The sequence below is a fragment of the Neoarius graeffei genome, chromosome 23, assembly GCF_027579695.1.
Source record: "Neoarius graeffei isolate fNeoGra1 chromosome 23, fNeoGra1.pri, whole genome shotgun sequence".
Taxonomy (NCBI): domain Eukaryota; kingdom Metazoa; phylum Chordata; class Actinopteri; order Siluriformes; family Ariidae; genus Neoarius; species Neoarius graeffei.
This window is the reverse complement of record NC_083591.1, coordinates 58,743,900-58,815,988: the sequence shown is the minus strand read 5'-3', so window position 1 is coordinate 58,815,988 and position 72,089 is coordinate 58,743,900. Positions and strand designations below refer to the sequence as shown.

Genomic DNA, 72,089 nt, shown 5'->3' with positions numbered 1-72,089 from the left:
TATTAATGAAGCTATGGACTAATTAAGGGGCGGCACGGTGGTGTAGTGGTTAGCGCTGTCGCCTCACAGCAAGAAGGTCGGGGTTCGAGCCCCGTGGCCGGCGAGGGCCTTTCTGTGCGGAGTTTGCATGTTCTCCCCGTGTCCGCGTGGGTTTCCTCCGGGTGCTCCGGTTTCCCCCACAGTCCAAAGACATGCAGGTTAGGTTAACTGGTGACTCTAAATTGAGCGTAGGTGTGAATGTGAGTGTGAATGGTTGTCTGTGTCTATGTGTCAGCCCTGTGATGACACATGTGATGATCGTTCCTTCTGGACTAGACGGGGCCGGAGTGAGCCATGCCCTCATTGACAATCTCATTTTCCTGTAACAGCACGACATGATGGGTTTTATTCAGGATCAGGGGAAATAATTCAAACTGGAACAGAGGAAAATTTCATGACATGACAATACGACTTAAAAGCTATTTATCAGCTCAGTCTGCTTGAAAGATACCTTATAGCCCTTCTGTTCCTGTGCACAAAGTATTGGACCCCTGTACCCTATCCATCAATGGAAAGGGACCATCATAGGACCACTACTGAGCAGGAGGTGAAGCGAGGGCCTGGATATTTTGTAAGGGAAACTACTAGAATATTTTTAATGGTTTAAATGTCAAAATATGATTGTTTTTGGTCCAAATAATAAGATGGATTTGAGTTTTGTGTAAATGCAAAACCCTTCAATCCCTCTTCTTTTATGAGAACATCTCATCTCATCTCATCTCATCTCATCTCATCATCTCTAGCCGCTTTATCCTGTTCTACAGGGTCGCAGGCGAGCTGGAGCCTATCCCAGCTGACTACAGGCGAAAGGCGGGGTTCACCCTGGACAAGTCGCCAGGTCATCACAGGGCCGACACATAGACACAGACAACCATTCACACTCACATTCACACCTACGCTCAATTTAGAGTCACCAGTTAACCTAACCTGCATGTCTTTGGACTGTGGGGGAAACCGGAGCACCCGGAGGAAACCCACGCGGACACGGGGAGAACATGCAAACTCCACACAGAAAGGCCCTCGCCGGCCACGGGGCTCGAACCCGGACCTTCTTGCTGTGAGGTGACAGCGCTAACCACTACACCACCGTGCCGCCCTTCATGAGAACATTTTATATGTATTTATTGTATTTATTTCCCCAGTATTCTGAAGGCCTCTTTGCATTACTGGGCTTTGGACTGATGCTATGTGTTTGTTACAGGGATGTTGATGTCGAAACCTGTTTTTTAATCTACAGTTTTTTCTAGTGTTTGGCCATATTTTAGCCTTTGTTTGGATTAAGTGCGATATGAACATATGTGTTGAATGGTTGAAGTGTCTTATGTGTTTTATTCTGCTTGTACGGTCATGTCGGAAAGCGATATGTTTTACTCACTGAGAAAAAGTTTCCCTCTGAGGACAATAAAGTATCTCACTAACTCACTAAATGTTCCATTCTCGTTCCTCTTTTAGGCTGCTGACCCAGAGTGATTTGTTGCACGCACGCACACACACACACACACACACACACACACACACACACACACACACACACACACACTCTGACTTCAGCATAAACCAAATGTTTGTTTGTTTTTTGCCTCGTACTGAGACCCCGTCCACACGTAGCCGGGTATCTGCTAAATCGAAGATATTTTTCTACGTTTTGGCCTGTTATCCACATGAAAACACATCAAAAACGAATATTTAAAAAAACTCCGGGCAAAGTGAAGATTTTTGAAAACTCCGTGTATGCCTTTTTGTGTAGACAGAGATAACCGGAGTTTTGCGTTTTAGAACGTCACAATCTGCGCCAAAAAAATGACAACAAATCTGCCCTGACGTCAAACGTGCGACCTTTGTTTACTGCAGAAGCCAGATTAAGCATGGACAAAGAGTAATGGATCGGAGTAGTGCCTTGAAAGCGTTAATTATTGTGCAGGTGCTATTTACATGTTTAATTTTAGAAGCCCAACTGACAAGATTCCCAATCAACGTTTTCTTGCGTCTTTTGAAGTTTATACTCCAAAATTGTGTTTAGAAGCAATTCTGTCTCCGAGTCTGTCCAGACGAACGAGCTTGGCGCCATGTTTTATGTTTAGGCGGAAGTGACGCCAACAGAGGGCTATTCTGATGTGATTAGGGGGTAGGATTTGGGGAAATAATGCCATCTACAGGTTTGGAATGCTTATGAATGTGATTGAAAACGCAGATGTTCGGTTATGTGTGGAAGGGATTTTTTTCGAAGACGAGGTGGTGTGGATAAAACATTTTTATAAACGGAGGGGGGGAAAATGTTCGGTTTTAAAAATACCCGGCTACGTGTGTACATGGCCTGAGACAGTGCTGTACAACACGGTAAACTCTGTACATGTCATGTGTCCTCAACACTCATTGTTATGTAACACTTCACACCTCAGGGCGATGGTATAGTCACCCTCCTTCCCATAAACATGTCTCAACATTGTGTGATCTTTTTACATGCTTGAAAATAATCCAGTGTCTGTTTCCACTTAACTTGTTCAGCATGTGTGTGCATTTCAACCTCGATGTGAATATCAACCACAACAACAAGAACACGTGCTCAGAGGAGGACAATCCTTCGAACAAAAGCACTGGGAGAAACAGGAGAAGAGGGATGGGGAGGGGGCGGGAGATTGCTCAGTTGCCATGACAACCACTAGATTGGGCAAGCTGAACCAAGCTGGTTCGAGTACGGGAGGGGGGATGGGGAGCGTTAAGAAAAGCATGGTTATGCAATCGGAGAAGATGGAGAGAATCTCAACAAAGAAATGGAGCGTGGAAAATTCCCTCAGTGCAAAGCTCATGGCTGCGGGAGACATTTCGTTTCGTGCCTTTTTTGTTTCTGTTTTCGACATGAGCGTGTGTCTGGAGTGAGCAAATTGGAGAACATTAACACACTATTCAACTCGATTTGATAAAAAAAACATGGTGACTGAATGGATACAACAATTAGCCACTTACCATATCCTACATGCAATAATACGCCGCTTATTTACGTTAATTCCACACTGTCATCTTTTTCCTCATCTTTTCTTATCTATCAGAGTTTTTTTTGTTTTAATGAGCCAGTCTTGTCTCAATTTGCTGTTTTCATGTTGTGTTTCTTTGCATCGTATCTTTGAAAAGGCAATTTATCATTAGGGGTCCAAGCATGAACTTTTTTTTAATCATTCCGTTACATTTACAGCATTTAGCAGATGCTGTTATCCAGAGCAACGTACAACACATCCAGAGCAGCCTGGAGAGCAGTTGAGGGTTCGGTGCCTTGCTGAAGAGCACTTCAGCCATTCCTAATGGTCCAGGGAATCAAACCAGCAACCTTTTGGTCCCAAAGCTGCTTCTCTAACCCTTAGGCCATGGATGATGATGATTATTATTATTATTATTATTATAGGTGGCACGGTGGTGTAGTGGTTAGTGCTGTCGCCTCACAGCAAGAAGGTCCGGGTTCGAGCCCCGTGGCCGGCGAGGGACTTTCTGTGTGGAGTTTGCATGTTCTCCCCGTGTCCGCGTGGGTTTCCTCCGGGTGCTCCGGTTTCCCCCACAGTCCAAAGACATGCAGGTTAGGTTAACTGGTGACTCTAAATTGAGCGTAGGTGTGAATGTGAGTGTGAATGGTTGTCTGTGTCTATGTGTCAGCCCTGTGATGACCTGGCGACTTGTCCAGGGTGTACCCCGCCTTTCGCCCGTAGTCAGCTGGGATAGGCTCCAGCTCGCCTGCGACCCTGTAAAGCAGCTACAGATGATGAGATTATTATTATTATTATTATTATTATTCCTGCCCCGATTTTCAGCTGAAAGTTTGCTATGTGTAGAAAATGCAAGACTTTAGTGTGATAATCAAATGTTATATAATTAGATAAATGGGAGAACAATGAATTTGCGTAATTCTTTCAAATATTTTTTCCACACACATACACACACACACAAAAAAAAATAGGTATTGAGGTAATTTGGGGAACTGTAAAATTAAATATAACTGTCGAAAAATACTATGATGATTTATTCACGATAACATATAAATTAGTTTCCGGTTTACTACCACTGTGACCAAAGACAGCTGACGACAAAATTCTTTCAATTCGTATTAAAATCTCGGAGTGTGAGCGCTGTCCTGATACTCGTCTAAAAGTCGGAAGGTGGCACAGGATCACACAACACTAACAGGAATGCAACAAATGCAGCAGTGGCTTTGGATTTAAAAAAAAAAACAACATATTGGATTTAAAAGAAAAGAAGAGTGATTTTATTGAACTGGAGCTGCAGAGAGAATGTCTCTATAATGTCTCATCACAGATATATAATGACAGGACAAAAAGTGATGTGAAATACAGGATGAATTTGAGTTTCCAGGTGTGTAGTGAGCTAATCATCCTGTAAACGCTCTGCTAATCAGCTTTATTTACTATTATGACACTGTGAAACTATTTCACGCTTTCCAGTTGAGCTACAAAGCAGCAGAATGTTGGTGTTTTCTTTAACTGTCAGCTTTCATCATATAATCTCACACTCTGAACATGTTACAGTAGAGTCTGTCACAGAATTCTGCCAAGATTTGACTGGGATCGTGTCGTACATCGTGACAAGTAATAATCATCATCACAGGCATCTGGGATCATAACAGGCACAGTGTAAAAGAGTCGATCTTTTAAAGGTTAACTGTAACAGAGTTGGGTTCTTCCACTCAGTGTTGTGGTCGAGTCATTAACCCTCAAGTCCGAGTCTAGTCTCGAATCCTCGGTGTTCAAATCCGAGTCAAGTCCAAGTCATTAAAGACAATTTCGAGTCGAGTCCACTATTGATCCGAGTCAACTTCGAGAACAAGACTCCATCCACACCATGTGACGGTGTCTGTTGCTGCCTTTATGTGAAAGCGTCTCTGCTACTGTGTTGGACTAACGTTCCTGCTCGACTGCCCCAGTTTAGTTAACAGGCTACAGATAAAAAGCTTGTTCATCGCTCAGCAAGCCCCGCCCACTATCAACAGGGCAAATAACATGAGAGAGGGTTAACACTAGCTAGTTCATTACTCAGCAAGCCCCGCCCACTATCAACAGGGCAATGAACATAGCGTGTCACTTCCTTCTCTGGGTGGAATCTTGCTAAATGACAATTGAAGTTCGAGGTCGTCCCCTCGATAGTTCTTCTACATATGGAACACATAACAGTGCCTTTTTTCCCACTGCACGAGAAGTCTGTATAAGCAAAGTAGACAATCCTAGCGGCATCTCTCCAGGTGTTTTAGCGCCATTAACATTAGTTTGTTCCTGAACATGATGCATGAACAGGTGAATGTGCATTCTCATGCACAAAATTACGGTATGTTCCAAGATGGCAGCATGTCTATTGTCCTTGTGTTAGTGTTTGTTTATGTTTTGTTTGTAATTATATATTTATTTGTTTTTAGTACCTTGAGTGATTGAAGTTTTCATTTTATTTTGGTATTATTTTTAAATGCAGGTTTTGTTTGAAGAACAAAACTTTTTGTCTTTGCCTGGAATTGCATTAGCTTAACTATACTACTGTTGTGCTAAATGAGCTAAATTGACCAGGCAAGGCCCAGGATATCCAGGCCCTAGTTAGCTATAACTAGGCCCCAGTAGTCTGCCAGCTATAACTAGGCCCCAGCCAGCTACATCCAGACTCCAGCCTGTAACACCAGGCCCCAACAACCTGCCAGCTACATCCAGGCTCTAGACTGCATCATCAGGCCTCAACAATTTGCCAGCTACTTCCAGGCTTCAGCCTGCAACACCAGGCCCAAACAGCCTGCCAGTTACATCCAGGCTCCAGCCTGTAACACCAGGCCCAAACAGCCTGCCAGCTATATTCAGGCTCCAGCCTATAACATCAGGCTTCAGCAGCCTATTAGCTATATCCAGGCTCTAGCCTGCAACACCAGGCCTCAGCAGCCTGCCAACTACATCCAGGCTCCAGCCTGTAACACCAGGCCCTAGCAGCTTGCCAGCAACATCCAGGCTCTAGTAGCCTGTTAGCTACACCTAGACTACCATCTACCAGGCTTGGTGAAATGGCGCTTCTTGTGATTTTGCTTTGTGCATTCTCTATGTGGAGTCTACAAGTAAACAACCTGGCTTCTGTCGTGAGTACACTAGATAATGTTTGCATCTTACTGGATTTTACTTATGGATCTTGGACTCACTCAATGGAGACTATACAAAATGTGCAAGCTCCAAAGCAGTTGGCATTTGACTTGAATGTGTCTTGGCATGTTTTAGATGCTCTACCTCGCTTTCAGAGCTTGCTGGTTTTGAATAACTGCTTTGTATCCAAACAGATATTTCATTTGGACTCATGTGACTTGCCTAATTACTCTTGTATGGCAAAACAGAAATGGTTGATTCTTTTATTATTTATGTCTGGTAATGTGGAACTTAATCCTGGTCCTGAGCTGCGCTGTATTTCAATGCCAGCTGACTTTAAACATCTGTCTGGCTTAAGTATCCTTCATCTTAATGTGCGCAGCCTGTTATCAAAGATAGATATGGCTCGTATATGGGTTAATTCAACTGATGCTGACATTGTTGTCATTTCTGAAACTTGGCTATCGAAATTAGTCACTGATATTGATATTAACATTGATGGATACAATGTTTATCGTTGTGACAGACCAAAGAAAGGAGGAGGTGTTGCCATTTTTGTCAGATCTAGCTTGCGCACCAAGGTTGTTTTGTCTGAATCAATCTATAAGCACTTAGAATTCATGGCTTTAAATGTGGAAGTTGCCAACAATGTCAACATAACAGTTGTTGGCTGTTATAGGCCACCATCAGCCCCAAAGGAAGCATTGCATACTTTATCATATCTTTTATCCAGACTTAAATATAATGAACTTGTTTTAGCTGGTGATTTGAATTGGGATTGGCTAAAGCCAGTATCTGATGAATTCAAATCCTTTTGTGATTCTGTGAATCTGACCCAGCTGATTAATTCGCCTACTCGTCCAAATCTTAAATGCATGGAAAAGTCCACTTTAATTGATTTAATTCTTACAAATGTTCCTTATAAATTTTCAGCTGTCGGTGTATTTTGTAATGATCCAAGTGATCAATGTGTTGTTGCTGCCTTAAGGAACACTAAGGTTCCTAAACAAAAGTCACGAATCATTTGTAAGAGGAATCTTAAATTTTTTAATGAGCAGGGATTTTATCATGATTTGTATCACTTTGATTGGAGTAGAATTGAGCTGATTCCTGATGTGGAGACAGCCTGGAACTTTTTAAAGACGAGTTCACACATATTATTAACACTCATGCTCCTTATAGGAGATACAGAGTAAAAGGTCGTAATAACCCCTGGTTCTCCTCTGAAGTAGCAGACTCTGTTCATGAGCGTAACTCGGCCTGGGCAAAGGCTAGGGCAACGGGTTGTACCTTAGACTGGCTTGTTTTTAGACAACTAAGAAATAGATGTTCTTCTCTTTATAAAGAAAGCCAAATCAGAATTTTATCTGTCTGTTACCACTGAGAGTTTAAATGACCCAAGGAGGTTTTGGAAAATGATAAAATCACTCTCTGTGGAAAAAACTGCTCATGTTCTACCTACTTGTGTTATGAAAGACGCTATTGCTGTTCATGACAAGATGGAGATTTTGAATTGTTTTAATGAGTATTTTATATCTTCTGGCTCCTTGTTTGATACTGTTCATTCTAAATCTGAGAGTTTCTGTGCTGAAGTTACAGTGAATACTGGGGAAGTGTTCAATTTTGTACCTTTTTCTGTGCAGGAAGTTTGTAAAGCCTTGAAGGGTGTGGATCCTAGAAAAGCACCAGGGCCTGATCTTATTGAGCCATATTTCTTGAGATTGGCATCAGATTTTATTTCGAGGCCTTTAACTTATATTTTTAATCTTTCTATAGAAACCAAGGTTGTTCCTAAATTGTGGAAGTCTGCTTTTGTCCTGCCTTTATGGAAGGGAGGTGATCCAGCCTGTTTGAATAATTATAGGCCAATATCAAATCTTTCAGTTTTGGCCAAGATACTTGAAACTCTGGTTAGTAATCAGCTAAAGGAGTTTCTTTTCAACAATGATGTTCTTTCTACTTATCAGTCAGGTTTTAGGAAGAAGCATAGCACCATCACTGCTGGCTTGAAGGTAGTAAATGACATCTTGATTGCACTTGATAGGAAACAGCACTGTGCGTCACTTTTTGTTGATTTATCTAAAGCTTTCGACACCGTTGACCACAGTGTCTTAAAGATTAGACTTCTTAATTTAGGACTTTCAGAGCAAGCAGTAGCATGGTTCTCAGATTACCTAAATGATAGATCTCAATGTATTAAATATGATGATCTTTGTTCAAAATTTGTATCTATTTATAAAGGTGTTCCACAGGGTTCTGTCTTAGGTCCGCTTTTATTTACTTTATATATAAATGACCTAGGACAAAATGTGCCAAATGCAAATTTTCATTTTTATGCTGACGACACGGTAATTTATTCTTGTGTCTCTACTGTTATTTTGGCCATTGAACACCTGCAAAATGCATTTAATGCTTTTCAGAATACTTTAATCCAGTTGAAGCTTGTTCTTAATGCTGAAAAGACAAAATGTATGATCTTCAGCAATTCAAAGACCAGACCACAAACCTCTGCTGTGGTTACTCTGGACGGAAGATGCATAGAAATAGTCAGCTCTTATAAATATTTGGGGGTTTTAATTGATGAGTCTTTCACTTTTAAGGCACATGTGCTCCAGCTAGTGAAAAAGCTGAAACTTAAACTGGGTTTTTATTTTCGCAATAAGTTATGTTTTTCTTTTGAGGTTAAGAAGAGACTTGTTGCTGCTACTTTTTTATCTGTTTTAGATTATGGAGATCTGTTGTACAGAAATACATCTGCTCAGTATCTCCATAAGATTGATTCAGTGTATCATGCTGCCTTGAGATTTATAACGAATGCAAAAGGCTTGACTCATCATTGTGACCTCTACTCTCGGGTGGGATGGCCTTCTTTGGCCACTCGCAGGCTCCATCATTGGTACGCCTTTATATACAAGGCCATTTTGGGTTTGCTTCCACCTTATTTGTGTGTTTTCATGGTGCCAAAGATTATGGGACAATATTCCTTGCGTTCCCTTGATCATTATCTGCTTTTAGTCCCAAATGTCCGTACTGAGTTTGGGAAAAAGGCCTTTGCTTATTCAGCTCCTATGGCATGGAACAACCTGCAAAATGTGTTTAAATTAGATTGTCTAGTTACTTTAAACGAATTTAAAGCTAAACTGAAGGATCTAGAGATGACTTCTTTAAGATGTCGGTGTTTTTAATGTATAATTTCGATTTTAATGTTGTAATATTGTCTCTATGTATTTATTGATCTTTTATATTGTATGTCTGTAACAGTTTTCAATGTTGCCTATCTTGGCCAGGTCTCCCTTGAAAAAGAGATTTTTAATCTCAATGGGACTTCCTGGTTAAATAAAGGTTTAGAAAATTAGTGTAAAAATTAATGTAGATATAAATATCTTATGCCAAATTATTATGACGTGTTACAAAAAATAAAGAAAAATCAGAGTCTGTGTCTCCGATTTATGAGTCTGAATGCAGTTAATGCAGGGGTCTGAGTCCAAGTCCGAGTCATCAGTGCTCAAGTCGAAGTCGAGTCACAAGTCCTTAAAATTAGGGCATGAGTCGGACTCGAGTACTACAAGCCTGCTTCCACTTATTTGGTTGCTCAGATTCGAAATATTTGAATATATAGAGCCAGATTTATGTTTCTTTTAGTGTAGAAAACAACTGTTGGGATTAACTAAAGATGCACAGTGAAAAGTTAGCGATGGGAAGGCGTGGACATGGATATTTTTGAGTCTGACCTTACTGCATATGAATTTGAAGGAGTTTCCTTTTCAGGTAGCAAAATTAGTGGGAGGAGACTATTTAAATGAATCATGCACCATCATTTACTAAGGTTTATGGAAATCAAATTAATAGCTAATTGTGTTATTTAACACTGAAAAGAGCAGATCTTACCTGACGTTGCACTCGGCTTGGCTGAGACGCCACTGAGAACAAAGATCATGTGGGAGAAGGGAAAGAATTTTCTCCACTCATGCTAATTTATTTGGAACACCAGAGGAAGATGTTATCAGAACATATCGATTTCCAAGGCACGTTATTCTTAATATGCTGGAGGAAATCAAAGACGACCTGGAACCTCCTACTAACTAGAAGTAATCATGCACCTTTTCATGATCCTACACTAATTTGCGCTGCTCTTGGTAGATTGCACTGGCATTGTTAGATCACCTTCAGAACCTGGCCACTCCAATCAGCACTTTCTTCATTGTGGCCTCATGCTGAGCTGACCTGCTCAGTACCGTAAATCTGTTCTATAACCTGATAATGGAAAAATCTACCAAATTTGGTTCACAGACATCTCAGGGTTGGGAGGTGCAGGTGTTTTGGCATGTTGTAATCATCTGTAGAGAGATCAGTGGATAGCTGTGATGGTAAATTGGGAAATTTTCTGATTGGGCTCCAAAAATTACTGCTTGCAACTCAGTAGTAGATCTCTGAGCTGCTGCTTGTTCAATTCTACAGGAAAAATTCCAACAGATATCTGATTAGTAGGAATAGCGAGATTAATTAGTCATTCTCAGGGATTGTTGTTGGAGTTGTAGTAGCATTCATGGTGCTGTTATAAGGTTTAATAGGAGCATAAAATCAGCCCCTTTGTTGGGGCTGATAAAAACATCAGCCCCAACAAAGATGTTTCACTCATTATTCATTTCTGCAGGCCATTTAGCAAAGAACCCACTGTGCAGACAGACACAGCTGGGAGAACACACACACACACACACACACACACACACACATCAGCACAGATGATTGGAGTCAGCAAGGGGGAATGGTAAAGAACGCTAAGCAGAAATTCCTGAGTGGCTGAGAACAGAAGCCCAATGTTGTCTGTGATCCTTTTTAATAGAAATAAAGCAGCGTGAAATTGGTTACAGACGAACACAGAGCTGTGTGTGAAGTGTTCCCAGTCACTGAGCTTCGAAGAGAGCAGGACGTTTTGGTGAATTTAGACTTGATTCCTGAACACGGCTTCTCTTCTAACAATAAAACAAGGACAATATGCTTTAAAAAGCTCTTATTGTGTAACAGGGTGCAGCGTGAGCAGGATTAACACATCACAACTGTTTTGGTTTTCCAGGATTGTTCGGCGCTTTTCCCATTTCCTGAATTACAATCAAGAGAGGAACAAATGAAATCAGGGTTGGTTCTGATTGAGTTTGGATTAATTTCAAGTACAAGTAAAGGATTGTGGGTGAAGTCTAGTCTTCTGGTGACTGAACTGCGAACATTACATTACACTCTCAGAAAATAAAGTACATTACTGTACCTTTAGAGGTACAGTGGCTTGTCACTGGTGCAGTACTCTAAGGTATTTACTTGTACCCTTTTTATACTGCTTAAGAAAATATATGTTCCTTTTTGGACCTAAATAGGTACACATAGCTACCTTGAGGTCCAATAGACCCCTTCGCAGTAAACGTCATTCATACGTAAGAGGAAATTGCACACGTAGCCTGGACTCAAAAAAGACTTGTCGTGCGTCAGAATCGTAGCAGTGATGGGGTTAAAATGTTCAGAATTCCAGCAGGATCTCACCCATTCCAAAAAAAATCGCCGACGTCTATGGCTACAAGCCATCAAACGTGTAGACTGGGATGAAAGCACCATCAAAAATGCGTGGGTTTGCAGCGCCCACTTCATCACAGGTAAGATCAGGCTATTTATTAAATCTTTCTTTTTTATTCTTTCTAATCTTCGTTTATTGATGTAGCAAAATACTTTGGTAACGTTTGTCTGATTAGCTGGGTCATAGTTACACAATGTAATGAATATTGTTAGCATGTTAACTTAGCTTTGCATGCAATTTTGTTTGTAGGAGAGGTCTCGCTTGACTCAAGCAGTCCAGATTTTGTGCCATCATTATTTGTGTCTGCCGAAAATCACAATTTTAAAGCAAGGATGGAAAGGTAAAATTGTGTGCCCTCACTCTAAATGCCAACTTACGTTGACTGCTCTAACCTAGCTCCCGCCCCGTTCAGTTTCATTTCTGCTCTCTGCCTCTCGCTTTTTACGCAGCTCTGATTTAAGCTGCACTCTTTACACTATCATTCCTTTCATGCCATCACCTCCTGCAAATTGCTGTTTAGTGTTGGTATTTGCTGTTGTAGCTAAAGCCACATTGCCATCACATCACTGGCATAATTTGATTAAAACAAAATGAATATGAATGTCCCATTGTTAATCAAGTTGTAGTCTCGCTGTAACCAGAATGTTGATGGCAGGCTACTTTTGTAAATAGTTTTTTTTTTTTTTTTGAGTTTACAAAAAATGTCAAATAGTATGACTGCCTTCAGGTATCAGAGGAAAACTTACTAATATCGTCCGTCCACTCTTTAATTAAATACGGATCCGGTAGGCAGGGGCGCCGCTAGGGGGGAAAGTTAGGATGATTCTAAGGGCCTGGCACTGACAGGGGGGCCCTGTGAGGGATATTAATATTATTTTAATAGTATTGCCTTGTGTAAGTTTTTGAAATAAAATATTTCATTTCATCTGTTAAAATATGCAAATTATACATGGTTATGATTTGCTATCACATTTTCCTTGAATTATTTATGATATTGTCATTTCACCCCCCTCCCTTTTTAGTAATGGTACAGTCTGATTGTGGGCGGGGACAGTGAACTGTGTAGCTCCGTGTGCGCACAGCGCCGCTATTAGCGTAGCTCAGATCAGTTGTCGGTTTCTCTCCGTGCGCAACAGAGGTGAACATTCTAGAAGTTGCTAAGCAGGAGCAGGAGTGCTGGTGGTGAGATAAATTATGAAGTCTGGATATCAAAAACGGAAGGAGAAGCAGCTGAAAGGGAGAAAAAGGGTCGACAATTGGTGACTCAGTTTTTCCCAGAGAAAGCTAGCCTATTATTCACTGACACTCGATGCCATTACAGCATGCTAGCTAAAGATAGACTAGCAGATTTAATTTTAACCGAGTTGGAATATCAAGACAACACTTTTCAATCAGCAGTGCAGTGTCATTTTATTTAAATACTTCACCTTTATTGCCATGGAAGATCAGATGAATGTAATGTAGAAGGTCTGCACAGAACTAGCTAAACTTGTGCAGTAAACTAGCCTACTGGGCTAACACGTGAGGTAAAATATTTGGCTAGCCTACATGATACTGGTGCTAATAACTGGTTTCAAAACTAATGAGGTGCCCTCAACATTCACAGATTCAGCCTCAGGAATAGGACCCCAGCCCTCAACCCAAATCCTAGGAGAAGGAGGTGAGCAATACAATCCATGAATAAAGGATTTAGGGTTAAAAACTATTTTAATTGCTAGGCTACAGTAAGCAGCATTAGGCTATTAACACTTGCAATAAAATGAAAAGACATTTCTTTTTTTTATGAGCAACTATTCTTAGGTAACTTAGTATGGAGTTCATTCAATCAAAATGTTCATGTGTTAAATCTCGCTGGGGTACACGCTGCAGGATCAAGTGAGGAAGTGTCAGCTTTTTTTGGCTTCATCAATTGTCTTTACAAATTTGTAAGTGCCAGTCCAGAACGATGGGCCATATACAAAGAAACTACCGGCTGCTCTCTCCACAGCTTGTCTGACACTCGCTGGAGTGCAAGAATTGATGCTGTTAAACCGGCAACAGTCTATTCAGTCTAATTCTGACAGTTCTGCATTTAAAATGTTCATATACCAAATAATTGTATCACCTAAACTTGCTCGGCAGCTGATCACATGCATAGTAAAGTAGAAGTGCCAGCCAAAAACAGACTTCAAATTCAGTTGCTTGCGCTTGAAAATTTTACCGGGGGGGCCCTAAATTGTAATCTTCCATAGGGCCCAAGATTTCTAGCGGCGCCCCTGCCGGTAGGCGATGTCCACTTGTTAGAGTTAACTTATTTCTATAGCATTCTCGATCTTGTAACGACAATTGTTTTGCGTAATCTGACAGCTCATAATGCCGGTCTATGGGCAGCGCCATTGTTTCTGAGTCCAGGCTGCACACGCATCCTGGCAACGGTCGGTTTGTTTACAAACATGCAAAGGGGTCTATAATGAGCCCTAAGGGGTACATTAGTGTAGATTGGGGCCTACACTACTTGAGGGACAGAAATGGGCTCTGACTGTCCCCCTATTTCTGACAGTGTATATTACAGGCACTTAGCAGACGCTCTTATCCAGAGCAATGTACAACGAGTGCAAAAGTCAGGTCCAAGAAGTGCTGAACTTCTAGACAACACTTGGAAGATGCTCTGGACACTTACAGTAAAGCTTTTATGGCTGAGGTCTCCAGTTGACTTGCTAACTTTAGGACTGCAGTTGTCATGAACAGTTTTGTACTCAAGTTTCCAGCAATGAAGAGTTTATAACATCAACGAAACTGACTTCATGTTAAAACTGTTAAACTGGGATGTATGGATGCTGTCAGTCCCCACTTGCTTGCTCACTCGAGTTTGTTGACGGGGTCGTGGCTGCTGCTGCTTTATGTCCCGGGGCCCCTCATGCCTGTGTTACCTTCTGGCTCTCCCCTTTTAGTTATGCTGTCATAGTTAGTTTTGCCGCAGTCCCTGCTTGCACTCAGTGCAAAATGTATACTGGTCCTATTCAACAGGTGAGATTGGGCATACCTAACCACCTGTGTTTCCTCTCTCTTTCTCTTCCTCCCTCCCCCCCATCTGTCCCTCTGAGTTACATGTCAATCCTGAGATCGAGATGCTGAACCTCTTCTGCTCCTCGGACCTGCCTGATTCATCCTGATGCCCTACATCTGGCTGGAGTCTCATCACATCGCTCCTGTGGAGGATGGCCCCATGTGGACAGTTGAAATTCAAACCTGGAAGACGCTCTGGACTCTTACAGTAATGCTTTTATGGCTGAGGACTACAGTTGACTTGCTGACTTTAGGACTGCAGTTGTCATGAACAGTTTTGCACTCAAGTTTCCATCAATGAAGAGTTTATAACATCAACGAAACTGACTTCATGTTAAAACTGTTAAAAATGTTATAATCATGTTGTCTGTTATCACCCAAATGAGGATGGGTTCCCTTTTGAGTCTGGTTCCTCTCAAGGTTTCTTCCTCATGTCGTCTGAGGGAGTTTTTCCTTGCCACAGTTGCCACAGGCTTCATCATTGGGGCTAGATTAGGGATAAAATTAGCTCATGTTTAAAGTCATTAAAATTCTGTAAAGCTGCTTTATGACAATGTCTATTGTTAAAAGCGCTATAGAAATAAAATTGACTTGACAAGAAAGTTCTAGTGCCAAATATATAAGTGGCAGAATAACACTGAATGTAATATTCTGTTGAAGTATGGTAACAACAATCAACCAAGGAGAACAACCAACCATACACATGAGCTGACAAAGCACAACTAAATGTCGAGAAAAATAAAACCCCAATGACTCACACTGAGTCATCATGACCAGATGACACAACACACAGCCTGGGTTGGTCAAGACCAAGCCGTGATTATACAGTGGGCAGGGAAGCAGGGGAGAGGTGCTGCCTGAAGAGGTGAGTCTTCAGTCTGCACTTGAAGGTGGTCTGGAAGTCAGTAGTTCTGACCTCAATGGGAAGGTCATTCCACCAACGGGGAGCCAGAACAGATGGCAGTCTTGAGTGGGCTGGGCAGAGAGGAGGAAGGGTGGAGCCAGGTGACCAGTAGTAGTGGAGTGTAGGGATCTGGCTGGAGTGTAGTGTTGGATCAGTCTCTGGAGGTATGCTGGACCTGACCCCTTGACTGCCTTGTACCTAGCACCAACATCTTAAATTGGTGGGGGGCAGCCATGGCCTAAAGGTGAGAGAAGTGGCCTTGGGCCCAAAGGGTCACTGGTTTGATTCCCTGGACTGTCAGGGAAATCCATGGCTGAAGTACCCTTGAGCAAAGCATCTAATCCCCAACTGCTCCCCAGGCAATGGGTATGTGTGTGTGCTTGTTGTACATTACTCTGGATAAGAGTGTCTGCTAAATGCCTGTAATATATAAATTTGATGCGAGCTGCAACAGGCAGCCAGTGAAGGGCAGCAAGCAGTGGGGTGATGTGAGAGGAACGAGGGAGGTTGTAGACCAGACGAGCTGCAGCACTCTGAATGAGCTGCAGGGGTCTGATGACAGATTCTGGAAGGCCGGCAAGGAGAAAGTTTCAGTAGTCCAAGCAGGAGAGGATCAGCGTTTGGACCAGGAGCTGAGTAGAGTAGGTGGTGAGGAAGGGGAGGATCCTTCAGATGTTGTAGAGGAGGAATCTACACCGGGCAGGAGGTGGGAGACATCAAGGGGGAGGCAGGGGTGGTGATGGAGTTATGAATGGCTATTACCTTTTCTTCAAAGAAGACTGCAGAGAACAACTGATGAGGGTTAGAGATGGAGTTATGAATTTTAGAATGATAAAATTTAATCTTACCTGATGTAAGTGAAGCTGTGAATTCTCCCTGGAGGGACTGGCAGTGAGACAGGTCAGCTGGGGCCCTGGATGTTCTCTACTTCCTCTCCGCTTGTGAACAGGAGTCATACCTGCACTCATGCCTTGTACTTTACTAATTGGATACAGATGAGAACATGTTGGAAATTTAAAGCTAACATTCTGGGCAAAAATTAGACCTCAAGAATGTTCCCCATTATGTAAATATACTTGATGTTTCGTTATTGGTTCGATACATTAGCGCTGAAATCCAGTGCAGAACGAAAGTTTTTTTTCAGGAACTAAGGGAAAGTTGTGTGCATTTATTTATTTATTTATTTATTTATTTTTGCTTGACTGTTCCCTTGATTCAGACGCAGTACACAAAGATTGAAACATGACACAGAAATCAAAATATTAATATAAATTTTAAGACTTACAGCAGGGGTCATCAAACTACGGCCCGCGGGCCGACTCCGGCCCGCCACCCCCCTTTGACCGGCCCCCCAGCCCATCTGCCCCCCACCACTTGAACCACTGATTGCCTCACCACTATGAGGCAATCCCCAAAAGTGGTCATGGCCTATTTTTTAAAAATGCTTTTTGGCAAATAATAACATGTCTGCATTTTGTATTTTGTTGATTTTATCAATTAAAATGGATATTTAGTTATAAAATGAACTATTCATATTTTCCAAATTTTCGTCATATGCTCGCGATCAAGCAGTGACAGGCAGCACACGCGCAGAGAACTGTCAGTGTTCAGGACAGCAAAATGGCTAGCGGTAAGCGAAAAGCTGACAGAGAGTGCAGAGTTTTTAAAGAACAGTGGACCACCGATTATTTTTTCGCTCAGTGTAAGGACCATGCAGTTTGTCTTGTATGTAAAGAAAGTGTGTCGGTTTTCAAAGAATATAATCTGCGTCGTCACTACGAAACCCGCCACAAAGAGTATGCTAGTTTGCGAGGGCAAACAAGAGAAGACAGGATTCGGAGGATGAAATGCGAACTGGCTGCACAACAGAATGTATTCCTTCACCAAACCCAGATCAACCAGGCTGCTGTCCAAGCTCGCTATAAGGTAGCTCACCTACTAGCTACCCATGGAAAGCCGTTTACTGATAGGGACTTTGTTAAAGTATGCATGCTTGCTGTGGCCGAGGAGGTGTGTCCCGACAAGAAGGATGCGCTCAACGCAGTGAGTGTCTCCGCACCTACTATGACCAGGCGAACCGAAGATTTGGGGGACGACGTGTATGACCAGCTGAATGAGAAAGCGTCAGAATTCGAGTTTTTTGCTTTGGCCATGGATGAGAGCAATGACGTGCAGGACACAGCACAACTGCTGTGATCTATTGATCTATTGCTCATATTATTATAATTTCACTGTTTTTTAAAATATATTTATTTTATAGGTCTATTTATTTGACCATTATTAAGTGCTGCACACAATTATTATTAATATTATTAATGATATCAACAGGCCTACCTACAATTTATAATTTTCCACTCACCTTTGCCAGTGTCAATCACCTCAACTAGGCAGATGTTTCTTACCTTGACAGCTTTGATGTTATTTTTATTAGAAAATAAATAAATGGAATATCTGTGGTATTTCAAATTAAAACAAAGTGTGAAGACTCGATTACTACTTTTGCAAACCACTAGTAAAGATAAACAAATATGTGCCAGGAATCAAGTGTTGATATAGTAGAGTGTATATAGTAGTGTTGATATACAACCCCGATTCCAAAAAAGTTGGGACAAAGTACAAATTGTAAATAAAAACAGAATGCAATGATGTGGAAGTTTCAAAATTCCAGATTTTATTCAGAATAGAACATAGATGACATATCAAATGTTTAAACTGAGAAAATGTATCATTTAAAGAGAAAAATCAGGTGATTTTTAAATTTCATGACAACACATCTCAAAAAAGTTGGGACAAGGCCATGTTTCCCACTGTGAGACATCCCCTTTTCTCTTTACAACAGTCTGTAAACGTCTGGGGACTGAGGAGACAAGTTGCTCAAGTTTAGGGATAGGAATGTTAACCCATTCTTGTCTAATGTAGGATTCTAGTTGCTCAACTGTCTTAGGTCTTTTTTGTCGTATCTTCCGTTTTATGATGCACCAAATGTTTTCTATGGGTGAAAGATCTGGACTGCAGGCTGGCCAGTTCAGTACCCGTACCCTTCTTCTACGCAGCCATGATGCTGTAATTGATGCAGTATGTGGTTTGGCATTGTCATATTGGAAAATGCAAGGTCTTCCCTGAAAGAGACGTCATCTGGATGGGAGCATATGTTGCTCTAGAACCTGGATATACCTTTCAGCATTGATGGTGTCTTTCCAGATGTGTAAGCTGCCCATGCCACACGCACTAATGCAACCCCATACCATCAGAGATGCAGGCTTCTGAACTGAGCGCTGATAACAACTCGGGTCGTCCTTCTCCTCTTTAGTCCAAATGACACAGCGTCCCTGATTTCCATAAAGAACTTCAAATTTTGATTCATCTGACCACAGAACAGTTTTCCACTTTGCCACAGTCCATTTTAAATGAGCCTTGGCCCAGAGAAGACGTCTGCACTTCTGGATCATGTTTAGATACGTTTTCTTCTTTGAACTATAGAGTTTTAGCTGGCAATGGCGGATGGCACGGTGAATTGTGTTCACAGATAATGTTCTCTGGAAATATTCCTGAGCCCATTTTGTGATTTCCAATACAGAAGCATGCCTGTATGTGATGCAGTGCCATCTAAGGGCCCGAAGATCACGGGCACCCAGTATGGTTTTCCGGCCTTGACCCTTATGCACAGAGATTCTTCCAGATTCTCTGAATCTTTTGATGATATTATGCACTGTAGATGATGATATGTTCAAACTCTTTGCAATTTTACACTGTCGAACTCCTTTCTGATATTGCTCCACTATTTGTCGGTGCAGAATTAGGGGGATTGGTGATCCTCTTCCCATCTTTACTTCTGAGAGCCACTGCCACTTCAAGATGCTCTTTTTATACCCAGTCATGTTAATGACCTATTGCCAGTTGACCTAATGAGTTGCAATTTGGTCCTCCAGCTGTTCCTTTTTTGTACCTTTAACTTTTCCAGCCTCTTATTGCCCCTGTCCCAACTTTTTTGAGATGTGTTGCTGTCATGAAATTTCAAATGAGCCAGTATTTGGCATGAAATTTCAAAATGTCTCACTTTCGACATTTGATATGTTGTCTATGTTCTATTGTGAATACAATATCAGTTTTTGAGATTTGTAAATTATTGAATTCCGTTTTTATTTACAATTTGTACTTTGTCCCAACTTTTTTGGAATCGGGGTTGTAGTAGAGTGGATGTAGTAGAGGGGATGTAGTAGTGGGGATATAGTAGTGTGGATGGCTGTGCCAGGCTAGTAATCTCTACTACACAATGAGGCCTGCTGGTGGTCATATTTGTCTGGGTCATACAATTCTGTTATATAGCTGACCCGACCCCGGCCCCCCATCACAGTCAGGAACGACAATGTGGCCCCCAGAGAAAAAAGTTTGGTGAACCCTGACTTACAGGAAAGTGCAAAAGTCAGAGCTCATCCCTATTTGGACGGATTAGATTTACATAGTTCACTGCAGAGGATCGTTTTACATGTTCTTGTAATATTGTCTTGTAATCTTTATTTCTTAAGATAAAGACACATCTTAAGTTACGAACATTAAACAACTAAAACATTAAAATATAGACAACACAAAAAAATACAGAAATGCTAAAAATATTCTGTTTACAGTTTACAAATGAGCTTATTTATGTAAGAATTCTTAAATCTATTGGAGTTTATTTGAGGATGATGGCTACTGCTTTTCCTGAGGTTTTATGAAGTTTCTTTTCTTTTCAGTAAAATAGTGTATCATGGCTGGGACAGATCTAGATCTGCTGTCTTGAAGAGATTATGAATATTTACTTTATTTGAGCTATATTTCCTTTTATAACATCTGTCTAAAAAATTCTGAATTTGTGTCAGATTGTGTTCATCTGTGATTTCATTTCTCTCCAGACCCAGTTATCTACTCGATTCTGAGCAGCTCTCATTGATTTACAGCCGAGATAAAAAGCTGTTTTGACCACTGCGTGCATGACAATCAATACTTTTCAGGAATGTAACTTTTAACTTAAAATATGGAAGCTCTTCAAATGAAAAGGAAAGAAAAATGGGACATCAGTTTTCCTGGAAGCGCCTTTAACAGGAATGTACAAATCAGTGTGAGTTAGCTCACCCACTCAATATTAAATTCTTGTTTTTAGAACTGAAGCAACATCACACTTGAGCTCCTGCTGCTGTATTGAATATCAGCACAGTTGGAATCTGGTCCCCAGCCGAGTGCTGATATTCAGTACAGCAGCAGGAGCTTGAGTGTAACGTTGTTTCATTCGTTACAGCTCACTTTTACACGTGGAAACATTTAACAGCACTATTTTCTCATCTCATCTCATTATCTCTAGCTGCTTTATCCTGTTCTACAGGGTCGCAGGCGAGCTGGAGCCTATCCCAGCTGACTACGGGTGAAAGGCGGGGTACACCCTGGACAAGTCGCGAGGTCATCACAGGGCTGACACATAGACACAGACAACCATTCACACTCACATTCACACCTACGCTCAATTTAGTGTCACCAGTTAACCTAACCTGCATGTCTTTGGACTGTGGGGGAAACCGGAGCACCCGGAGGAAACCCACACGGACACAGGGAGAACATGCAAACTCCGCACAGAAAGGCCCTCGCCGGCCATGGGGCTCGAACCCGGACCTTCTTGCTGTGAGGCAACAGTGATAACCACTACACCACCGTGCCACCCCCAGCACTATTTTTTTTATGAGAATGTTTGTTTTACAGAATTTCCTCACAATTTTTTTGGACAGTACTGTGTCATGGTCCTACCTATGGGCTTCTCTCTTCAGGTAACATCTCCACTCAGCATTACTGGCCACGCCCGCACTCACTTCCTCTTATTAACTTCCAGTGGCTGTCATTGGCTGTTGCCGATCACTTGCTTCCCGCCTGTGTGTATTTAAGCTGCAGTCCTCCCAAGCTTCTGTGTCAGATCGTCTGCAACTTCCAGCGTGATAACCTGCTCTGTGTTCCTACTACTCTGACTCCTGACAATATTCCGTTCCATCTGACTCTGTCTGCTCTCCAGCCCCGGTAACCTGATCTGCCTTCTGTCCTGTCGACTCTGCCTCTTGCCTGCCTCTCCTGTACCTTCGCCTGATCTCCAGCCTGCCCAGCCCTGCTGCTCGCCTGCCTCTCCATCAGCCCGGTGTGAGCAGCCCTGCCTGGAGCCCTACTCTCCAGCCCCGGTAACCTGACCCTGCATTTCTGTCCCCTATCTTGCTATCTGATCTGTGACTCTGTGTTCCAGCCTGCTCCCTAACTCCAGCCTGCTGAGGGACTACTGCTGGGAGACTGTCTGAAACCCAAGTGCTGTCAGCCTACAGCCACACCTCTCTGACAATGCCTGATCCTATCTGATCTCAGAAGCTAAGTAGGGTTGGGTCCAGTCAGTACTTGGATGGGAGACCTCAGATGTCACCACCATGCTCCCACCAGCCATCCCTGCCTCTCAGTCCTCCTACCACTGAACTTCTCACACACACAAGTTTTCCCTTGTTATTAATAAACTGTGGTTTGAGTGCATTTGATCTCCTCTCCTGTCTGGTCCCTGACAGTACTGTATCTTAATTCATTCACAGACATGTTTTTAAAGTATTTCTGTTTCTTGGACAAGTTCCTCCCCAGTTCTTCTCACTTGCTTCTGTTTCTGGAGATAAAACCATAAAGGAGGCTGAAGGGAAAAAAGTAAAAAGTGAGAGCCACAATTCTGCAGGAAAGTCTTTTAAACTCTCTCAGATAAAAGTGATGCAGTTTTAAATATTAGGTCTTGTTGTAGTTTATTACAGTTTAGTGCTCATACTTGTCAGGGTTTTTTTTCCTGCTATATATTATTCATTCGCTGCACAGTGAAACCCAAAGTTACTCCACAGAACTCCACCCACATCATCAGTGTCTCAGGATCATGGACACAATACACTCTGAAGATGAATCCTTGTGTGGGTTTTTTCTTTCCTTTCTCCTTTTTCTGTCATCTGAAAAGAGTTTCCCAACCAGAAAAATCCACCCAGTCTTCAGATAATCACTGTATTCATTTACAGGATTCTGCCAATCCCATCAGCACTAAAGGTCTCTCTTTTCTCTCTGTGTTTATTTGTCTGTCTTGTTCTCTGCTCTCATCTGCTCGTTAGCATTGTATACAACAGGCCGGAATGAACTTGTTCACTTTTTTGAGTTCACAAGGACGTGTTAAACGACACACTCCAGCCTCGTGGGACTGGAATTGATTTGAAGTGTGTGAACAAGCAGAGACGACTCTGTGAGGACTTTTATTTGTTTGTCATCGTGTTTGGTATCCAGCGGTTTACTTTTTTACTTTTGCACTGGCGTTATGAAGCTAATGTAGCTTGTGTCATAAAGTTTTTATGGAGCTGTACTGGGAATGAACATCTACCTGAATAACAGTGATTGAGGAATAAGACTGAGGGGTGCCAATACTTTTTTGGACTGCAACAGATGATCTACAATGAATAAAATACACGTGTAGACACACAGGACATGAACATGGAACAAGGTACATTAAAGTGTGTATATATTGCATCTCTCTGTGAAAAAAAAAGTTCAGTAGAATTGAATTAAATGGAGTTCAGCTGAAACTGAAGTATGTTGTAATGACACAGAGACAATGCTGTTTTTTTTTTTGCATAATGAAATCCATCTGACGAGTCTGATGATTCACCAAACAGCTAAACACGACAAAAAAACCTCTGTTCTCAGCACATTTCCTCCAAGACGAGACGTTTGAGCTGAGAGAAGTGGTGAAAATGTGCTGCCTGTGGCTGATTAGGACACGCTGAGGACACACAACACTGAGACTGAGTCCTCATTCTGAGTGAGGAATAAAACTAGCCTGTGGCCCCGCCTACAATGTGAATATTCAAATGGAGAGGTGTGGTTTGTGGGACAGGAGTATAGAACGTCCTGTTCTGGGTTAATGTCTGAGCTAAATGTCCCAGCTAACCACTACACCACCATGGGTGGCACGGTGGTGTAGTGGTTAGCACTGTTGCCTCACAGCAAGAAGGTCCAGGTTCGAGCCCCGTGGCCGGTGAGGGCCTTTCTGTGTGGAGTTTGCATGTTCTCCCCGTGCCCGCGTGGGTTTCCTCCGGGTGCTCCGGTTTCCCCCACAGTCCAAAGACATGCAGGTTAGGTTAACTGGTGACTCTAAATTGACCGTAGGTGTGAATGGTTGTTTGTCTCTATGTGTTGCCCTGCGATGACCTGGTGACTTGTATAGGGTGTTCCCCACCTCTCACCCATAGTCAGCTGGGATTAAACATTAAAGCACCATTCCAGATTGAACACTGCTTTGTGCAGTGAGAAGGAGCAGAATGTAAACGTTTTCAAAGCTGATTAACGCTATCAGCGCCTTTGTTTAAATACTGACCTCATTAGTGATAAAATGAAACAGGTGAGTTGTGTTTGCGCCCAGAGAAATGCCAGCGCCGCTCTGTGGGAGGTTTGAGGTGGATTATGTACATGCTGAGGTTTTTTTCCACAGAAAAAAAAAACAGAACATGATGTTCTTCTCTTGTTCTCTTGGAAGAAGACATGCCCAGAGGTACAGTTATACTCTAGGAGAAGTTAATCACTATCGTCACTTAGACATGTATATCAAAGTATTTATAAGTAAACAATAAATTATTTTAACATAAAATCAGCATTTGTAAATTTACTGATTCGCAGAACAGAATCTGTGGCAAGGCAAGGCAAGTTTATTTATATAGCACATTTCATACACAATGGCAGTTCAATGTGCTTTACAGAAGTAAAAACAAAAACAGTAAACAATAGAGAAATAAAAATTACATAAAATAATTTTATCTTTATTCTAAAATAATTAATTAAAAGAATTAAAAGAAAATAATAAGAATTAAACAATAGTAGAAATAAAATATTAAAATGCCAAAAAGAAAAAGGAGAAAAAGAAAGAGAAAGGGGAAAAAAAAAACTAGCAGAATAAAATAGAATAAAGTTAAAGTAAATCTAAAACATGCAGAGAAAGTAAAGATTATAAAAAATGTAAAAATATTAATTATTTAACAGAAAGCATCTGAAAACAGCTTGGTCTTTAACCTAGATTTGAAGCTGTGAGCGAAAAACTGACCTTGAGAGGGCGAATGTGGGTTCATGAGGTTCATTTTTCCGCTCGCAGATACTGTACTGTTCCACACACTCATATAAAAGTACATATATTTGCTTTTGAATGACAGTAAACATTAGAGCTGTCTTGTTTTGAATAAATATTTATTTTACATTGAAGGAGCGATGAGGCGGCACGGTGGTGTAGTGGTTAGCGCTGTCGCCTCACAGCAAGAACGTCTGGGTTCGAGCCCCGTGGCTGGCGAGGGGCCTTTCTGTGCGGAGTTTGCATGTTCTCCCCGTGTCCGTGTGGGTTTCCTCCGGGTGCTCCGTTTTCCCCCAAAGACATGCAGGTTAGGTTAACTGGTGACTCTAAATTGAGCGTAGGTGTGAATGTGAGTGTGAATGGTTGTCTGTGTCTATGTGTCAGCCCTGTGATGACCTGGCGACTTGTCCAGGGTGTACCCCGCCTTTCGCCCGTAGTCAGCTGGGATCACGGGCGATTGCTCTAAGACAACAAGGGAGGCTCAGCCTCCTCTAAAAATGACGAACATCGTGTAGGATGAATTGCAAGCTTATGTTATAGCCGACCTTATAACATTGCTATTTCAGATCCAGAATCATAGAAATATATGTGCTCAACCCACTACAGTGCGAAATCATTCCGTTATAACTTTCCCCAGTTCGCCTAATGTGTGCGTGAGTTTTTCCCCCTCGTGACAGCGCGATGCAGCCCAGCCTCAGTGGATTGGGAGCTATGTGCTTGTCAATTTCAAAATGCAAGACGATTATTGGACAAATACTGCGAAAATGCCTGCCCACGGAGTCTCACGGACTCCCAGCCTCAATGGACTTCAACGGCATTTGGGAGCTCTGCGCTTTTCAATCTTAAAATGCAAGACGGTTATTGGACAAATACTGCGAAAATGCTCGCCCATGGACTCCGAGCCTCACATGGGAGGGACATGGCAGTTTCAGCGAGGAGACTGGTGATTGGTGAAAGCGGCCGGATATTTTCTTTGATTGACAGCTCGTTTCAACTATAGACAGGCAGCGGTACAGTGTTGCCAGATTGGGCGGTTTCCCGCCCAATTGGGCGGTTTTAAGTGCATTTTGGCGGGTTTTGAACATATTTTGGGCTGGATAACGTCAGCAGTATCTGGCAACATCAGTTCAGTCCCATGCGGATTCGCAAGTGCTGTGGTGTATTGTAAGAGATCAGCTTACATTTCGATTTCATTCATTACATACGGTTTCTACCAGCTTTTTTAGTTTGTATATATTTTCATTGTAAATAAAGTGTAAATATAGTGTTGTCAAGTTTGCTATCTTAGTTCCAGAAATTTTGTTTATTTGAGTGACTGAACTTGAACTTGAGGGGGCTAGTCAGCTAGCAAGAAAGCTGCGCACGGATGCCAAGCATTGCTGATTTAATTTTGGCGAAGCCATTTGCCAGTCTTCCTTTCGAGGAAAAAATTAAAATTAAAGAGCAGGGTAGAGCAACGCCTCAAATTGACTTGGTGAAAAAGGTAGGGAATAATACTCGTTCCTTTCAGCTCTTCTGGTACGAGAAAGTGAATTGGCTAACAGCAAGTGACCCACATCAACAACAGTAAATAGGCTACTTTAGTAATATGTCATGGATGGACCAAAAATATAGAATCTATTTAAAATGTTTATGCTGAGTATATTATATTGGAATATATATTTCTCTGGATATGAATTAAACACAGCTACAATTTGGAAAACGTTTTTAAACACAGCTGAGAACATTTCACACTACAGACCTGGATTAAAAGTGAAGGGTTATCAAAATTGTCAATAAAACATTTCTCAGTCAAAATAAGTAAAATATAGGGAAAGTGTCATTGAATGAAATGTGTGGCACCCAGCTCTATGTTTGGCTCCCCAAGGTCAGTGCTTGTGCCTATTCCAGAACACTCTGCTGTTACTGCTGAGGTTCCTGACAAAGAGCTGCTTTCAATAATGATCAATTTTTAAACAACATGCCACAATTTTAAAATATAAAATGTTAAAATATACCCCCCAACACCACCATCATGTATATTGGACAGTAGGCTAATGGGCCAAAAGAACCTGTTATTTCACAGTTTGTGACGCTGCCAACAATCAGCCAGATCAGAGGCAAGAGTATGGGCAAAATTGATGTGTTTTTTCTTTTAAAATCTGGAAATATCGTAACCGACCAGCCTCCCCTGTTTGAAAGACTACCAGCCGCCACTGGTGGTGTGTATGTGTGTGTGTGGTGGGCGGTGGTGGTGTGTGTGTGTGTGTGTGGTGGTGGTGTGTGTGTGGTGGTGGTGTGTGTGTGGGTGGTGGTGGTGTGTGTGTGGGTGGTGGTGGTGTGTGTGTGTGTATGTATGTGTGTGGGTGGTGGTGGTGTGTGTGTGTGTGTGTGGGTGGTGGTGGTGGTGTGTGTGGTGGTGTGTGTGTGTGTGTGGGTGGTGGTGGTGTGTGTATGTGTGTGGGTGGTGGTGGTGGTGGTGTGTGTGGTGGTGTGTGTGTGTGGGTGGTGGTGGTGTGTGTGTGTGTGTGTGTGGGTGGTGGTGTGTGTGTGTGTGGTGGTGGTGTGTGTGTGTGTGTGTGGTGGTGGTGTGTGTGTGTGTGTGTGTGGTGGTGGTGTGTGTGTGTGTGTGTGGTGGTGGTGGGGTGGGTGTGTGTGTGTGTGTGGTGGTGGTGGGGTGTGTGGTGGTGGGGTGTGTGTGTGGTGGTGGTGGTGGTGTGTGTGTGTGTGTGTGGTGGTGCGTGTGTGGTGGGGTGTGTGTGTGTGTGTGTGTGGTGGTGGGGTGTGTGTGTGTGTGTGTGTGTGTGTGGTGGTGGGGTGTGTGTGTGTGTGTGTGTGTGTGTGGGGTGGTGGGGTGTGTGTGTGTGTGTGTGTGTGGTGGTGGTGGGGTGTGTGTGTGTGGTGGTGGTGGGGTGTGTGTGTGTGTGTGTGGTGGTGGGGTGTGTGTGTGTGTGTGTGTGTGTGTGGTGGTGGTGTGTGTGTGGTGGTGGTGGTGTGTGTGTGTGTGTGTGGTGGTGTGTGTGTGTGGTGTTGTGTGTGTGGTGGGAGTAGTGTTGCCACCTGTCCCGGTTTTTCCTGATTGTCCCGGATTTTCATGGTCTGTCCCGGAAAAAAAAAACAAAACTCCGGGACACTGAATGTCCCGGTTTTTTGTACATGATGGGCAAAATGTGTATTTCAACTTGCGAGCCAGCTGAGAACCAGTTTGCTTTTCCATAGCTCACCGTGCTAAGCGGAGGCACGTCATTACATCGCTGAATACGTCATTACGTCACTGTATACGTCACTTACGTCGCTGTATACGTCAGTTACAGCGCTACGTTTACATAAACCTTGGCGCGAATATCAAAGCAAAAACAACACGGAAGAAGCAGTAGCAGCAACAACAACAATAATAATCGAGGATGTGATTCTTCCGGATTTTCAGGCATAAAAATGCGACCCTTGTGAATCATGCAAATTCGTTTTTTGTTTTTTTGGGGGGGTAGGACCACATTATCCATAGGCAACTCCAATGAGCCACGCGTGCACATAATAACCTACTGTGGCAGCGGGGGCGTGGTCAAGCATCGGTCTGGGACAGGAGGGCGGAGTCAGGGAAGGTAAGTGGCAGAATCACTACACCTGTCGTCAATTAATGTGTTTGTGTGTCTTCCCAGTGACCGCGCCCTATTTAAGGAGAGAGCGCAAGAGCAGAGGGAGCTCTCTCCCCAACCAGATGACTGGAGTGAGCGGAAAAGCTGAGTAAAAGCCAGTTCTCTCTTCACGAGCGCGCGGAAAAGCTGAATAAAAGCCAGTTTTGTGAACTCAGTTCTGGCCTGCCGTCCTTCTGTGCTCCACCCACCTACACAAACTGTCACACCTACCCTAGGTTAAGCGGTACCAATAATAAAAGAAAGCCCATTATGCATAACACGAGAGTAACCTTTATGTGACCTGAGTCAAGTAATGTAAGACGCACGCGCGTTAGTAGTCAGTTTGTTGTTGGAATGGATGCAGCGGTCACCCTACTCTCATGTGTGACGTAGCATACCAGTATCTTCGATGTCTTCATTTGGATGATTCAGGTAGGCCTATGCTAATATTGTTTTCATGTATTTGTTTGCATGTCTATTATCTAATAGTTTTTCACTGATCTCAATGTCCAAGATTTGCCACGGTGGTATTAATGCTAACGTTAGTCAAATGTTTCTTAGTTAGCCAGTTATGGTACTAGCCAGGTTAGTCAATGTGTAGCTACCAGGCTAGGTTGAAAAAAATGAAATCGGCAGGTATCAGTGAGTAAACATTTCTCCTCTTGAAAGTGTTTAGACGATTTACTTGTATAGATGGAAAAAGGCATTTTTTTGTTTTTGGGAAAGGAAAGTTTCGCGTGTCAGCATTCAACATGATTTGCCACAGCTAACAAAATTGTTTGCCTAGCAATTGCCTATCCGTTTGCATGAGATGGCTTCCTAATGTTACTAAGGTTTTAGAATGTTAGCGTTAAGTGAACTTTAAGTGAACAAGGCAATTAAGTGTTAAATTTGGTTGTAGAGGTATTTTTTTAACTATGAGGTGTCCTAATTTGATTGAAATTCTGTCTGCTACAATTCGCATCAGTTCATTTAAATGGTGGGCTTTAGCCTATCAAGATTATCGTCTCAAACCTGAGGTCTCAACAGTTTGATGCCGACGTCATAGCAATTCACTGGTTGTTTGTCATTTGAAACACTAGTATGTATAGCATTATGTTAAAAATCTGTGTACACATTACAAAAGGTCGCTGATTAACACTTACAACTCTGTCATGATGGTGTAAAAATCTAAAGGTAGTAAAAAAAAAAAGGTATTAAACTTAATTTAAGGATTGCTGTACAGTATACCCTGTTCTGTAGTTGAGTTGGTAGAGATGATTGGAATGCCTTGCCAAGATAGCAATACTCATTGATTACTCTCAGCCCCGGCTTCATGCCTGCAGCTAAACCACACCTGTGAGGATATCCAGGAACAGCCGCACTCCCACCCTTGTTATATTGCTTAATTACAGAATGTTCAATGTGGTTCATAATTACATAACAGTGTAGGCAACATAATATCAACATTGATGCTGATGAAAAACTTGAACTATTATTATAGTCCATCTTGGCTGCATAGCACATTATCATACATGCTGCATAATAACAATGTCAGTATACTGGTGATAGACCAAGTTCATGTGTACTGCAGTTTGTGTTTATTGGCTAAAATATGCAGGAATTGTGTCATAATTGTATCTTTTCCAGCGTACTTTGGACTTATGGCCAGACTTGCAGTGAACAGCCCTGACATTAAAGCTGTTGATGAGGGAGTTTAGTGTTTTTTCACTTGTACAGTGGTGCTTGAAAGTTTGTGAACCTTTTAGAATTTTCTATATTTCTGCATAAATAGGACCTAAAACATAATTAGATTTTCACACAAGTCCTAAAAGTAGATAAAGAGAACCCAGTTAAACAAATGAGACAAAAATATTATACTTGGTCATTTATTTCTTGAGGAAAATGATCCAGTATTACATATCTGTGAGTGGCAAAAGTATGTGAACCTTTGCTTTCAGTATCTGGTGTGACCCCCTTGTGCAGCAATAACTGCAACTAAACATTTGCGGTAACTGTTGATCAGTCCTGCACACTGGCTTGGAGGAATTTTAGCCCGTTCCTCCGTACAGAACAGCTTCAACTCTGGGATGTTGGTGGGTTTCTTCACATGAACTGCTCGCTTCAGGTCCTTCCACAACATTTCGATTGGATTAAGGTCAGGACGTTGACTTGGCCATTCCAAAACATTCACTTTATTCTTCTTTAACCATTCTTTGGTAGAACGACTTGTGTGCTTAGGGTCGTTGTCTTGCTGCATGACCCACCTTCTCTTGAGATTCAGTTCATGGACAGATGTCCTGACATTTTCCTTTAGAATTCGCTGGTATAATTCAGAATTCATTGTTCCATCAATGATGGCAAGCCGTCCTGGCCCAGATGCAGCAAAACAGGCCCAAACCATGATACTACCACCACCATGTTTCACAGATGGGATAAGGTTCTCATGCTGGAATGCAGTGTTTTCTTTTCTCCAAACATAATGCTTCTCATTTAAACCAAAAAGTTCTATTTTGGTCTCATCTGTCCACAAAACATTTTTCCAATAGCCTTCTGGCTTGTCCACGTGATCTTTAGTAAACTGCAGACGAGCAGCAATGTTCTTTTTGGAGCAGTGGTTTTCTTCTTGCAACCCTGCCATGCACACCATTGTTGTTCAGTGTTCTCCTGATGGTGGACTCATGAACATTAACATTAGCCAATGTGAGAGAAGGCTTCAGTTGCTTAGAAGTTACCCTGGGGTCCTTTGTGACATCACTGACTATTATACGCCTTGCTCTTGGAGTGATCTTTGTTGGTGGACCACTCCTGGGGAGGGTAACAATGGTCTTGAATCTCCTCCATTCGTACCCAGTCTGTCTGACTGTGGATTGGTGGAGTCCAAACTCTTTAGAGATGGTTTTGTAACCTTTTCCAGCCTGATGAGCATCAACAACGCTTTTTCTGAGGTCCTCAGAAATCTCCTTTGTTCATGCCATGACACACTTCCACAAACATGTGTTGTGAAGATCAAACTTCGATAGATCCCTGTTCTTTAAATAAAACAGGGTGCCCACTCACACCTGATTGTCATTCCACTGATTGAAAACACCTGACTCTAATTTCACCTTCAAATTAACTGCTAATCTTAGAGGTTCACATACTTTTGCCACTCACAGATATGTAATATTGGATCATTTTCCTCAATAAATAAATGACCAAGTATAATATTTTTGTCTCATTTGTTTAACTGGGTTCTCTTTATCTACTTTTAGGACTTGTGTGAAAATCTGATGATGTTTTAGGTCATATTTATGCAGAAATATAGAAAATTCTAAAGGGTTCACAAACTTTCAAGCACCACTGTATGTCCATGTTACACTTCCTGACTTTGTACTTTGTTACACTTCTTGACTTTATACTACACTTACTGACATTGTTATTGTGCATATTTTGAAAAAAATGTGTGTGCTCATCACCTGTTCTAATATCTGCACCTGTTGTTTGATGTTTGAGGTTGTTTGCCCTCAAAATAATTGTTTTCCAATGATGAAAATTGGCACTAAATGTTTGCGTATTGCACTTTTCATTAAAAGTGTCAATGAGGTTACTGTGTGTAGTGGCTGCACTGTTGCCACACCGCGTCGTTGCCGCGCCATACCACAACACACTGCTGCCGTGTCGCATTATGGGTCTATATATTTTCCTGCTTTTTTGTCCTTGGCCAATCACATCCCTGAATAATGGATGACTTCGCGTTTGTACAGCTGCTGCTTCTCGTTGCTTAAAAATGGCAATCTTTCGTGGTCTTGTTATTGTTGTTGGTCTTAACAACTCCGCCCCCCCGCTGACGTAAGCGGTTCTTTCCTCTGGCCCAGCAGAGAGTTGGTGCTAGCCTGGAACCGGTTTTTCTGGCCCCAGAGCCAGTTCTTTGTCAGTGGAAACAGAAAACCTGGTTCCAAACTAAGCACTGGCCCCGAACCAGCCCTGGAACTGCTTTGGTGGAAAAGGGGCAATGGAGGATGCTTGGACTGATAAAAGAAACAGACTCTCTGTTGCAATGGTGAAGGCTGAGCTTCAAGTCAGGCTAAACTTTCAGTTGTCCTCAAGACATTCATTGAAAATCAGCCAGGACCTCATAGCAGCAGCAAAGAAAAACATCAAATATAAATGGAAGATTAGGTAAGGTTTTGGTGAATTAAATGAAATCCAAATAGTCTTATCTGCCTACTCCTGTATGTACTGTATGTGCCCAGTTATATCAGTTACATGTCCTCCTATGTATTTGTTTAGCCAAGAGCAGCAAGCAGCAGAGGCACCGGCAAGCACAAGCAAAGCACACACCACACTCTAAGCAATCAGGTAAGCTGTTGGACACTACACCTTACTTTGTTACATTCAGGATACAATGAACAATTATATTATTTATTTTTATTCCACATAAGCAAATAAACAGAACTTAATTATGTATTCCCCTTTTACATGTGCCCACTACTGCCCCCAGGTGTCCACAACCAAAAACTGTTGGAAATAAACCAAAATAATGAAGACCTGCTTTATTATGTAAAGCAATTAACTAAACAAATAACTAGCAAAAGCGTCATTTTTACTAATTAGAGCAATACAATTTCAGCGTAGAAGGGCGATTTTTGTCTTGGGTTAGATGTGCGAAGGGCGCCGTTGCTTACAAGCAAAAAGGTCGATTGGATGGTCGAAATGTCCAGGATTTTTGTCAGACACAGGTGGCAACCCTAGGTGGGAGTCATTGAAAGTTTTCTCTCCTCAGAACGAAAACACAACAAAATAAATAAAAATTTGTGAGAAATTTTGGGTCGAATAATAAAATCAATCAATCAATCAATCAATCAATCAATCAATCAATAAGACGAAATAAAATATGAATGAATGAATGTCTTTCTGAGGGCTGGTGAGAAACCGCCACCTTGTGGTTGTAGACCACATCACATCTCTTTGACTCAGAATACAGGCCTGATTAATGTGTTTGTTTATTTGTTTGTGTTTCGAACTGATGGGTTTAAAACAGCGTTATCAGGGATAATAACAAAACCAGTCCAAACTCAAACATAAAAATATCTCATATCTCATAATTTTCAGATTAAAATCTACATAAATCCAAGAAACAAACATTTTGATAAATTCCTTTGTAATAATCTTCTCATTAAAGATATGAATAAAACTCTACAATTTACTGAACCTGAGTGATCCAGAAAGTGAAGTTTGTGATTCTGAATCTAGAAAAAAAAAGTGATTCTGAGGGGAAAAGTTTTAAAATATATACACGTTTGTACTCTAGTGTGAATTTGTTGTTTACCATAACTGATGTATTTGTGGGTTTCTTCAACTATGATAACTTTTCATGTCTAATGTTAACTAACATTAACCTGCTAGTAAACTCAGACTGTGAAGTTAACTAGCTTACTGTTGTCTTGTACTGAGCTACTGGTTTTAATTCAACAATAAACCTAAAGTTGGCTAACCTGCTCATTAACTTCTCTCAGGTTAGTAAAGTTAATTAACTAGCTGGCTAATACTACTATAGTAGTGTTTATTTATCCTACGGTCACACTACAGCTCACGATGGGTTTGCGAATACTTGGCGATGAAAAACTGGTAGCATCGCTATTGATCATGCAATGCATGGCGAATGTTCTCCAAGATTCGCAAGTTGTTGTTTTGGTGTGTATCCCCTCATGAGTGGCCAAAAACGTCAAGAAAAATTTCAATGCTTGCATTGAAATTTGCTGGCAATGTTTTCATCGGCAAATTAAGCAGCAAGGTGGCAGGGTGGTGTAGTGGTTAGCGCTGTTGCCTCACAGCAAGAAGGTCCGGGATTGAGCCCCGTAGCCGGCGAGGGCCTTTCTGTGCGGAGTTTGCATGTTGTGTCCGTGTGGGACAATATCTATGATAATACCTGTCTCAATGAATCTTTGATACCTGTTTCAGTGAATTTCGGCCTGTGCTTCAACATTACAGCCAACAGGTGGCGATGTTTACCACCAAGACTGCATAAACATGCTGTACTTTTTATTTATTTATTTTACTGAATCAGTTCTTGCTGTAAAGTCCATTTTGAACAATATTCCAATAGTCTCCCATCACTGAATTACTGCTGTAAGTTTAATTCGAGGTTACATTCTATGTGGCTATAAAATCACAATACACATGCTCATATCATCATATATGAAAACAAATTTGGAAAAATAACGAATCTGGATATTGTGTTAACAAATAAAAAAAAAGTATTTTCAGTTTTCACTTGAAAGTCAGTTTAAATGTAGTCCTGCTAGTTTTTATTACTTAAAAAAACCAGAACTCTTACATGGACTTTATTTGCTTTTAAATATTTTTATTATTCTTTTATAAAATGCATTTTTAAAAATATTTTTATTTTATTTTCAATATTCGTCATTTTTTTGTATTGGCAACTAAATGAAAGTTCTAGAATTCATGATGATGATGATTATTATTATTATCAGACACAGTGTATATGAGATAATAATAATAATAATAATAGGGCGGCACTGTGGTGTAGTGGTTAGCGCTGTCGCCTCACAGCAAGAAGGTCCGGGTTCGAGCCCCGTGGCCGGCGAGGGCCTTTCTGTGCGGAGTTTGCATGTTCTCCCCGTGTCCGCGTGGGTTTCCTCCGGGTGCTCCGGTTTCCCCCACAGTCCAAAGACATGCAGGTTAGGTTAACTGGTGACTCTAAATTGAGCGTAGGTGTGAATGTGAGTGTGAATGGTTGTCTGTGTCTATGTGTCAGCCCTGTGATGACCTGCCGACTTGTCCAGGGTGAACCCCGCCTTTTGCCCGTAGTCAGCTGGGATAGGCTCCAGCTCGCCTGCGACCCTGTAGAACAGGATAAAGCGGCTACAGATAATGAGATGAGTCTAAGCAGTAAACCCTCACAGATGGGTTTGGGGAAACTTCCCAAAGCTCGGGGAAGCATTGCCATCAAATGCCTCATTTTCATCAAAAACCCATTGCAAAGCATCATGAGCTGGAGTGGGACCGTAGCCTGTTTATCTTTAGCTTGTTTATCTTCTATTTTGTGACAGAATTAAAACTAGTGTTTATGCTACACACAGTGAGCTGAATAAAAGAAAAAGAAAGCTAGTGATACAATTTTTAAAAATATTTAATTATGTCATATTTCTTTCATGGACAAAATGTTGGCATACCTTTATATCAAACAATTTACAGAAAGTGTTTATCATAAAGCACAGCAGCAAAAGGAAACAATCAACTATATCTATAAAAATGATGACACATTATGAAAATATGTATTAAAATAAAAACAGAGCCATAAACTGTGAACTTATTCAGTTCTATAGATATATTTTTCATGTTTCTGATTCTCTTTTTACCATACAAACATTTGACACTTTTTTTTAATCGAATAAATGACAGTTTCTGTTCCATCACAATTTAAATGACTTTCACAGTTCTCCCACGAGGTTAACAAGTTTATGTAGCTGATCTGAGATGTGATCTATGATGTGATGTTTGCTCAGCTCGGCCAGGTGGAGGTGTGAGCTGAAACCACCTGGATGCAGATGGCGCCCTCTGGTGGATTCAGTGTGGCAGTGCAGCAGCTGAGAAGGATGAAGGAGATCTTGTGGAGTGAATAAACTGAAATAATTCTGCGTAAAAAAAAAAAGACTTGAGTATGTGTAGCTCATAAAAATGTATTTAAATGCACTTTTCCAGTTACAGGTCTGAGTGGCTCCTGGTTCTGTTCCATTGTAATGACCTTCAAACATTCATGCACCATTTTGGACTGAAATTTCAGCAAAGCAACAACAGCACACAAGTAGCTTAGATGCTAGCTAGCCTGCTAACATTAGCGACAACTCTAATGATCTATTGATCTCTTGCTGATTACTTTCCCAAACCAGTGAATAGTTTGGTAAGTGTTGTAGATTTAACCATGTTACGTGTGTATATTAACTGATCTAAAGCCAATATCTCTATAAACTCGTTTAAAAGTAGAGAAGGTGAAACTTTAGCCTGTGCATACATGTCAACCTATACGGAATGTCCGTATTTTATACGGATTTGATTCAATAAACGTAGTATACGGGCGTACAAATAGTTATACGGATTCTTTAAAAAAAACTTCAATATTTATTTAGAGCTATAATCAATTCCCACGATGATAAAAGAGCGCATAACATTTACAAACGTACTGTACACCACAGACAGCCAGTAAAGAGTCTTATGAAATTGCGCGTTATCTTGTGGTAGCGAGACTTTGTTCCACTTTTGATCATGCGCACACCGCATTGCGAGAATCCCGCCAACCGGGAAGTAACATTTTGTTTGAAACGTGTATTTCCACCTGAGCGACTTTCACTAGCGACTGAAAAGATTCTGAATGGGCACTCCGGCAAGATCAACACAGACACTTGCTGTGACATGCAGCCTCGTGAGGTATTGGTGCAGAGTGCTAAAAAAAAGCTGTCATGGAGTACAATTCAGAACATTAGCATGACACTTTGTGTTTTTGTCAAACATTGGAGCTTTGTATTCATTCTGAAGGTTTATTGTTATTAATATTGAATAAAAAGTAACTGGGATATATCATTGTTAATTATCATTCAAATTTTAGGTAAATTATTTTAATTTGCATCTTATACGGATTTTCTAAGGGAAATATGGATTTTGGAGGTTGGTTATACAGGTTTGATTGACCAAAGGTTGACATGTATGCCTGTGCACAGTGCGAGCGGCCACGTTGATTTGACGTCAAACAAGGAAGGAACTGGTAGTTGAGGAGACGATCCCAAGTTGATGGGTTGAGATGTTAAGTTGAGGGGTATCTCCGGTGGGTTTTACTGGCTGTAGGTGGGGAAACGGCTGCAAGGGGCAACTTTGACTTGAATGTAGCGTAATTCTTCATGGCTAAGCGGTGTTAAAAAGGGAAAAAAAACCCACAATCACTACAAAATATGAACAAATGAATAATTTAATATTAATTTAATAAATAATACATTAATCACTATTCTGCAGAAGAATATAATAAAGTTAATAAATAATGCTTGTTTTACCTGTATATTTGAATTTCAAAATCTTGTTATTTATAACACTGCAGTTTAACTCATTATTAATTTTTTATCAGACACAGAGAGGAACATGATAGATTTTGAAGCACAGACAATATCCATGATCTATGATAATACCTGTCTCAGTGAATCTTTGATCTTTGATACCTGTTTCAGTGAATTTCGGCCTGTGCTTTAACATTACAGCCAACAGGTGGCGGTGTTTACCACCAAGACTGCATAAACATGCTGTACTTTTTATTTATTTATTTTACTGAATCAGTTCTTGCTGTAAAGTCCATTTTGAACAATATTCCAATAGTCTCCCATCACTGAATCACTGCTGTAAGTTTAATTCGAGGTTACATCCTATGTGGCTATAAAATCACAATACACATGCTCATATCATCATATATGAAAACAAATTTGGAAAAATAACGAATCTGGATATTGTGTTGTTAACATAAAAAAAAAGTATTTTCAGTTTTCACTTGAAAGTCAGTTTAAATGTAGTCCTGCTAGTTTTTATTACTTAAAAAAAAACCCAGAACTCTTACATGGACTTTATTTGCTTTTAAATATTTTTATTATTCTTTTATAAAGTGCATTTTTAAAAAATATTTTTATTTTATTTTCAATATTCGTCATTTTTTTTGTATTGGCAACTAAATGAAAATTCTAGAATTCATGATGATTATTATTATTATCAGAGACAGTGTACCTGAGATAATAATAATAATAATAATAATAATAGTAGGGGCAGCATGGTGGTGTAGTGGTTAGCGCTGTCACCTCACAGCAAGAAGGTCCTGGGTTCGAGCCCCGTGGCCGGCGAGGGGCTTTCTGTGTGGAGTTTGCATGTTCTCCCCGTGTCCGCGTGGGTTTCCTCCGGGTGCTCCGGTTTCCCCCACAGTCCAAAGACATGCAGGTTAGGTTAACTGGTGACTCTAAATTGAGCGTAGGTGTGAATGTGAGTGTGAATGGTTGTCTGTGTCTATGTGTCAGCCCTGTGATGACCTGGCGACTTGTCCAGGGTGTACCCCGCCTTTCGCCCGTAGTCAGCTGAGATAGGCTCCAGCTCGCCTGCGACCCTGTAGAACAGGATAAAGCGGCTACAGATAATGAGATGAGATGAGATAATGAGATGAGAGGAGATAATGGCAGATAAAAGCAATAATATGTATTTATAGTCAGTAGATGGCGCTGTTCACCACCCAGAGAACCTGACTGCACAAACCACGGCTCACTGAATCACTGATGATGAATTTTAGGTTCTATGTTCTGCACCAATAGCAGGCTGTGGATTCAGGAAAAGCAAACAGGAAAACAGTCTCAAAATAAAGACAGTGGGACTGGAACCCTGGCTGAAGAACATAAAAAAACTGTCTAAAATGATCTAAACACACATTAGCATGAGCCTTTTGGTCTGCTGGAAGCTAACTGGGACTATGTGGCAGTTTTACCGAGCAGTTAGCACATGTTGTCTGTGCCAACATCAAATAATACCAATAATATAAACTACAATATAATATTAATATCAGGTTCTGATGAACTGCTTAAATTACATTAAAGCACTAAAAACTTGGAAAAGAACTCGTTTTAAAGAAAATAATTCCTTCATGCTAACTACATAATTTAAGCTTCGTAAAAGATTCCCTATAAAATCTACATTCACTGCTGTGATATTCATGAGTTTGTTGATAGAAATTTTCAGACACCTCCCAAGTTCACAAGTGTTCACAGTGTTGATGTTTCATAATGTGACAGGATCCATGAAAATGCGGTTAGTGGCTAATGCTAAGTGTAATTGTTGTGTAAGTGAAATTCCAGCTGTTGTGAAAGGTTTTAAAAGAATTTATCAACACATCTGAGGTAAATGTTGACACTCCTGATAATTCTGCCTCATTTTCTTCTGACAGTGTGCCTTTACAGGTCGACTTATAAAACACTGCGCTAGCGACATTGTTAGCCTGAATGAGTAGCTAGCTTGTGTTCAGTGTCCAAATTGTAGAAACACACATCTGTTCTCATAAGAGTGCATTTTAAACACATTTCCTTTTCATGTTTTTGTAATTTTTGGGGAAAAAAAAGAGAGATAAAAAAACCCAGACCACATATCAGGACCTGTTCCCAACAGACAGCATTTTAATCAATATTTTAATTCTGATTTTCTTCTTATTTCCTCTTCCTTTTCTCTCCACATCATTCTTTTCTTTCTTTCTCTTATGTGTGGCTTTAATAGTCGATAAAAATGCAAGTTTATACAGTATATTGTTAAGAAAGTCCTAATATTGTCCTCCAAAGAGGGAGGTTGAGTTCATCATTCTCATTATTTCAAACATTCCATTTGTTGTTGTTGCTGTTGTTGTTTCATTTTCTTTTCACTTTTTTCCCTTGTGTTCTCTTCGGCATGGCTTTAATTGTCTAAAAATGTAGCTTCATGTTCTCTAAGGTGGGAGAATGGTGGTGGGATTAAAAGAAAGAAGGAAAGAAATGAAAAAACAAATAAAATTAAATTAAAAAAACCTGTCCTCCATATTGTTTCCCTGAACCTTTCTTCAATTCTCATGTAGTAAACATGATTTGTAGCATGCATGAGCTACTGAGGTAGTGACAATACAATGCTAATAATATGATCAATATATCAGTAAATTGTTATCGATTAGATTTACTTTGTTCCCAAGCTGATATTTTCATCCTCAGTTCCTGTGTGATTGTTGATTTTGTTTTAAGTAGCTAAGAAGGAACGCAGTTTCATTAAAATAATGAACATCAACAACAACAAAAAATCTGTTCGGTGACAAACTCATAACCGACTGTTTATTATTCCCGTGATGAGATAGAGGCCTTTATTGCCAAACATCTTCGGAATATGAAATGATTTTTTTGACACATGGGCAGATGTTTTGTTTTGGATTTTTTTTAACTTTCCCTGTTCCATAATCCCTTATGAAAAGGTTAGTGCGCTCCCTTCGCTTATGTTTATTAATGAAGAAAGAAATCTTCACCTGAGAATATGGTGATAAACACAGCAGGCATGCTAATGACTGAGTGATTATATATAAAATATTTCCTCCTATCTAGTCCTTTCAGACACACACACACACACACACACACACACAGCTGTGTAAAAGTCTGAAGCACATGTAAAGAAATGCTGGAGATCAAAAACAGCTTAAAAATAATGAAATGAAATGTTTCAACATTAAATAAATACTGTAAACAGTAATCAGTGAGCCATAATAAATGAAACAAAGTCAGTATTTGGTGTGAGACGACCCTTTGCTTTAAAAAAAAAAATACCAGTCTGAGGTCCAGTGAGGTCAGTTTTATGCGGAAATGATCTGTAGGTTTTCCTGAGCATCTTACAGAACCAGCCACAGTTCTTCTGCACACTTTGACTGTCACACTCACTTCTTCATTTTACACCAAAACCCAGCAGCCTTCATTATGCTTTCTTTTTTCATCTGAAAAGTGCTCTCTGATGGAATATACTGCTCAGAAAATAAATAAATAAATAAATAAATAAATAAATTCTGTAACATTTAATTTTGTTGCAAAAAAAACATGAACGTTTGGACTCTAAAATGTTTTTGTAATGTTTTGACTTCATAATGTAGAAATCATCAAACAGAAATCTATAACAAAGTTTGTATGAAAAAAATAGGGGGCCAAGACTTTTGCATGGTACTGTATATATAACAGTTATTCCATGAAATCGAGTCTTACATGAGCTGATAGCTGATGAGGCGCGTAGCACCGAGTTGTTTATAATCCATGTACAACGAGATTGAGTGGAATAACTGTTTTATTCTATCTACATTCACTGGATTTTGAGAAACAGAGCATTTTTATTTTTATTTTTTGCAAATTTGATAAATAAAAACTTTATACAAAACGTCCGACAAAATCATTTCTGCTTAGAATGTAAACAAACCGGCGAAATGACAGGAGCAATTTGTGAAAAATGCAATAATAATTCTTGAAAAATAATTTTAAAAATATATATGTTCTTACTGTGTGAATGTGAGTGTGAATGGTTGTCTGTGTCTATGTGTCAGCCCTGTGATGACCTGGCGACTTGTCCAGGGTGAACCCCGCCTTTCGCCCGTAGTCAGCTGGGATAGGATCCAGCTCGCCTGCGACCCTGTAGAACAGGATAAAGCGGCTACAGATAATGGATGGATATGTTCTTATGATCAAATATTTTAATTCCATATTTTGTTGCATTTTTTTGTGGTTTTGTTTCCGAGTAGCATTTTTATTTCGTCCTTGGTTAGTTCAGCAACACGCACCGCTATTTTGTTTTTCTCTACTCATGGTATATGAGCTGATATCCTAGTAGTAGAGTAGCCAATCAGAGTGTGTGATTGCTCATATCCAGTGAATGCGTATATATATATATATATATATATATATATATATATATATATATATAATATCAGAATTTAGTCATAGATCCTTTAGCCCGTTGTATTTTATAATAATCTTGCGATGATTTCTCACATCGTACTCGTATATCATTACAGACACACAGCTTATAGCGTGCGTATAGAGATAACCCTAACGTACGTGTCTCTGTACATATGCAGCACGTCATAAACGCATCTGACAAACACATAAATACTCCATCGTGTTTTATGTAGAAAAGTGACACGGCCGTCTGTCAGAGGAAGAAGCCCTTCGTTGCGAACCGATTATTTATGAAGCCATCCTTCATTTCCTGTCTCCATACATCACCTCTACACTGCACAGGAAGGTCAATAATATCCATATAAAACCTGAGCAATGCTCAACATGACCTGGGAAATATCACACACACACACACACACACACACACACACACACACACACACACACAGAATCGACTCCAGAGACTGTGGGAGCTGTTTCGATTAATTTATTTTTACTACTTTTTTCCCCTCCAATAACTTCTATCAAATACATCACACAGATACTGACAGCGCCTTTGCTAATGTTTTTTTTTTTTTAATCTGTTGTCATGCTGTGTGTTCACCGAAACGCCAAGACAAGCTGATAATACAATAAGAATATTAAACTGGTCTGCATTTAAGTTAACGTTGCATTATATTTTCTTATAATTAATTCCTCATGGTTAAAATGCCACTTCCGTTTGTCCTGCAGTTTGACGTCACATAGACAGTTCTTTTTTTTTTAAAATCATTGTAGTTTCTTTTAACGACATGTTTATTTGATGAACATTTTTTGGAAGCAGTTTCCAGTGGAAAGTGTTGGTAAGTTTCTGTGGTATAAGTGGAATAAAACACTTGCGGACATGCTGTTAGAGGAAATAATCAGTTTCAGGATGGTAACAGTAACTCTGTAATAGTATTATTATTTAATTATTTACTTATTAAAGGTGCAAAATATAATATTTTAAATGTCCCTAGATCGTTATTAATGATACAATTCTTTTTAAAAGAAACATTCGGAAAAAAACCCAACAACCTGTGATTTGCAATTGCACCATGCAGCGAATTTTAAGAGTTTCGCTCATTTCAAGCATGTTTACATTTTCCAGCCCAGGAACTGGCTCCGCCCCATTTAAAACAGCCCTGTTTTCCTAAACATCAACTCATAATGCAGGCAGAGTTTCAAGGGTTGTTTAAGATGCAAGGAAATGTTCATGTTTTTTTTTTTACAATTTAGCTGGGGGCGGCACGGTGGTGTAGTGGTTAGCGCTGTCGCCTCACAGCAAGAAGGTCCGGGTTCGAGCCCCGTGGCCGGTGAGGGCCTTTCTGTGTGGAGTTTGCATGTTCTCCCCGTGTCCGCGTGGGTTTCCTCCGGGTGCTCCGGTTTCCCCCACAGTCCAAAGACATGCAGGTTAGGTTAACTGGTGACTCTAAATTGAGCGTAGGTGTGAATGTGAGTGTGAATGGTTGTCTGTGTCTATGTGTCAGCCCTGTGATGACCTGGCGACTTGTCCAGGGTGAACCCCACCTTTCGCCCGTAGTCAGCTGGGATAGGCTCCAGCTCGCCTGCGACCCTGTAGAACAGGATAAAGCGGCTACAGATAATGAGACGAGATGAGACAATTTAGCTGCTGTTTATCTTACAGGCAGCAGAGGGTGCTAAATATTACTAATTGCACCTTTAATGTTTGGGTTTGTCATGATTTAAATGCTTCAATTCATTTGTGTTATTTATGTTTCAATTTCTGATCAGCTAGATAGAACTACTTAAACAAATACAAATACTAAAATAATGTTTTTTGTCACAAATTTCAAGATTTTGGGGGGGGGGGGGGGGGGGGGGGTTCCACATAGGAAGTTGCATCATGTCTCCTGACAGGATGCCATTAATGCAGCTGATAGTAAAAATGACAAATGTGATGATACACACGTGTCACTATACAGTGTGCAGTACATCATTGATACATCGTGTATTCTCAGATTGATATCCTGTACTCACATATCGACGTACGGAAACCGTCTGGCTGTTCAAACACTTTTTCGCCACTGCGTTTTATCCAGGACCCACTTTGACGTGAGAGTAACAGCAGCTGAAGTCTGCACAAGTCTGTGACTTATTCAATTCACTGTCACCGCTCTATAAATATTTATACTGCATGATTTGAAACATGACATTACGAGGGGAAAAAAAGCGCATGTCACCAGGTGGAATGAGGCGAGGGAGAGCCGGTTTGAGTGACAGCGTGAGCAGATGCTGTATCTGAGCCTCTGATTCCACGTATTAGCAAAACATCGTGTAGGCGACGGCACTGTCTCACACAGCCATTCACCCCGGAATAAACACGCAGTCAAGATAAACAATCTGGGAACATGTACACGGCGCTAAATTTAGAGTAGCGTGAAAATATTCACAAACGTACCGAAGCTGAATAACAAGACATCCTCCTCACTCGGATTTCACTTCTACAGGATACATCAATAAAATAAAGCTGCGTTCAAACAAGACACGCCTCGGTTACAGCAACAGAAGTTCACACTTTTCATCAAAGTCTGATTAGCAATCAATGCTAAGTCTTTTCATAGCAATTTAGCGACATATCTGAGGGAAATGTTGATATCCGTGATGTTTTTGTGTCGCTTTTGTTGTTACATTGTCTGTATAGTAAAAAAACAGAACATCTAAATCCCGTGTCAGTCTGTTTTTAGCGAGTTTAAGCTTACTTAGCACCTGTTTCACGTTAAATATGAGTTTGTCATATCGTATCATTGCCTTCTGAGAACTTTTTCAAGTTGAAATTTTTCCGTTAATTGTTCAAACACACACACACACACACACACACACACACACACACACACACATTAGTTTACAGTGATGTTCAGTTATACAATGTACCACCATGATAATATTTAACAAAAAAAACTATCATGATAATTTTGCTCATATGGCAAGATTTGTGTTCAATTTAACTTAGCAAGTAAATGTACCATGATCTGTTATCATGTTATGTTCTAGCTAGCCTTAGCTTACAGCATTAATTAGCATGCTTTTTGCTAAAAAAAGCTAGCCAAGCTAAGCTAAAGAAAGGCTTTGTGTGAATAAATCTAATGTCCTGCTGAATGAGACAAAATATTGTAATCATTTTATCTCAAATCTGGATATTTTATTTGTAGGATTAATTGTTTATAGTTTTAAACACTTGATTGTTATTGTTTGAGACAGCAGAGGAATAAGAGTGTAAGGAATAAAGCACTGCACTCGTAAAACACCGTGTATGTTACCATAAAACACCAAGTGGCCGCATGGTGTGATGTCACTGTTACCATGATGAAGTGGATGATGTTCCTCTAACAGCACGTCCCCAAGCAATTTATTCCTTTTATACTCCAGCAAATTATCAACAATTATAATTTTTTACATTATAGAATGACACATCATACTTTTTATCTATTTATAGTTATGTTTAAAGGTGCACTATGTAATATTTAGGGGGAATCTATTAGCAGGAATGGAATATAATATTCATAATTATGTTTTTGTTCATGGTGTATAATCTCCTGTAACTATGAATCACTGTGGTTTTGTAAGCTTAGAATGAGCTCTTCATATCTACATAGCTATGATATTTATTAAAGGAGAACTGAAGGCAAATTTTTTATTATCAAAATTCTATTTATCTCATTTTATTAAATATCGGAATGCATTTTTGATAGCAATTTTGTCACTGCTATAGCAAGTTCTGAGTGTTTGAAATATGCTCTGTAATATATCAGTCCCTGTGTCAAAGCAATGGCCGTAAACGAGATTCGTTGAGACCTGTGCGAGACATTGTAGAACGGAAGTAAAACGTACAGCGGAAATCAAAGTGACCAACATCTGCCAACATTGTCAAAAGACGCGCGCGCCCTCTTTCGAATGCCGAACAAGCCGGAAGTTTTGTTTTTTCTGATAGCAATCAGGAAAGTTTGAAAAAAGTAGGCAGTAATCGTCATTTAAACTCGTTTTTGTGCAATATTTCATTTGGAAAACAGTTTTCAAAATGGCGGCACTGACACCTGGCTGACACTTCACATTTCAAAGTCTCGCACAAGTCTCGTGAAGATCGCGCAGATAAGCGACGCCTGCCGTGGACCAAACGAACTAAATTCATCATGGCTAAAAACCGAATAGGCCGATAAGTATAATATTTAATTGCAATTAGTTGCCAATACGAGTCACGATATAAGGTTACTAAAACCGAAAACGTAATTGAATAACACGTTAATTAAGAAATAAAGCAAGTTTAAAAATTACTTCAGTTCTCCTTTAATTTGTGCTAACAGCACTGGCGCAAATTATTACTCTCACTCAGGATCTATCTACTTTATTATTATTATTATTATTATTATTATTATCCTAACATTTTTTAGGACACTATTTCTCCCTCAGTTTTCAACCAATTATCACCAGACTTCACACGAAGAATCCCTCTGGGCTGAATTAAGCTGCTATGACTTTTGGTGCTGATCTGGATCACCGAACTGGAATAATCCATGACAAACGGGATTTTTTCCTCACTAAGTGTCGTTCTCTATCTCTTACTGTTCCAGATCTGTAGGGTACGGTGACCAGACGTCCCGGTTTGTAAGAGCTAGTGCAAATCACTGTGACTTTAGTCACAGTCTCTATCTAATTCATATTGCTGTTACAGTTAAGAGTTACCCCACCCCACCCCGCTGCAGCAGTGGTTTTGCCTGTATAGAATACTCCCCTGTCTGATATTGTAATGGAACTTTCCATTTAGTGTTCATGAATGTGGAAATAATAACAGAAATAAGATGGTCAGGTTACTTTTTTGTTTCTTTTGTTTGGAAATGTTTGTTCTCTGAGAAGTTTTTCGCGTCACACTTTGTTCCAAGTCATGTGTTCTGTGAGCATTCAAGAGAAACAGAAGAAGGGCCACTACAAAGAAGAAGAAAGAAGAGGAAAATATCAGTCAAGATTTATTCTTGCTTGCTTACATAATTGTTTTGCTGGTTCTAATAAAATAATATTCTGCTCACAGTTGAAGTCTGTTTGAAGTAAAGTTTTATTCCTGCACATGTCGTGTAAGTGTAGACATAAAGTCAAAGCCGAACAACCACACACCAGACTTTTAGTTTTTGGAAGAAAACCGTAAACAGAACAGGCGCTAAACAAAAAAGTGACTGCGCTTGTGTTGCCACGCCTCTGCAGACAGATGTGACTTTTGTTTGTGAGTTTACTTCCGGTGAATGAAGTGGTGGTCAGGAAAATGATTTGGCTGGCATTATGTAAAGAGCGAGTGAAACTGTCTCCGACTATTTTTGCAGTTTAGAAGCCAATGCACAGTCAAGATCCCTTCAGAAAGTTGCTCTTTGTGATGGGATAGATCCTTACGCACTGGTAACAAAGGATTTTTCCTATGAGTTGGAAAATTATCCATCCGTTGAGTTCCCCAACATCTCAGACTACCTGGTGCTGCAGACATCGTTCTACACGGACACACAGATGGAAACCTGGAAGAGCCTGGAGGAATACAGCTTTGGGCTAAAGATCTGGGGATGAGGACACTACAAGATAAATCCTGTATCGTTTTTGCCTGGGTAAGGAGGAATTTCTGGGCTTTTTGTACACGTCTTTGCGATGATTGCTAGGACGCTACAAGTTTTAGTATCGGGTGTAAGCAAACCGCAGCCACTCGATTCTCAATCCTCCTGCTCTTCTCTTCCAGGTAAATCATTCACAAAGATCCACAGAAACCCCTTTAAAGACCTGGGGATTGGTCAAACAGGACAGAGACGTGATCATGGCTCGCTGTAACTGCACAGCCGGGAAGCAGTTTTGTGTTGTTAACTCATGAGCTCTGCTTTTGTGTTTCCGTGGATGAGCTCGATGATCTTCTCTCTCTAGTTCAGTGTAAGAGTCTCATCATCATCATCTGTAGCCGCTTTATCCTTCTACAGGGTCGCAGGCAAGCTGGATCCTATCCCAGCTGACTACGGGCGAAAGGCGGGGTTCACCCTGGACAAGTCGCCAGGTCATCACAGGGCTGACACATAGACACAACCATTCACACTCACATTCACACCTACGCTCAATTTAGAGTCACCAGTTAACCTAACCTGCATGTCTTTGGACTGTGGGGGAAACCGGAGCACCCGGAGGAAACCCACGCGGACACGGGGAGAACATGCAAACTCCGCACAGAAAGGCCCTCGCCGGCCACGGGGCTCGAACCCGGACCTTCTTGCTGTGAGGCGACAGCGCTAACCACTACACCACCGTGCCACCCCCAGTGTAAGAGTCCAATCTACATAATCGTTCCTGTAAAGATCGCCCAGACATCCTGATAAATAAAGTGAAAACATATGTGTTAGTTTACAATATGGCAATGGCGATCAAACAGTAAACAAAAACACATCTGAGGACTTAAGCGTTTCCTGAACTTCAAAACATCACAAAATAATGGAAAATGGTGAGAAAAGTGATTTGTGAATCCAAACAAAAATAAATCAGAGGAATTTACAAACCTTTCAGGAAGTGATCAGTGCAAACTTTAGCGTTCTTCGACTCGGCTCCCTTGCATCACAGCGAAAGGTTCAGGAGCTGCCTTTCTCATCTTTTTTAAAAATCCTTTGTTCTTTCGCCTTTTTTATCACTTCATGGGGAAACTGGAAGAAACTTTTTTCAGTTTCACGGTTTGTTCGATTTGAGCAGTGCAAAACAGCACAAACATATGACATTTTAACATCTAATGAGACGCTCCAGTGATAGTAACGCTTTGTAAACAGTAAGCTCAGCTGATCACCACTTCATGTCTCGCATATCTAATGAGGCGGATGTGACGTCAGATGCGACCTACCTATACACGCTTGGAAAGGGAGGGGCGGGGGGAGGGAGGGGTATTCTGTTGTTTGCAATTTGCATCCTCACCATTAGATGCCACTAAATCCTACACAGCGTCCCTTTAATGTTGTGGAACTGAGTGGAGTTAGTTCCTGGTCTCATGTATGTTTAGCAGCTATAGTTATAAACAGTCGTTCTCTCATCAACCTTTCTTTTTTCTTTCTTGAAGTTAATAAGACAAAAAAACTGCATAAACTCCTCCATCCTGAAGATTTCTGAAAAATTAAAGTTTCAGCTTCACTTCTGAAAGTTACACAGCACTGACACTGGAGACTCCTTCCAGAAATGTGACATATATCTCATCTCATCTCATTATCTGTAGCCGCTTTATCCTGTTCTACAGGGTCGCAGGCAAGCTGGATCCTATCCCAGCTGACTACGGGCGAAAGGCGGGGTTCACCCTGGACAAGTCGCCAGGTCATCACAGGGCTGACACATAGACACAGACAACCATTCACACTCACATTCACACCTACGCTCAATTTAGAGTCACCAGTTAACCTAACCTGCATGTCTTTGGACTGTGGGGGAAACCGGAGCACCCGGAGGAAACCCACGCGGACACGGGGAGAACATGCAAACTCTGCTCAGAAAGGCCTTCGCCGGCCACGGGGCTCGAACCCGGACCTTCTTGCTGTGAGGCGACAGCGCTAACCACTACACCACCGTGCCGCCCTGTGACATATATATCCTGTCAGAAATCCGCCGTACACGCCCCTGTGAACGAGCTGTTACTATAGAAATGATAACATATTAGAACGAGCTCGTTAATATAGAGCTGTGATTAGCAGCTGCACTACAGTCAGAGCCGCTGTTACAGAGAGTTTTCTGTTAAACAAACAGCTTTAAAGCCGTGTAGGTACATACAGTACGTGTGTATAGTGAATATGTAGAGTACAACTGTGTTTTATACAGTGATGATATATTGGTGCAAAGGTACACCATGATAAGAGAAACTAAAATATTTTTAGTAATATTGTCAATTTTATGAAGAACCTCAGGTGAGAAATGGTATAAAAGTGTATTCCTGTGTGAAACTCCATAACATCGTCCTCTTTGTGAGCAGATATGGAGTAAAAAATGGTCATATTAGGTGACGGTTATCATATTGTGCGTTTATCAGAGCGTTTGAGCTTTAATATGAACTCGCTATTATATTGTGAGGAGCTGAAGAAGCTCCCTGCAGGAAAACTGATCTTCTTTAATACAGCAGATTGACAGCGAGTGCAATGGAAACTGTACACACTTACGTTTTTCAGCCACTATCAGGCCCAAGACACCGGGCAGCACCGTAAATTTGCCGATATCATTCTGAGGGAATAGGAAATGGGATTTTTTTCCTTTCTTCTCTGCAGTGACGGTGAAGGTGAACGTCTGTCAGCGTAGTGTGTTCTCTTGTGTTGCTCTGGGCAAAGTCACGCTATTAATATCCACTTAATGACTCTGAGCATGCGGTGCATCTGCACTGACTTAAGGAGCGAGCTCACATCCTTCATTTTACATCTCTTTATTTCATTACATCCTAATTGCTCTCGATGTGCGGCTTTGTCACGGCATAAATGTATAAAAGAGACCGTATGAATAAGGTTTGTGTGTATAATTACAGATAAAGAGGAAGGAAGGAGATCCAGGATATCTTCTCCACTTCATAATACGCTGTATTGAGTTATTCCTGAATCTCTGACCATCACAACAGATCGAGTTGTGATCAGGGTTTGTCTTATTATCATAACATGGCATAAAAATTATTCTGTGTGCAATATTTACTACATTATAAGCTGTACTTTTTGTTTTACTGCAGAAATTATTATTATTATTATTATTATTATTATTTGCTAATTTACATGACATTTTAAATATTTATTTATATCATATATTTTATACATTCTTAGATATTTTAAAGATAAAATTTTTATAACTTTTTTAAAAAATATATTTATGGTTTTATTTCTTTTTTAAAATCATATTTTATTCATATATTTACCATATATATTTTTACTAGATGTAAATGCAAACATTAAAAGCAAACAGTACATAAAATAAAATAAATTTTCATTATCATCTGCCAATTTTCAATATATTTATGTTTTTAATTCTATTTTTAAATTATATTTTATTTGCTTGTTTAGTGTATAAATTTATATTTGATATATGTATATATACAAGAGATTTGAATAATTTTTGTATATTTTACAATTTTTAAATTAAATTTTAATAAAGTATTAAATAAACAATTTAAGTAAAAATTTTAATTTATTATTAAATTTATTTATACTTTATTTATTATTATTTTTTATTTTAAACAAATACGAAACAGCAAATTTGTAGAGGTGTTTTCATCTTTGCGGAGCTGTGAAGCATGCTGACGGCTTCAGAAGTAAATTTCGTGTTAAAACGCTCAAAATCACGTTGTGGATCGTGTTCCTTTAGTGTTGAAACACTGCATACAGGTTGTGTACAGGATTTGTGGTGCATTATGGGCAATAATATGGTGTACTATACAGTAAATAGGGACCAAATTCATGGAACGTTGAATGAGTGACTCATAACTGTAGTGATTTGAGATTTTTCCGTGTAAATTTCGCATCACACGAAGCTGTAAACTGTAAATTTGAGACATTGTGTATCACTGTACAGATCTGTAATTTATTCACTTACGTCTCGTTGCTAGGTTTAGATACAGTTTATTTTGACAGGAAGATATCTCTACATCACCAAACGCAATAATGAGATTCAGTCATACAGCGGAGTCCAAAAGTCTGAGTCTGCTACCAACACCGCTGTTCATTTAATCATTTCTCATACGCTAACGCAATTTCCTTGAATGTTCTTTCAAAACTCCATCATTCTTCACTAATATCAGTCCAGTGCAGTGTGTTATAATGACTGAACACAGCAGGGACCAGAGCAGATGACAATTAACACATATTTACCTACCACGGTGCTGTCCCATTCTGGATTCTGATTGGTCAGAAGGTGTTGATTAGCTTTCTAATATTAACAGCAGTTCTGACAGGTTGATATTAATGCACTCGTTATGATGCTTTATCGTTTCTATAGTAACGGCTCATTCACAGGGACTCGTACAGCGGACGCTCTGCTGATCACAAACAGGTTCAGTGAAGTTTTCACTCAGGAGACGAAACATTTATTTATCGTTGATGGAAGGAGTCTCCAGTGTCAGACGTGAAGCTGTAACTTTACGTTTGCTGACATCTTCAGGACGGAGGAGGTTTTTTTTAATTAAAACAGGAACTAACTTCTTTCACAGACGTTAAACTATAAATATAACTATAAATGGATAAAAAGTATGCCATGTGGTTATTTTTTAATCACAAATTGTAATCATAGCCGTGGTGTCGGAGGAATAAAACACTCAGGGATGTGGTGTTCGAGGAGAATCATCAGCTATCTTTCATCACTGATTATTTTCTGACATTAACGTAGCACAGGGGTTTTATTCCTCTGATACCACAGCTGTTTGTTCAAAGACTGTACATGTATAATATTTAGTATAATCTAAGGGTTTTTATTTTTTTGGTGATAAATATTTATTTATTATAATAAATAAAAAAAACTAGTTCCCCGTGATTGAAAAAAAGAGACTTGGACTTTTGATTCAACTCCTAAATAAATAAATAAATAAAAAGAGAAAGCAATAGATTTAGTCAGAGCAATTCAGGGGCCTAAAGGAAGAAGGACACCCTCATCGAGCGCCCTGATAGCGCGGGTGGAAATACCCTCCCGTGGTGGTTAAGTTAGCGTCACGGAGTGTGTGCCGGAGACACATCAGCAATCTGGCTGCACCGCTGCTGTCTTTTTTCTTTTTTCTTTTTTTAATCGGGGCTTTGGTGTGAGGATCTCGGAGGTTGAGGAGGATGACTTCGGCTCTCGTCGGCGTTGGTGTCTGTCAGCTCTGACACGCTAATATCACTGTGGCCCTCTGTTTCTGAGTCACTTTCATTTATTCGAAAACACCATTTCACACCCTGCTGCCTTTAACCAGGCATTATACAGCGACGCGGTGAGATTGAATCGTGACACAGACGGCGGTGAAAAATAACCGGATATTGTCCGTGGCAGTCGACTCTATAAACAGCAGCAGCACAGAAGATTATTCCTTTCCTTTTCCCTTTTTTCCCTCTGCTCTTCTCTTCTCTTTTATTTTGTGTGTCTGTGTGTGTGTGTGTGTGTGTGTGTTTGAAATTGTGTGTGTTTGAAATTGTATGTGTGTTTGAAATTGTGTGTGTGTGTGTGTGTGTGTTTGAAATTGTATGTGTGTGTGTTTGAAATTGAGTGTGTGTGTTTGAAATTGAGTGTGTGTGTGTGTTTCAGATTCTCTCTGGCTGTCGTCTCTCTGCTCGTCTTGTGACATTTCCACAAACTGATTTTGATTTCTATAAATTGACATTTTTCTTTAAATTTGTTGTAAAAATGTAAATCATGAAGAAATGTAGTTTATTGATGATATTAAACAATGATCTGTTTTGTAAACGCAGCTCGCGTGTGGACTGGAACAAAAGACTCTCCACTTAACACCATGCTCTCAATATTTTGTGCATATTTAACGACTGAATTTATTCATTTTAATCTTTGTTTGATCACCCAACCCCCCACCATATTACTCTCTCTCTCTGTGTCTCTCTCTCTGTCTCTCTCTCTCTCCATTAGGGTTAAACCCACCGGCGAATAGAAAATGATATGCTAACGTATTCAGGGTTTTCCAGAGTCTCTGCATAATTTAGGCTGCCTCCCCGCTGGATTAATCTGATTGGACAGTTATGTAAAGAGAGCGAGCGCCGTTCGAGCTGTCACTCTCCGCCCGGGGGGACGGCGCCAATCGCTTTTGACACGGAAAACACTTTTGGGAATATTGCATATATTTCACCCTCGAGACGTTCCGTAACACTCCGCAGGCGTTCGGAGAATTTTTATGCTATAGACACCGTTTGGTTTCCTTTGGTTTATTATCCAATTATTCAGTGATCATCAAATTCAGGGCTGAATTTTTGCAACCTTCAGTTTCTTTCTCCACTATTTGACACGTAACCTACGTTTTTCTAAAACAAACATGACGTCAATCATGTGAACACCGTCATCGTGACATAATCGCTTCATTTCCTGTGGAAGGAGATTGGGGCCACTGAGATTTGGACTTTGGAATTTTTTGCACTTTGAAATGTAAAAAATATATACTGTATGTTGAATATGAAATAACTTCAACCAGATACTTTTCAATGATATATTCTTTATACATTAAGCAATAACCAACTAACCAATTAATCAATGACTAATTTTGTTGTACTGTACTTTTGTATTACAATGACAATAAAGGTCTATCTATCTATCTATCTATCTATCTATCTATCTATCTATCTATCTATCTATCTATCTATCTATCTATCTATCTCTGAATAATTTAAAAGAAAGAACCTTTTCATTTCAGTTTTCTTCAAGTAGGAAGTATTTATTAGACATTTCTGGAAGGAGTCTCCAGTGTCAGTGCTTTGTAACAGTCAGAGATAAAACTGTAACTTTAAGTTAAGACAAAAGATCTTGAGTAAACACAACTCTTTGTGACTGAGGAATGAATTTGGAAGGCTGTTACATCACTGTGAGTCTTTGTAAGAGAAGCCTGTGGCCCCTGCTGTACTCTTCACTATTCAAGGTACTAACAAAGATCCTGCACCTTTTTTTTAGGTGTGGTGGATCAGAAAAGACCAGGAGTTCGCTCAGGTACTGTGATGTGACACCATTCAGTGCTGTATAGATCAGCAGTGTGATTTTTTTTTTTTAAATATAATCCATGTGAAAATTGATTGAGAGCCAGTGCAGTGTGGTGATGTGGTCGTGTCATCTGGTTCGAGTAAAGACTCTCGCTGCACTAACTACAGATTGTTTATGCACCTATGAGAACATCCATAGAGGACGGCATGACACAGTCATCCAACCTAGAGGTAACAAAGGCATGAATTGGTTTTTAATGGACTAATGCAACACTGTTTTCTATTCTTGTAACTTTAAAAAGCTATTACACTAACACATGGAAAAACAACAACAACAACAACAACAACAACGTTTATATAAAAAACAAAAAATAAATCGGCACTCTACTGGCAGGAAGAACAAAAATTTTAAAAAGATATCAAAACATAAAAACAGTACAGTAACACAACAGTACACAGACTATGATGCTAACTCATTAGCTTGCTAAGTTGCTAATCTACTGACTAGCAAAAAAATTAGTAACAGTTCACTCACTTTTCATTTAAATATTTTTTATCAGTAAAATTTCTTTAAAGATTCTGAGGTTTCCAGCATCTCCAGTCAAAGCTGTGTGTGTGTGTGTGTGTGTGTGTGTGTGTGTGTGTTGTTGTTGTTGTTGCTGCCTCTGCTAAAGACAGACTGAGTTTTCCTTTTTCTTCATGACATGTCGATGACACGTCGATGGCGTTTATTAAGAGGACGATGAGTCTATCAGGACTCATAAACAGACTCGTACAGGCAGGAGATCCGTCGCTTCTTTCTGGGAGGAAAAGATCATCCATCAAACCCTCTCTCCTGAGCTGGGGATGATGACAAGTGCAGATCTGCTGCTTTCCTCCACACTTTATTCTCTCTCATCACCATCCAACCTCATGGAGAACCAGGATGTGGTTCTGTCCCGTGCACCATACTGCATCTCTGCCAGGTTTATTTTAGTCTCATTTCTTGATGGCGGATTCAGATGTTTGGACTCAACTGAATATCTTCACTGACTAGACAAAAGTTTTCATTTGGTGTGCATGATTAAACTTGTGCTACAAGATGGACACACTCCCCAGCCACTTTAATAGGAACTTGTTGTTGATTGTAAGATCCCTGTTCTTGGCTGCAGGAGTGGAACCCAATGTGTTCTTCTGTCTGCTGTTGCATGCTGAGATGCTTTGCTGCTCACCACGGTTGTAAAGAGTGATTCCATGAGTTACTATATCCTTCCTGGCAAAAAAAAAAACCCTCAAACCACCTCAAATCTGTCCATTTTCCTCTGAGCTCCCTTATCAGCAAGGCATTTGCTTCCACACACAGAACTGTTGCTCACTCACTCGATGATGTTTTTTGTTTTCTGCACCATTCTGTGTAAACTCTAGAGACTGTTGTGTGTGAAAACCCCAGGAGATCAGCAGTTTCTGAAACACTCAAGCCTTCATGCTCCATCCGGCTCAAACCAACACCCATACCACAGTGAAAGAAAGTCACACTTCACTGTGAGATCACAATTTTTCCCGTTCTGATGTTTGAACATTGTGAACATTAACTGAAGCTCCTGGTTTGTATCTGCGTGATTTGATGCATCGAGCGATCAGCTGATTAGAGAACTGCAGAAAACAGCAGGTGGATGTAGGGGTGTTCCTAATAAAGTGGCTGGTGAGTGTATATTATACTGTGTGATCAGCAGTGAGTACAGTAATGTGCGCTTTGTTTATTGTCACATTCTCAGTATCGTGTTTGGAGTATCGGATTGGTATCAGTACAGATATATTCTGAAGCGACCCCGAGCCCTAATGCATGTTGCTCCACAACGTTAAATGTAACTATAAAACGTTAAAAAGTACACAGGAATAAAAGATGACGGCTAAACAAAAAATTGGAACATTGTTGTGAAACAAGAGAAATAAAACACTTGAGGATCTGCTGTTTTAGGAAAACAATCGACTCGGGGAGGGAGTGGTCTATCTGCTTAATTATTATTATTATTATTACATGAAGTGATGACATCTGTCCTGCTTGATTATTATGTGACGTTACATTACGTACACCAGGTGTCAGGTGTGTGTGTGTGTGTGTGTGTGTGTGTGTGTGTGTGTGTGTGTGTCAGGTCCTCCTTTTTCACCTGAGCATGTAGCAGACGTGAGTCTCTGTGTGCTTTTTTTCACGAGGGAACAGCGAGCTTCATTAAGTGAGCGCTGTGAGATTTATGGAGTGCGTTTTCCCAGCAGACCGGCTCCGGCTCCGGCGAGCGCCGATATGATGAATATACTCCACTCCGGGACTGGACTGGGTCAGGGGATTCATAACTCCACTCTTTAAGATAACTGCTTATGCTGCTGCTTTTTTTACCATGAGGACACTTGGACCTCGGCCCAATCAGTGGCTGCGGTAATTGCATTTCCTTGAACAAAAAAAAGCTCACGAGGCCTCATTGTCGCCGCTGCGCTGTTCTGTGCCTCGCTAATTGTTGGAGGTTCAGTAATTTCAAGGCAAACTCTGGGGTACAGATTGAATTGTGATGAGAATGTTTTCAGAGGTGTTTTTTTCACCCCCTTCTGTGAAGCTGTGCGTCTTTGTTCGTACGAACACTAGGACGAACTCATCCTCATTCTGATTAGCGAGACAATGGCACGCTTGGCTAGGCTACAAATGGAAAGCATAATGGCGGCCTTAATGAAAGGGGAAATGACATTTTCCTTCTGTGATCGAGCTGACGCGCCTTCATTCGCCACTCAACAAAAGGAGCTGCAGGGGAAAAAAAAAAGAGGGACGAGACGCCGCCTTTGTGCTCCTGCCTGGCCAAAAATATCAAATCAATGCAGCCATTACCATTGCTAATTCTCTGCTAGGCGGTTTGCTATCACGGCAAATTGGCTCAGATGTAGTGTTAGTTCAGGTGTTCGACGTAATTGATTTTTTTTTAAATGAAAAGGCTGAAAGGAGCTGATTAAAGTGAGGGGGTTTTGTGTATTTGAAATGAACTTCCTTTAAAAGGCACCATTTCCTCCTGGAACGATTGTTCAAGTCTTGTCCTTTGACTCGATAAGACCATCATGGTCAGTGACGATGTCTGCCTTTTTGATATGAGATTGTAAATGAGCATAAATGGAACAGTCTCTTCTTCATCTCTCTCTCTCTCTCTCTCTCTCTCTCTCTCTGTGTGCTGATGGGGTATAAACAGGGTCAGTAATGGAGGAGGAAAGCACCGTGTATGGAGGTGATGGAGGTTTCACAGACGCTGACCTTTGACCCAGCTCCTATCCGTCACTCTGACCTCACCTTCACTCCTCCTCTACATTCCTGAATCATCTAAATCATTCTCTCTCTCTCTCTCTCTCTCTCTCTCTCTCCTACAGAAACACTTCTATACTGTACAGTCCTCAAGTCTCAGTTGAGTATCAGTTCATGTTTTTAAAAAAATCAATTCATCAGTCAGTAGAAATTCTTTTACTCATATGATCTGTAAAAACATGATTGTGTCAAACTAAACACAGTGGAGCAGCATTTAGAATTTATGCTACATATAATACATTATTATCCATACAGGACACTTTTTCAATGGAATTAAAACGTGTTCTACGGTATTCCCTTCTAGCGGGTTTCATTCATTTGGTTTGATAGCATGCAACATTGTTACCGTAGCATATCGCTTATCCTACATGAATTACGTCACTCTACCCAATGGAGAATGAGCGTTGAATATGGTTTACGATATTGCATGGTTGTCAAGACAACATGATGTCACACTTCGGAGACGTGAAACTTCTGCGCCAGTGACAATTTGTAAATAAACAAACATGGCCGCCAGGTTTGCTTTGTTAAATACGGAAGATTTTGAGAGAATTTTGAAAGAGAAAGACGCATTGAACACCCGAAAGGAATGTGTAATAATAGTAATAATAAGATTGTCTGGCTTTTTTTCGTGGTCTATCAGATATATTCCATTCAGCGACTCGTCTTCAACTCGTTCAGTATCATGCTTGCTGAATGGAATATATCTGATAGACCATGAAAAAAAAGCCAGCCAATATTATTTAAATATTAAACATAATATAAAATATTAGTGCCTTAGAATAATATTAAAGAATAAAATACAATCTATTATCATATCACTGAGCAATATATTATGATTAACAACAACAACAACAATAAGAAACAAAGCTAACTTATTATTATTATTATTGTTGCTGTTGTCGTATAAAAATATAGGGTTTTTTTTTTTAGAACTGGAAATAAAATTTGTTGAGATTGCAGTGAATTCTGGCTCAGTTCTGCTCCTGAAACTGGGCCTTTAACACTTCTTTGTTTGTCCCTTAGGGGGAACCATTAATAGTTCTACATAGAACCCTGTAACAGTGTTTTCCTCTCTGAAAAGGTTCCAGATCTATCATTTGAGTTCCTCATATTACTCTGTCATTCCTGATTTGCAAAAGTTAAAATTGAGAAAATCCTGATTCTGATGTCGCTTGTAGACAAATCGCAGCTCTGCATCGCAGTGAACTCTCACCTCGTCTTTCACTTAGAGCTGAACCTGTTAGATTAGATTAGATTAGATTAGATTAGATTAGATTAGATTAGATTAGATTAGATTAGATTAGATTAGATTCACTTTATTCATCCCACATCGGGGAAATTCATGTGTTACAGTAGCAAAAAAATGTCAAACAGATAACAAATAAAACTGAAATAAAAATTAGACAAACAAAGGATTAAATACAGAGGGCTATTTACATTATCTACCGTGAAAAAGTATAGAAAAATTGCCTTATTGGGAGGCTCGGAAAAATTGTACATTACAGGTAGACTCTGTATATATACACACATATATACATAAATAATATATGTATATGTTAATGACTCGAATCATTTAAACCTGTTCATTTAAAAGCTTTGGTGCAGTTTGGTGTGATTTTATAAGTCGTTCATACATCTGTGTATTTAGAAAAATTAACTTTGACACACAGTCCAACACTCATGACTACTACATGAACAGAATCACTGACTGAATCGGGGTGAGTCATGAAATTGATTCATTAAACTCACTGATCCAGTGATTCACTAAATGAGCGAGGAGCAAATCTCGGTCATGACTGAATGATTCATTGATTCAGAGGATGAAAAAGTCGGTACACACACACACACACACACACACACACACACACACACACCTAATTAGATATATGACATGCACAGTTGACAGATGTTTAAAAAACAACGACAGATACATATAAATAGATAAATAATGTAAATGTACAGCAGAATAATCAATTGATAAATTGAGGCTATCCCGACCCTGTAGAACAGGATAAAGCAGCTAGTGATAATGAGATGAGATGAGAAATTGAGGCTATTCACTGATTCACTGATGCTCGATTGTGGTTTGTAATCCTGAATCCCATCAGCAGCATGACATGAACAGAAAAGAACGACTCTGATTCGTTCAACTTAGTTCAAAAAAGATGACTCGTTCATATCATCACATCAAGTGTGTTTTTATTTTGAAAAATAAAATGCCACCAGTACCAAATTAAGTCCTGAAATAAATCATTAACATATTAGACATTGACGCATTCTATTCAAAATCAAGAGACTCAAAAGTCAAGATTCAAAAGAGTCATATAGCTAGTAAGTGATTCATTTGGATCAGTTGTATTCGAGGTGATGGAAAAGAGGCAAAGGAACCTAAATGTGTCATCTCATTATCTGTAGCCGCTTTATCCTGTTCTACAGGGTCGCAGGTGAGCTGGATCCTATCCCAGCTGACTACGGGCGAAAGGCGGGGTTCACCCTGGACAAGTCGCCAGGTCATCACAGGGCTGACACATAGACACAGACAACCATTCACACTCACATTCACACCTACGCTCAATTTAGAGTCACCAGTTAACCTAACCTGCATGTCTTTGGACTGTGGGGGAAACCGGAGCACCCGGAGGAAACCCACGCGGACACGGGGAGAACATGCAAACTCCGCACAGAAAGGCCCTCGCCGGCCACGGGGCTCAAACCCGGACCTTCTTGCTGTGAGGCGACAGCGCTAACCACTACACCACCGTGCCGCCACCTAAATGTGTATTTATTAATATTTATTTATTTGTTGTTATTAGCATTATTATTATTATAATTATTGTTGTTATTCAAAAAGTAGTGAAGGAATAAAAATCAGAGTGATCTGGTGATTCATCCTGATCCTGTGTGAACACACACCTGTGAAAAGTGCGTATTATCTTATCACAACACCGTGTCATCACACACCTGACAACATACTGTACAATTCATCACCATCACTCCTGACACACACACACAGGTTTCTGCCCATGCTGAGTGTATCTGATGTCTTTATCCAGTTTGCGGGCGTCGCCTTTCTCTCCGCCTGAGCTCTAATCGGCGGTGTTTCCACTCCAGTGTGTGTCGGGTGCTCTGGGATTTCTCACCACTCTGACTCGCGTGACAGCCGAGCAGGTGGGAGGGAAACACTCTCACACACACACACACACACACACACACACACACACACACACACACACACACACACACGAGTCAGACAGTAAGAGGAGGGTTACAGATCCATTAGATTCTGAGAGTGTGCTGTACACAAGAATCATCAAATACAATTATTTACTTTTTATCCAGTTATAGTTACATTTACCATCGTGGAACATTGCTCAAACGAGTTCTCATTTACGTTATAGCAGCTATAAACACTCAGTCCCTCACCAGCCTCTCTTTATTCTCTCTCTTAAGGTGATGATAGACAGGGCAACTTTTTGGGTGATGTTCCGGCAACGGGCAACCAGGTGAGACACAGGCAACTAATTAGGGCAACAGACAATCAGCAACAACCAATCAGATAAGAGCAAATCTGTTGCCAGGGAGACAGACACCACAAAGATGGACACTGAAATATTTTTCACGTTTGTCTCAGTTTCAGCTTTTATTTCACTCAAGTAAGTCTCACTTCTGGAACAAAACTGAATAGATCCTCTGGTCAAAAGATAATTTAACATTATTTTAACATTTATAAGTCAAAATAACCGCATTATTCTGTTAAACACTTTTTAAATATCTTTAAAAATGCTACTTGCCTCAGTCACATGTGCTGTAACTACTAACTGACACATACATCACAAAAACATTATCGTTTAATTCTCATCTCAGCAAAAAAACAAAAAAGACAAAAGGACATGGAGCAGGAGATGCTGCTGAGGAGGAAAAGGGCGTGGCAGAGCTCCTGGAAGGCTTTCTTTCTTTTTTAGATCCCAAAGTTTATACTGTTTCGCCCTCGGATTACACAAGTAGTCATGCGCTGGATGTGAATTAGATCAGACGATAAGTTCGACAATCTCTATTACAACTCACAAAAAAAAATCATGAGCTGCCTATCACTTTTAACTTGAAGCAAGAGAGCTAACATTATCCCAACATAGCTAGCGATAACTTTCAGTGATCTACATTAGCAAAAACCACAGCATGTTAGCTAAATCCCATTCAGTCTCTGTGGAGTGGTGGCTCGCTAACAGCAGTTTACACTTAGCTGAAAAAAATAAGTAAATAAAATCGATGTCTTAATTCCAACCTGAGCATAAAAATAGATGTCTGTTGGTTTTCTAAGCATTTGATGAGCTAAATTCACCACTTTGGGTTTGCACAGAACATAACAACTTACCGCCATAAAAAGATATGTCATCTCACTTTTTCTTTGCTCCACTGCCAGAGACGCCGCAATCTTTATTGAAAATTTCTGAAGCTCTCAGGTGGTCATGTGATTCACTGCTAGCACTCTGATTGGATGAGCTTAAAAAATTGCCCCATGTATTATCAGCCTTAGTGTTAATAAGATAAAAAAATACTCAGCTTTTGTTTTTTTTCACTGCAAAGAAATGTAAACGCCTCTGTCCTGAAGACGTTAGAAGAGATATTCACCATACTAAGATTTTTAAAATCTGTTTACAACCCCGATTCCAAAAAAATTTGGGACAAAGTACAAATTGTAAATAAAAACGGAATGCAATGATGTGGAAGTTTCAAAATTCCATATTTTATTCAGAATAGAACATAGATGACATATCAAATGTTTAAACTGAGAAAATGTATCATTTAAAGAGAAAAATTAGGTGATTTTAAATTTCATGACAACAACACATCTCAAAAAAGTTGGGACAAGGCCATGTTTCCCACTGTGAGACATCCCCTTTTCTCTTTACAACAGTCTGTAAACGTCTGGGGACTGAGGAGACAAGTTGCTCAAGTTTAGGGATAGGAATGTTAACCCATTCTTCTCTAATGTAGGATTCTAGTTGCTCAACTGTCTTAGGTCTTTTTTGTCGTATCTTCCGTTTTATGATGCGCCAAATGTTTTCTATGGGTGAAAGATCTGGACTGCAGGCTGGCCAGTTCAGTACCCGGACCCTTCTTCTACGCAGCCATGATGCTGTAATTGATGCAGTATGTGGTTTGGCATTGTCATGTTGGAAAATGCAAGGTCTTCCCTGAAAGAGACGTCGTCTGGATGGGAGCATATGTTGCTCTAGAACCTGGATATACCTTTCAGCATTGATGGTGTCTTTCCAGATGTGTAAGCTGCCCATGCCACACGCACTAATGCAACCCCATACCATCAGAGATGCAGGCTTCTGAACTGAGCGCTGATAACAACTCAGGTCGTCCTTCTCCTCTTTAGTCCGAATGACACGGCGTCCCTGATTTCCATAAAGAACTTCAAATTTTGATTCGTCTGCCCACAGAACAGTTTTCCACTTTGCCACAGTCCATTTTAAATGAGCCTTGGCCCAGAGAAGACGTCTGCGCTTCTGGATCATGTTTAGATACGGCTTCTTCTTTGAACTATAGGGTTTTAGCTGGCAACGGCGGATGGCACGGTGAATTGTGTTCACAGATAATGTTCTCTGGAAATATTCCTGAGCCCATTTTGTGATTTCCAATACAGAAGCATGCCTGTATGTCATGCAGTGCCGTCTAAGGGCCCGAAGATCACGGGCACCCAGTATGGTTTTCCGGCCTTGACCCTTATGCACAGAGATTCTTCCAAATTCTCTGAATCTTTTGATGATATTATGCACTGTAGATGATGATATGTTCAAACTCTTTGCAATTTTACACTGTCGAACTCCTTTCTGATATTGCTCCACTATTTGTCGGTGCAGAATTAGGGGGATTGGTGATCCTCTTCCCATCTTTACTTCTGAGAGCCGCTGCCACTCCAAGATGCTCTTTTTATACCCAGTCATGTTAATGACCTATTGCCAATTGACCTAATGAGTTGCAATTTGGTCCTCCAGCTGTTCCTTTTTTGTACCTTTAACTTTTCCAGCCTCTTATTGCCCCTGTCCCAACTTTTTTGAGATGTGTTGCTGTCATGAAATTTCAAATGAGCCAATATTTGCCATGAAATTTCAAAATGTCTCACTTTCGACATTTGATATGTTGTCTATGTTCTATTGTGAATACAATATCAGTTTTTGAGATTTGTAAATTATTGCATTCCATTTTTATTTACAATTTGTACTTTGTCCCAGCTTTTTTGTAATCGGGGTTGTATTTTCAGTGCAGTATCCGCTGTGAGTGAGCTGTTACTATAGAAACAATAACGTATCAGAACGAGTGGATTGATCGAGTATAAACCTGTAATTTTTATTAAGCAAAATGTGATTGAAATGCCACTGAATTTATTGTCTATGAGAATTTTTTGACGTAAGGAATAACCTTATTGATATTTTTTATTTTTGCCGCAAAAGTTACAGCTTTACTGCTGACTGTTAGAGAGCGCTGAAACTGAAGACTCCTTCCTTAAAATAAATAATGAACTAATACAGGATCCTGTTTCTCTGCCGGCTCCAGTACGACATGATGATACGGCAGAACATGTTGGTTTGATGTTCTGACCTGGATAAATACGGACAAATCATAATGATGAATTTGATTGCACATAAACATCACAAAGCCTGCAGAATGTCCTGAATATTTTGTACTTTTTATTAAAAGTGACCCTGTTGATATGTGTACACTCACCGGCCACTTTATTAGGAACACCCCTACACACACACCTGCTGTTTTCTGCAGTTCTCTAATCAGCCGATCCCTCGATGCATCAAATCCCACAGATACAAATCAAGAAATTCAGTTAATGTTCACAATGTTCAAACATCAGAACGGGAAAAATCGTGATCTCACAGTGAAGTGTGACTTTCTTTCTTTCACTGTGGTATGGGTGTTGGTTTGAGCCAGATGGACTGGTTTGAGTATTTCAGAACCTGCTGATCTCCTGGGGTTTTCACACACAACAGTCTCTAGAGTTTACACAGAATGGTGCAGAAAACAAAAAACAACCATTGAGTGAGTGAGCGACAGTTCTGAGTGTGGAAGCAAACGCCTTGTTGATCAGAGAGGGTCAGAGGGAAATGGACAGATTTGAGGCGGTTCGAGCTTTTTTGCCAGGAAGGATATAGTAACTCATATAATCACTCTTTATAACCGTGGTGAGCAGAAAAGCATCTCAGCATGCAACAGCAGAAAGAAGAACACATTGGGTTCCACTCCTGCAGCCAAGAACAGGGATCTTACAATCAACAACAAGTTTCTGTTAAAGTGGTCGGTGAGTGGGTATACAGTGGATGTGTAAGGGTTAAATTTCAGACGGCCTTGTTCTGAGGAGATGATCCATATTGTGCACTGGGAGGACAGAATGTGGACACACTTCCCCTTGGCTCTGTGCAGTTCTGTCTTTGTGACTGGATCCGGTCCAATCTAAGCAGAAGCAAGCAGCTGTTTAAAGGATCAGACCTGAATAATGTCAGTGGCGAGGAGCAGGGGATCCGCAGGTAAATAATTCCACACGCTGTTTGTCTCATGAGTGAGCCTGGCCTCGAAAGACCTGTTCTTCTTTCTGTACACACACACACACACACACACACACACACACACACACACTGACTGCAGATGGTCTCAGTGTGCTTCCTCTGTGTGCTGACTTTAAATGAACACACACACACACACACACACACACACACACACACACACACACACACACACACACAGGGCGACGTGACTCTAAGCGTGTGTGGATATTAAATTTTAATATCACCGTTTGCAATATTATCATGATAAAAAATTAATGCACGTACACCGAACCATTTATTTTTTGGGCTGCATAATGAACCCGGGCTGCGTCTCGTTCAGCTTCGTCGTACATCATCATGAAACATTCTTTTATTCACATAACGCTCACTGGTTTCTGTGCTGAAAAACAAAAACACCACTTGGATTTTTGTTCAATTATCTTTTTACTTTTTAAATGGGTGAACTTGCAGGAAAGGCAGTGCTAGCTAATTATCGAACTAATTATTTGCTTCTCAGATTGAAGAAAAGAAATGACAGTGAGGAGAAGTCATAAACAATAGTTCATGGATAATAATAATAATAATAATAATAATAATAATAATAATAATAATAATAATAATAACTAGATAGAGACTGTGACCAAAGTCACAGTAATTTGTGCTGGCTGACCTTTGTCAATTGAAGGTCAAGGTGAAGGTCATTTTGCTGCACAATATAAAAAACTGATTGGAAAAAATCCTGAAAATTGACAGAGTTATAAGTGACTGAAAAAAATCCCATTTTTCATGGATCATTCTGGATCAGTGATCCAGATCAGCACCAAAAGTCATAGCAACATAATTCAGCCCAGAGGGATTCTTCACGTGAAGTCTGGTGATGATTGGTTGAAAACTGAGGGAGAAATAGCGTCCTAAAAAATGTTATGATAATAATAATAATAATAATAATAATAATAATGAAGAAGAAGAAGAAGATGTGTGTTAAATATCATAACATGCCTGTACACATCTGTAACAATTAAACACGTTGAATCTTTAAAACGACCCACAGTTCTGCTGAGTTCTGGGTCAGAAGATGAGGCGTTGATTAATTCTCCAGAACAGCAGCTCTGACAGTCATGCAGCTTCAAACCACAGGTTTATATTAATATTAATATTTATACACTCATTCTAATTATAACACATTATTGTTTATATAGCAACAGCCCGTTACACTCCACTAATTAAAAAGACTACATACAATTTAAAGAAGAACTGGCTACAACTCCCTGAAGTTAATACGGATAGAGTTAAGAACCCATTCTTTAAGAGAATCATATTGAAATAGGAATTATCTGTTTAATTCCCAGCGTATAGAATTTGCTAAGCATTTTTTGATTCTTGGTGTCTATGAATTTTTAGTGTTTATTATTATTGTATATTTTTGGTCTTCCACTTTGTTGTGTAAAATAAAATATGTACATTTGTCTCACTGAATTAAAGACCACTGATTGATTGATTGATTGATTGATTGATTGATTGATTGATTGATTGATTGATTGATTGATAATAAACATTAAAATAATCACTGATACAGTTGGTGAATAAACAGTGATGGAAGGAAGGAGTCTCCAGTGTCAGAGATAAAGTTAAAGCAGGAAGTTTAAGCTTTCCGGCATCTTCACCTCTCCAGGACACACAAGTTTACACTTCTTTGTGGTTTCTCAGTAATGAAAAAGACAAATTGGGTGGGATTTTTTGTCTAATTAACGTCAAGACAGTGAATAAAGACAGTCTGGTGAAGGAGTGACTGTTTATCGTTGCTATAATGTAAGTGAGAACAGGAACTACCTTGTTTCACAGACATTAAATGTAAATATAAATAAACATAAAATAGTATGATGTGTTGTTTGGATTAAATAAGAAACTGTAATCATTGGTGTGTTGCTGTGGCATCAGAGGAACAAAAAAAACCCACTAAAGGATGTGCTGTTAAAGGTAAACGAGAGCGTCAATGACAGCATAGCTCACGCCGGCCCCATCTAGTCCAGAAGGAACGATCTAAAGTGGGCCACCTTGGGCAATAAATGTTGTGAGCTCTATACACTATATACAAGCTCTATATAGAAGCGATATCCACCCTAGGACTATCGACCTATTTACCAGAAAGAATCCAAAACAACAAGGAATTGACCGAGAAGAAGCAATTTTTGTTGAACTGCTCATTAAGCTTTAATTAGTCTATAACTTCATTAATAATTGTAATGAAGCGAATCTGGGTAGAAGTTCTATGTACCCTAGGTTCCCCTACCTTCATGCCAGAAAGAATCAAAATCGGTGAAGAATTGAGGGAGAAGAAGTGATTTGTGTGGAAACTGCTCGTTAGGGATTGATTAATTACTCCATATCTTCATTATTAATTGCAATTATGCAAATATGGGTAGAAGCTATGTGCACCCCAGGCAGACCTACCTTCCTGCCAAAAAGAATAAAAATCGGTGAAGAACTGAGAGAGAAGAAGCGATTTTCGTGAAATGTGGACAACGATGGACAGACGGTGGACGACACATGATGGCATTAAACTCATCACCTGTTGGCTGGATGAGATAAAAAATCAGCTTCAGAATGGTGAGTGGATGTGTATAAGGAGGTTTTAGGTGTTTTTGGTGACATCATAGACATCATGTTGGAGAAGAATAAATTTGGGGTAAATATTTCAGACTTCAAAATTTTCCAAATTCAACTCCGTGCAGCGTTTTTATTCAATGTGAGTCATTTGATTGCAGGTTTTCTGTTGTCTTTGTGCATTTTTTAAAATTTTATATAGTCATGATCTATCTATCTATCTATCTATCTATCTATCTATCTATCTATCTATCTATCTATCTATCTATCTATCTATCTATCTATCTATCTATCTATCTGTGTGTAGATGGGGGGGTATTTGTGCTACCCAGTTGGTTTTGATGAGTGCGTCTCCGTCTTTTCCTCCTCCAGAGAGATAGATATCGGCGCAGCTTGAAAGCGAGTTGGGGAAATCGAAGCGTTAGAGACAGAGCCATTTAAAAAAAGTGTTTTCATCCTCTCAGTGACATGTGCTCTGTTTTATTTTTTCCTCCACAGGAAAATGATCGCCTTGTTCGCAAAGGGGGCTTTTTCTTTTTTCTTTCTTTCTTTTTCTTTTTTAGAAAATAACCAATTTCCTTATTGTTCCCTCAAATTAATAATTTCCACAATAAAAGCTGGGCGACAATCGGAGCATAACGAGAGCCGGTGCAATGCAGCCAAAACGTTCTCAGAAAAGAACAACTGCTGTCGCTGTCCCCTGTTCCCCAGATAATTATGAAAGCCAAGGAAAGAGAGAGAGAGAGACAGAGAGAGAGAGAGAGAGAACAGAAGCAGTGGTCACTGGGAAAAGGCGGTGCGAGGCGAGGCAGCAGCTGGTTCGAATAGATTGCGTGTGGGATGAATTAAAAAGTTAAACCTTTCCCGAGTTCTATTCAGATGTCTGGTGTGCGGTGATTAATCACGGCCGTCAGGATGCGTAATCTCCCCCCTCGTCCCTGCTTTCACTGGAAAACAAACGCAAAGCCGCGCGCTGCCTCTGTCCAGAGAACCCGAGTCTTGTTTGGACAGACACAAAACCCGATAGCGCAGCGAGCCAAGCTGATGGAGCGATTCACTATTATTCCTTCAACATATGAGGAAATAAATACCGAGAGGTGGCCATGTTCACACTACGCACATTATCATTAGCAAAATATTCAACCAGATATTATTAGGTTCGATATTTTCTTTTACAAAAAGAGCAGATAAACATGACTACACATTTAAAACTTTAAAAATGATATAGTGCATCAATATGCAAATTAGAAATGTCTTCCTACCATGACAATGACAGCTAGCTTAGCGTTAGCTAAACGCCTGGGTGGGTCAGTTCAAGCGAACTAACTTGGAGGACGTGGGCAGGATTTTCTAGCATCAGTGAAGTTAGTTAGTTAGTGATCTAATTGTATATGGTAACTGTCGAGCCAAGAGGTTCAGTCAGTTCTAATGCTAGTACATTATCGTTTCTATAGCAACAGCAGATTTTTAAAAAAATTTGCTGATATGGTGATGTTTTTTCTCAGAAGTTTATTTAATTAATATTTAAGGAAGGAGTCTCCAGTGTCAGTGCTGTAACTGTAGCAGCAGAGATTTTGCACAAACGTGACACATCAAGCTGCGTGGGTTTGTTTGTATTGTGTTATTCAGATGAACAGAGAGAATAAAGAGAGTCTGATGAGGGAACGAGTGTTTATAGCTGCTATAACGTAAGGAGAACAGGAACTACCTCATTACTGTGAACACACTCCTGCAAGATTTCATGAGTAAGAGTATAATATTTTCCCAACACTCTCCCTTATCCATGACGCTGTATATGCAAACGTACACACACACACACACACACACACACACACACACACACACACACACACACATTCTCAGATATTATAATGAATGGTGCTGTAATTTCATTGCGTTGATCCTCCTTCCCTCCGGCTGTGTGATCCTCACACGTCCAGAAACGCTGCGTTACGTTTCTCTCACTAATATCACTGTCAGTTCCAGCGAGTTCATCAAACACAGAGGCGCCGATTTCTTTTAACTTAATAAAGTATTTCTCACAGATACGCTCATCCACATGACAGTCCTGACTCTAATCTAATCTAAATGCGTCCGATACAATAGCGAGCGGAGGGAGAATCAAACTTGGCAAACGACACGACGGCTCGAAGACAGAGAGAGAGAGAGAGAGAGAGAGAGGGAGAGAGAGGAAAGAGAGGAGAGCAGAAAATAGAAAGAGAGGAGAGACAGCAGAAAGAGAGAAGACAGAGGGGATAGAGAGCAGAGAGTGAGAGAGAGGAAAATAGTGTGAGAGGGAGAGAGAGCAAGAGAGAAAAGAGAGGAGAACAGAAAATAGACAGACAGGAGAGACAGCAGAAAAAGAGAGAGAGGAATGGAGTGAGAGGAGAGAGCAGAAAAAGAGAAGACAGAAGATAGAGAGCAGAGAGAGGAGAAAGAGAGGAGAGTAGAAAATGGAGTGAGAGGAGAGGGGGAATGGAGTGTGAGAGAGAGAGCAGAAAGAGAGGAGAGAGAGAACAAGAAAGGAAAGAGAGGAGAGCAGAAAATAGAGAGGAGAGACAGCAGAAAGAGAGAAGGGAGAGAGAGAGAGAGAGAGAGAGAGAGAGAAATGGAGAGAGAGAGCATAAAGAGATAAAGGAGAGAGAGAGAGGAAGGAGGATAGAGAGCAGAGAAAGAGGAGAAAAAGAGGAAAGCAGAGAGAAGAAGAAAGGCGAGGAGAAAAGTGTGTCATCAGCATAAAAATAGAATCCCGCTAACGAATTCCTAATCATATCCCCCATTTCCTCGAGGGAATGAGCTAAGGAGGTTAGCGCATGGCGTCTTAAATGAGAAATTCAGCCACATTAGGCTCCTACATTTATTCCTCGCCATTGCTCACAGTGTTATTGATCTCTGAACTCGGCTCGGTGCGAAGGAGCCGTTCGGGTCCATCATGTCAGAAAGTCGCTCTCCCAGCACTTTCACTCTGATTAAAGGCTTTAGTTATTGCACACCAGTGAGTTGGAACACTTCACACCACACACTCGTGCTCCACCCGCGTCATTTACGCTACGGGAAGCTAAAATTAGTGGACTTGTTATTTCTCACAGCTCTTCTTCTTCATCTGGAGTGTTTACTGCATGCAGCATCCACGCTCTGAGCTTTTTATTTCTCTTTTCCTTTAATGTTGATTATTTTCCCACAGCAGCATGTCTGTTTTATTCCTCTCTTAAAGCGCAGCAAAGCTACGATTTTTATTCCTTAAAGAGCGAAACGCTGTACGTTTTGAATGGAGGTCAGAAAACTGAAAGCTGCATTTCTGCCTCTGACACCAGAGACTCCTTCGATAAACGCTAATTAAATAAATATCAACTGACAGAAAATGATTTTTAAAATCTGTTTTATGCGGCACGTCCGCTGTACGAGTCCCTGTGGATGAGCGGTTACTATAGAAACCATAACGTATTTATATCACAAGTGCTTTAATGAATAATAAACCTGCGCCGTCTGAAACCTTCTGACCAATCACAGTCCAGAACTTACAGCAATTATTTCAAAGTGTGAAAAAAAAAAAGTTTGGATTTAAATTTGAATTCCAACTGCCAGGTGATGACATCATAATGAGAGTTACAGCATCGGACCAATCAGCAGTCACGCCTGAATTTAAACTCTTTCTTTCTTTCTTTCTTTCTTTCTTTCTTTCTTTCTTTCTTTCTTTCTTCCTTCCTTCCTTCCTTCCTTAAGACAGTAACTGATCCCCTGAGTTTTTGTGCATCATTTTTTCAAACCACAAAATCTGATTTCTTCTTTTTTAAATCATTTATTACCTTCACCAGCTTTGTTGGAGGAGATTATATTTTCAACTGTTTGTTTGTTTGTTTGTTTGTTTGTTTGTTTGTTTGTTTGTTTGTTTGTTTGTTTGTTCCCACTGTAACTCAAAAAGTAATGAACGGATTTTGCTGAACATTGGTGTACAGTGTGAGTTCTATCCTCAGTTCCAGTGATGTGATGTGGAGGTTGATGTTGATTTGTGGCCTGATGGAGGGATGAACTCAAGTCTGATTATTGTTCACTTTTGTTTTTTGTTCTTTTCTTTCTTACTTCCTCTTTTTTCCCTTCTATTAATCCCTCTCTTCC

The 72,089-nt window shown here is 40.3% G+C and overlaps 1 long non-coding RNA gene across 1 annotated transcript; it reads left to right on the top strand.

Moving 5' to 3' along the window:
• Positions 1-32,247: 32,247 nt before the first annotated feature.
• On the top strand, positions 32,248-37,408 carry LOC132871380 (uncharacterized). The gene is made up of 3 exons (XR_009651283.1): positions 32,248-32,545; positions 32,657-32,725; positions 35,896-37,408. It is a non-coding gene; the product is annotated as an uncharacterized LOC132871380 (long non-coding RNA).
• The last annotated feature ends 34,681 nt before the right edge of the window (positions 37,409-72,089 follow it).